Source organism: Sceloporus occidentalis, unplaced genomic scaffold (assembly GCF_023333645.1).
Source record: "Sceloporus occidentalis isolate IW3139 unplaced genomic scaffold, rSceOcc1.0.p SCAF_113, whole genome shotgun sequence".
Classification (NCBI taxonomy): Eukaryota; Metazoa; Chordata; class Lepidosauria; order Squamata; family Phrynosomatidae; genus Sceloporus; species Sceloporus occidentalis.
The window spans coordinates 251,990-324,078 of NW_028317093.1; the positions used below are offsets into that span (position 1 = coordinate 251,990).

General features: G+C 39.5%; 2 protein-coding genes and 1 non-coding gene across 4 annotated transcripts; 1 reads left to right on the forward strand and 2 right to left on the reverse strand.

Moving 5' to 3' along the window:
• Positions 1–1,116: 1,116 nt before the first annotated feature.
• On the forward strand, positions 1,117–26,038 carry LOC149282508 (N-acetylneuraminate (7)9-O-acetyltransferase-like). Its single transcript, XM_089498093.1, has 18 exons — positions 1,117–1,267; positions 7,501–7,597; positions 8,369–8,489; positions 8,775–8,819; positions 9,200–9,262; positions 9,561–9,605; positions 14,783–14,906; positions 15,009–15,223; positions 16,276–16,701; positions 17,841–17,930; positions 18,986–19,105; positions 19,430–19,586; positions 19,745–19,824; positions 20,406–20,507; positions 21,793–21,933; positions 22,013–22,090; positions 23,432–23,524; positions 25,784–26,038. Exons 1-18 carry the CDS (start codon positions 1,132–1,134, stop codon positions 26,036–26,038), a joined length of 2,388 nt encoding a protein of 795 aa, XP_089354219.1. The 5' UTR covers positions 1,117–1,131.
• Positions 26,039–35,170: 9,132 nt separating this feature from the next.
• Positions 35,171–60,093, reverse strand: LOC149282509 (epsilon-sarcoglycan-like). Of its 2 annotated transcripts, XM_089498087.1 has the most exons (12): positions 59,997–60,093; positions 54,419–54,541; positions 53,062–53,219; positions 50,458–50,530; positions 44,824–45,022; positions 42,471–42,633; positions 41,224–41,435; positions 38,606–38,632; positions 36,892–37,080; positions 35,990–36,033; positions 35,395–35,429; positions 35,171–35,221 (listed from the first exon to the last, which is right to left on the reverse strand). In XM_089498087.1, the coding sequence occupies exons 3-12, from the start codon at positions 53,176–53,178 to the stop codon at positions 35,171–35,173; spliced, it is 1,110 nt and encodes a 369-aa protein (XP_089354213.1). In that variant the 5' UTR covers positions 53,179–53,219; positions 54,419–54,541; positions 59,997–60,093. The 2 variants fall into 2 exon arrangements, with proteins under 2 accessions (XP_089354213.1, XP_089354215.1); XM_089498089.1 differs by lacking the exons at positions 38,606–38,632; positions 59,997–60,093 and having other exon boundaries at positions 54,419–54,545.
• On the reverse strand, positions 48,240–48,322 carry TRNAL-UAA (transfer RNA leucine (anticodon UAA)). The gene has a single exon. It is a non-coding gene; the product is annotated as a tRNA-Leu (tRNA).
• Positions 60,094–72,089: the final 11,996 nt, after the last annotated feature.

A 72,089-nucleotide genomic window follows, 5' to 3' on the forward strand; every position in this document is an offset into this window, starting at 1 on the left:
AGCCAACTTGTTACTTCGTACTTAAAGGCTTGTCTTGAGATTCACTCAAAGCGTATTTACAGGTCTCATACAGACACAGGTTGATCAAGGTTCAGGCGTTTTGCGTGACATCCGCGTTACAGGCAAACACGCCTTCTCTGCTATTTAGCATACCTGTAAATAGTTTTACCCACCAGGTATGTTGAGTAATTTGTGACTTCACGGTATAACCGTCATGATAAAAGACATCTGCAGGACGGACCGCAAAAGAGGAATAAGGAGCTGCCGTAACACAATGAGTCCGTGAGGAGAAACCGTATGAAGAATTTTTAAAGGAAAAGACTTGTATCGGCCAGACCCCAAGCTACAGGACCCGGGGGGCTTTATAGAGGAACGTCAGCTGCGTCTCTGGAGTTTGTGTCACCGTGTCGTTCACTTTGTTGTGTGTGGAGTGTGTGGGGTTATTGCCAGGAGCAGCACCAGTCTTTTGTATAAGTGTTAGTGTTGTATGAGCCCTGCCGGATTCGTGTTGTGTGCCTGGGTGATAAAGCTGGCTGTGTGTGGTAGGATGTGGTTATTATTTGCAAGGTTTTGATGCTGCCAGTTGTGTAAGTTGTGTTGCCAGGTGCAGAACACACTTTTGGGCAGGTGCGGTACTGCTAGTTGTGCTGTATTCATGTAAGGAGGCTACTAGTGACACTGCTGTGATGCCTGTTGTGACCCTGCTTGCCGTGTTGTGACCCATTCTCTGTGACAGGGATAGTTGTTTAGCCGGTTTGGCGCCTCTTTTGTTGCCCGGAGTGACTGTGTTTTGAGTCGTCCCCACTTTCGTGATAGCCCTTACTGCGTGTCATTGTCCAGCCGACTGCAATGTCGCTTGGGGATCCGAACCCCGATACAGCCGCTGCCCTGGGGCCTGTATACGGTCGGAGCAGCCGGGACCCAGCCGAGGAGGAAAGTGCTGAGCTCGCTCCCCTAAAACCCCGGGACCTCGCCAAGAGTAACCGGCGAGACAGCGACTCCGAGCAACCCCTGCTGTCAGCAGCCCCGGAGCCCTCCTCCTTTCCGTCAGATCCCTCGCCGCCTCCCTCTCAGTGCTGCCTCCCAGCGCCCGGCAGCTCCATTGCACGCTGCTGTCATGGAGGAGTCAAGATGGCGACCCTGGCCTACAATTTGGGCAAACGGGAAATAAACCAACATTTCAGCGTGAGGAACGCCAAAGCCCTGGCCCTGGGGGCCGTGCTGCTGCTCTCCGCCTGCCATGCCGTGTCCTGGGGATACTCCCGAGGTAAGAGCCGCCCCCGGCATCCTGTACCGCCCGGACCCGATAAACCCCTTCAGTGCCGGGCCAATGTCATGACATGGAGAGGGCGCAGTATATCAGCAGCTGCTTCATATCGTGACACTGTCACCCCTCACGCCCCCTTAACACCCCGTTTACCCCATCTCACTACCCTGCAATGACACAATGGCAGGGAGCTGAGGATACAATAACGCCCCGGATACACAGGATGGAGCGCAGCCCAGTAATGATGGAGTGATGGGGGATAGATCCGCAGTCTATCAGGGCTGCCGGGGGATGGGTAATGGACGGTCCAGTGCATCTGCTTTCCATGTGTGTGGGATATACATGGCGGCCTGTGCCGATCCTAATGGCCATTGCTGGCCGTATTGATTATTGGTATCCGATGTATTAGGGAGGGAATGGTTTTGCTGTTATGGGTGCTGTGTGGGATGTGACAGGTGGGGTGACAATGACCCCTGTATCAATACTTCATGCTTGGGGCTAATGAGATGTATAGATCTGAGATGCCAATAATTGTATATTATGGAGCAGGATGCTGAAGCTGCAGTTCCCGTTCCATACGTATCTATAATATGAGAAGAACACCTCTGTATCAAAGTACAGGACAGAAGTTGATTTCAAAGCTGGAAAAATGATAGAAAAAGAGATCAGAATCTAAGACCAGAGGGCTAGAAGTAATGTAAAGTTTTATCCACCCAGCAGAAATGGTAGATGCTAATACAAGAACAAGGACCGATTAAGGTCCGAGTCTCCACACCAGGAGAGTAGTGGGCAGAATGAGTGTTATCTGTTGTCAAGTTCGATGTTTCTATGTCAAGCGAAATGAGGAACCATTTTTAACACGGTGAATGGGATTTAACGTGTTAACTTTTTTTTCAATTTGCACAGAGATCTGTGAGCTTCTGGGGATCAGGGACAAATCATTAGTTAATTGTTATGCCATATATTACGTGTTATGTAGTGGCTACCCATTGCACAGCGCTGCAGAGTATGATGGTGCTATATAAAAGAATAATGTTGACTTGAGATATGTAGCATAAAAATTCCGGCCCTTTAAAGGACTGGTCAGTTCTCTTTTTACCATCCCCACCGCTGGGAAATACCATAAGAGTGTATTTTAGCATCGCAAATATGCTACAGACTTTACCTATATACATAAATATATGTGTACCTTCTCTGGTTACACTGCCGTACAAAAGTTTGGGGTCACATAGAAAGACATTTTGAAAGAAAAGCAAATCTTTTTCATTAAAATATTGTATTTGTTTATATTGTAATAAAAGTATTTGTTCTTATACAGAACTTGATACTTTTGATCCGTTTTATTATGCTTTTCCAAGATATATTGTAGTCCTTAAACTTCGTAGCTGGAATGCTATGTACGGGCGATCGCTAGATGGACAGGGCAAATGTATGCTATTGCGGCCTGCGTACAATACACAACAATGTCAGTGGGTTCATTATGTGGCACACCTAATAATGTCACACAAATATTTGCCACCAAGAATATTTATAATGACAAGGTTAGAACATGCAGATTAGTTTAATTCTGATTTAATAAAGATAATTAGCATGCATGCAAGTTATTAAATGGGAATGCTCCATAGTGCATCTAAATTAATTTATTAAAATGACCTCTAAATTTTATGTTCTCTTCGTTAATCCCTTCGTGACAAGAATGTTTGACACCTTGATGACCCAAGTGTGTTTTGCAATTTCTATTTTTACAATATTTCTGCATCTATTCTGTTTCTCTGTCTTATCACTGCGGGGTTCTGTGTAGCTGATTACATAGTGATCAGGAGGCACCGCTGCGCTTCGTTGCTGATCACAGTATGTGGGATCATCCAGCAGGAGCTGTAAGCAGAGTCTGGACTGATCCTCTTGGTTGTCTGCGTTGACATGGCCAGAAGGGAATGCCTCAATGGAAGGTTGACATTCTGTATCTTGTGTACAGCGATGCGCATCAATCTGTTTCTTTAGGCCCTCAGTTGCCCGGCCTTCCCTTACCTCCCCGCTGTATGTTCCAGACTCATTAACAGCGGAGGACTGGCACCTTTCACATTTTCAATGGTTGCATGTATGAAGACATAATGTGGGTTTTTTGTACTTTTATTATTATATCATGTGTGGGATGCACAGTTTGCCCTGAACTATGTATCTATAGATATAATATATAGTATAAACCAGCTTATCTAACTGCTTAAAGAACCAGCTGAGCTACCAAAACTGGTCTGACCTCCCAAGGAGGAAATGTGCCCTGACCCCAGCATGGGTTTAATGTAAATGTAATGGGGGTCACGGGTGACTATTTAAGCACCTGAGGTTTTAAGCAAGAAGAAAGGAAAAGAGACGGTTCAGTAGCCCTACTTCACTAAGAAAAGCGTAGTCGGTGTACTAAGGGTTAATACCCAGCCTTGCATTGAGGCATTCTCAGTGTTATTTGCATGTGTCGCAGGTGCTTTAACCCCAGTGATGCTGCCTGCCAGAAAACATCAGCTTAAGTGAGCCTTACGGAAAAGGGCCGCTCTCCAACGTGTAGTGAACCGAGCGGACGTTATTAACCAAAACAACTGCTAGGACTTTCATATCTTAGTAAAAAAGTAGTTAAGGGGGTGTACTAAGCCAAAGAAAATTATATGAATAACAAAATCCAGTATTCAAAAAAAAAGTATTCTCTAATCCCCTTTGTCAATTGACTAGGCCGAGAAAAGCCATTGTGTGCATGCGCGCCCTGGCGTCGCCAATAATCCGCTAGGGTTTAAACATTTGAGCTTCGGAAGCATGGGTTCCCCTGACGAAGCCGACACGTAGCCAGCCAAACGCAAATACCAGGTTTTGTTATTATTATTTTCTTGGCTTTGTTTACCACCTGACCCCCCCCCCCTTAACCCCTTAAGGACCGGGCTCATTTTTCGTTTTGTACCCTGTGGGACCGAGGCTGTTTTGACACTTTTGTGGTGCTTGTGTTCAGCTGTAATTTTCTCCTCACCCATTTAGTGTACCCACATAAGTTATATATTGTTTTTTTCAGGACAAGATGGGCTTTCTTCAGATACCATTATTTTGATCGTATCATCTTATTTACTATAAAAAAATTAAAAAAACATGGTGAAAAATTGAAAAAAAAACACATTTTATGACTTTTATTTGAAAAATCTTTTACTCACCTAAAAAAGCAAGTAAAAAAACTAGCTAAATAGATTCTACTACTTGTCCTGAGTTTAGAAATACCCAATGTTTTTATGTTTTTTTGCTGTTTTTTGTAAGTTATAGGGCAATAAGTACAAGCAGCGTTTTATGATTTCCAAATCTTTTTTAACAAATCTGGTCAGTCTGCCTCCATCTCCTCTTTGGAATATCTTTGAAGCCGGTTAACTCAATTTAACCCATTCAAACCATATATTTTTGAAAACTAGACACCCCAGGGTATTCCAAATGCTGTTATTTTAACCCTTTCCATGCACCAATTATACAACTACACTTTGTCAAACTTTGTAATAGTAATTTTTTTTATTTTTTTTCCACACAAATTGTACTTTAGTTATAGATATACAGGTGCTGGTATATGTCACTGTCAAACAACACCCCAATATGTGTTCAGCAACATCTCCTGAGTACAGCGATACCCCACATGCATGGGTTTGTCAGATTGTTTGGCTGGTAAAAGGCTACTTTTGGGGCATGCGTAATTCAGGTGGTCATTTGGTCATTGTGCCTCCCTCTCCTCTTTGGAATATCTTTGAAGCCGGTTAACTCAATTTAACCCATTCAAACCATATATTTTTGAAAACTAGACACCCCAGGGTATTCCAAATGCTGTTATTTTAACCCTTTCCATGCACCAATTATAGAACTACACTTTGCCAAACTTTGTAATAGTAATTTGTTTTATTTTTTTTTCACACAAATTGTACTTTAGTTATAGATATACAGGTCCTGGTATATGCCACTGCCAAACAACACCCCAATGTGTGTTCAGGAACATCTCCTGAGTGCAGTGATACCCGACATGCATGGGTTTGTCGGGTTGTTTCAGATTTAAAATGCCACATTTGGGAAGTGCGCTTTTTTTCTCCATTTTGTTCAGTCTGTACCTATGCCCTATCTTTGAGCTAGGCCACTCCAATTTACCCCATCAGCCATTTTTTTTATATATTAGACACCCCTTGGTTATTTGAAGTGCTTTTTTTTTAACTCTTTGTTGAGATTTTTGAGAAATTTTAGCACTTGCTCAAAATAATAAACTTTATTTTTTAATTTTATTTTATTTTTTTAATACTTTTTTTATATTTTTTTTTACACATTTTTCTGGTACTGGATGGTTCATCTAGTGACATCACTGCATAATAATTTTTAAATGTTAGCACATTTTTTTTTTATTTTTTTTTCCATTTTTTATTTTTTTTTATTTTTTTTGAATATTTTACTAATCACATAGTGATTAGAAAGCTGGGCTCCATTGACTTGCATGGTTGAATGCAGTACCTGTATTCAACCAGCAAGTGGAGCCAGTTCTCTAGAGGGTCTGGAGACCCTCTAGCGAACTTTTTCGTCTTTATTGTTTTATTTCCCGGGCCGCCGCCATCTTGCTTGATGGCGAAGATCACCGGCAGCGGCGGCTGTGACCGCTCTCCGGAGCGGTCACAGCCCACCCAGAGGTAAGTGTTTGGTGTCGCTGGATGCCTCCTGATCGAGGCATTCCAGCGACACCATTTAAGTTTAGGAGGCGATCGTTGATCGCCTCCTAAACGCTTTTAAAACGGGCGTCCGCCGCCATACAATGTATGGCGGCTGTTGACGCCTCCGGGAGGGGCCAGACATGGCCCCCGATGCCGATCTCGGCCTTGCTGAATGCCTCGACATCGAGGCATTACAGTAACGCCGTTTAAGCGAAGAAAGTGATCGTTGATCACTTTCTAAGCTTATTTTACTTTTTGACGGTTCAGGACCGTCAAAGGTCATTTAGTGACCTTCATGTCATGACGGTCCTGAACCGGCAAAGGTCGCGAAGGGGTTAAATACATTTATTTTATTATTATTTTCCTATATTTGGTTAATTGGTATTTAGTTGTCCCCCCCCTTAGGCTTCAGCTCTTTTCTTCTTTCACATCTTAAATCACCCGAGTTGAGTAAAAGAAATTCATGGGCGTTTACTTTTTCTTTGTAAATTGTTCTCTTGCTTAGGTCACTTTTGTTTCTTGATGATAATTGAACGTGTTTAAGTTGTGTTCTGGTAATACCTGTTTGGCATTTTTCTGGATATACATATTTAAATCATCTGACATTCATGCTTTGGGGAATGTAAATACATTATCCAAAATCATTAAGTGTACACCTGTATGCCACATATTATTCTTTTCTAATTATCTTAATGTATATAGATATACATACACACAAACACATATGTATAATTAAAGGTGTAACATAATTGCTAAAGGGTTTTCTGATTAATTAGCCTTTTATAATGAAAAAGTTGGATTAACGAGCACAGCATGCCATTGGAACACAGGAGTGGTGGGAGTGATAAAGGGCCTCTGTACTGCTATGAAGATTTTTCATTAAAGAACACCGGTTTCCAGGTACAATAGTCATTTACAACATTAACCCCGTCTATACTGGATTTCTCATCCATTTCATGTTATTTTAACATAGTAACATTGCTTTAACTTCAAAACAAGGAAATGTATGTGACCCCAAACGTTTTTACCAGGCTTACACTCAGCTTTCATAAATCAACCCCGGTGCAGCTCCCGCCATATTCATACAAAGTCCAGAAATGGAGATTTTCAATTTCTGGACTTATATATGTAATAGCAACAAGAAATAGCCATGAACTTAAAAATCTTATTCCGTGGCTCACATCTTAAAAAAAAAAAAACCACAAAAAAAAAACCTTAAACCACACAGGACCATCACACCTGAGATCATACAGTATATCCAGGATTCCACACATGCATGTCTAACACAGATCCCGGGGTGCAAAGTGTGTCAAATACAAACGCAAGTACTAATGTAATGTAAAGCCCAAGACAAACATAGCAGCCGGTTCCCTTTGTGTCTTTCCTAATATCGTGTCACCAGAACTTAATAAAGACCTCATTGTGAGGTCGAAGCGTTGTTGTCCGTTTCCTTCAATAAATCTGTCTGATGGAACCCTTGAGTGCCTGGAGCCTTTTTCTATTTTGATTTCCTAATATCGTGTCTTGTTTTAGGAGATGCCACCTGTGACTACCTTATATCCAGCGGCAGGTTCCTTGGGGAGAACGTATGGCAGCCATACAGCTGTATGATGCACAAGTACAAGGCGAGGTAAGGATCTGGAGGAAGAAAGCGTTGGGGTTGCTTTCGGATAACATCAAGAGGTCAGCGCACTTGGTAATAAAGTCTCGAAAGACAATGTGCGGCAATATAGATCTATATAGTACAATGTACGGGTGTCTCGTACTGTCTGAGGCTGGAAAAATACGTGGATCATTTTGTAAGATGAGGGTTTCCATTGAACAACCCTTGTTGTTATTAGGATTTGCCTGGTGAAAAATACATGCAAACATATATGCATAGATAACACAAGTAGTTACAGGAGAGCTAAACCTTTTAACCCCCTCCCTCCAGTGAGCTTCTATGGCAAGAATGGTTGAGCTGGCCCTGGATAAAGCATAGTTAAATCAGAAAGATGATATTCAAGGGATCCCCCCCCCCGCTTACAGGAAAAACTCAGTTTGGCCCTTTATAAAACATACAGGGTATCGGAAAGTAACTGTATTCCGCTCTTAGAGAGTCTCTGTTTTAGTTTATACCCCCTCCTTGATCATCCACAAAACCAACCAAATTGTTATAAATTCTACCAAGCACAGATTTTGTTCTTCCTAAATAATATATTGTTTTATTTTGAAATATTGCACAAAAAATGGTTTTGTGTAGTTTTAAGTAAGGTGGTGGGGGAGGGGGGTTACTGATGGTGAGTCCAGAGTAGAAAAAATAAGTAATTATGTACTTGTATTTGCTATATTGTTAAATACTTTGATTTTGAATAAAGGAGTGATGCCCTCTTTTTTTTTTCTTTACATTTGTTTATTTCAGTGAAGCCAAAAGCTGCCTTGCAGACCAACATGTTACATTCGTAGGAGATTCAAGAATACGCCAGCTATTCTATGCGTTTGTGAAAATCCTCAATCCATATGTCAAAGAAGAAGGGAACAAGGTAACCCCCGGTCACCGGCATACTGCAACAGTAAAGTCATCAACCTTTGGATTGTAGATATGTATTCTATATCAGTAGGCATTCACTACTGCACCCTAAAACGTATAGGCTGCTCAGTATTCCTCTTTATAGGAGGCCTTCATATAAAATAGAGGAGTCACCATGGCAACCCCCTTCTGACTACTCATTGCCGTAAATGCTAAACAAAATTTAGTGCAAATTCACAAAAGACATATTGATGTGAGCTGACATGTTTTATTTTTGTGTTTTCCGTTGCCATATAAGCATGCAGACATTCCTTTTGAGGATAAAGCTGCTAGACTCCGAGTGGTAAGCATTCCTTGTGCTTTTTGTTTTTCCCTTTGTAAGATCCGTTGAAAGTCATAAGAGCAGTCATGCTCAGATCTGTTTTGTAGGATAAGTGAAGCAGATCGTTTATTCGGTTATTTTCCGGCTGAGAGTGCTGTGTTTATACATAGGTCTGCGAAGCACACTTATAGAGTATTCATTCTCCCTGCTTCAGGGTTCAGCAGATGCCTTAAGTCTACTACTTAATGTTTCTTCTCAAAATATCAGGCAGACATAAGGAAGGATATATAGGATATAGACACTTTTAATTGTCATTACGTTGTATATTTTATTACTTCTGACATTGAAACCAACATCTTAACAATTCTGTAACAACGTAACATTTGGCTCTATCCTTTCAGGATTTTCTGTGGCACCCAGAAGTGAACAACTCTATGAAGCAATGTTTCCAGTCTCTGAGAGAGGTCTGTACCCATTTCTGTTAATATACATTCCTTTTCTATAATATGTAGGCTCATTTTCCTGACTCTCAATGAGGTATGTGTTTTTATTTGCTAATTTTTTGTTTTATATCTAGACTAAGTCTGAAAATAAGTATTTGATTATACGTTGAGGCTGTTCCTGTCTGCATGATACAGCCGGGGTAATAATAGCCAGGCTGAGAACATAATTTACAGTCTAGGTACTTTTCTGTATTATTCGTCATTGCCAGTAGTGGTACATAACACTGCTCTCATAATGTATTAATATGTTTAATTTCAGAGTACAACATCAAAGCCTCGCATGGTTGTGGCAGGAGCAGCTACGGTAAGCCATGTTTGAGATTGACTGTTTAACCCCTTAAGGACCGGGCTCGTTTTTTCTTTTTGTACCCTGTGGGACCGAGGCGGTTTTAATACTTTTGTGGTGCTTGTGTTCAGCTGTAATTTTCTCCTCACCCATTTAGTGTACCCACATAAGTTATATATTGTTTTTTTCAGGACAAGATGGGCTTTCTTCAGATACCATTATTTTGATCGTATCATCTTATTTACTATAAAAAAAAATAAAAAAAACATGGTGAAAAATTGAAAAAAAACACATTTTATGACTTTTATTTGAAAAATCTTTTACTCACCTAAAAAAGCAAGTAAAAAAACTAGCTAAATAGATTCTACTACTTGTCCTGAGTTTAGAAATACCCAATGTTTTTATGTTTTTTTGCTGTTTTTTGTAAGTTATAGGGCAATAAGTACAAGCAGCGTTTTATGATTTCCAAACCTTTTTTAAAAAATCTGGTCAGTCTGCCTCCATCTCCTCTTTGGAACATCTTTGAAGCCGGTTAACTCAATTTAACCCCGTCAAACCATATATTTTTGAAAACTAGACACCCCAGGGTATTTCAAATGCTGTTATTTTAACCCTTTTCATGCAACAGTTATACAACCACACTCTGTCAAACTTTGTAATAGTAATTTTTTTTATTTGTTTTTCACACAAATTGTACTTTAGTTATAGATATACAGGTTCTGGTATATGTCACTGTCAAACAACACCCCAATGTGTGTTCAGGAACATCTCCTGAGTGCAGTGATACCCGACATGCATGGGTTTGTCGTGTTGTTTGAGATATAAAATGCCACATTTGGGAAGTGCGCTTTTTTTCTCCATTTTGGTCAGTCTGTACCTATGCCCTATCTTTGAGCTCGGCCACTCCAATTTACCCCATCAGCCATTTTTTTTTTTTATATTAGACACCCCTTGGGTATTTGAAGTGCTTTTATTTTAACTCTTTGTTGAGATTTTTGAGAAATTTTAGCACTTGCTCAAAATAATAAACTTTATTTTTTTATTTTATTTTATTTTTTTAATACTTTTTTTTTATATTTTTTTACACATTTTGCTGGTACTGCATGGTTTATCTAGTGACATCACTGCATAATTCTTTTTAAATGTTAGCACCTTTTTTTCCCCATTTTTTTTTATTTTTTTTTTTATTTTTTTTTATATTTTACTAATCACATTGTGATTAGAAAGCTGGGCTCCATTGACTTGCATGCTTGAGTACAGTACCTGTATTCAACCTGCAAGTGGAGCCAGAGTTCTCTAGAGGGTGTGGAGACTGTCTAGCGAACTCTTTCATCTTTATTGGTTTTTTTCCCGGGCCGCCGCCATCTTGCTGATGGCGAAGATCACCGGCAGCTGCGGCTGTGACCGCTCTCCGGAGGCATCCAAGAGGCTTATTAGATATAGCGAAGGAGGAGTGGGAAGAACAAACGGTACCAGGGCAGAATGTCATTCAATATATCGAACAACTCAAGGGGCGCATTACACAAATTTCTCCCATAGTCAGACAATATCTGGAGGAAGCTCAAAGAAGCCAACAGGTTATTTACAACCGTCAAGCAGCAGTACGTTCTTTCCAACCTGGGGACCGAGTGATGGTCCTTGTCCCCACTGGCGAAAGCAAACTCTTGTCTCATTGGCAGGGCCCATACGAGATTATTGAACAAGTAGGTCCTGTAAACTATAAAGTTCGACAGCCTGATCGTAGGAAAGTCGAACCGATTTACCATATAAACCTGCTAAAACCCTGGAGGGAGAGAGAAAGTATGGTTGCTATAGATAAATCCCCAGACCCAGATGTTAAAATATCTGCTGATCTCACCCCTGAACAGCAAAAAGAAGTTAAAGAAATGATATCAAGACATAAAGATGTTTTTTCTAGTATTCCTGGCAGAACTAGTGAAATCTGCCATGATATTATCACAGAACCAGGAGTTACAGTAAAAGTAAAGCCCTATAGAATTCCTGAGGCAAAAAGGAGTGCAATACAAACAGAGGTAGCAAAAATGTTGGAACTGGGAGTCATTGAGGAATCACATAGCCAATGGTCTAGCCCCATAGTTCTAGTACCTAAGCCAGATGGGTCAGTTCGTTTTTGCAATGATTTTAGAAAGCTTAATGAATGCTCTAAGTTTGATGCATATCCCATGCCTCGGGTTGATGAACTCATTGAGAAACTGGCACAGGCCAGGTTCCTAAGTGTGTTAGACCTTACAAAGGGTTATTGGCAGATCCCGTTGACAAAAAACGCTAAAGAAAAAACTGCATTTGTGACCCCTGAAGGGTCTGTACCAGTATACGGTTTTGCCATTTGGGCTTCATGGAGCCCCAGCAACCTTTCAGAGGTTAATGAACAAACTTCTGAGTCCTCACTCCAATTATGCTTCTGCATACTTAGATGATGTAGTCGTCTATAGCCGAGACTGGGACTCCCATTTGGGAAAGGTAGAAGGGGTGTTAAATAGTATTCGGAAAGCTGGTCTTACGGCTAAGCCTGCCAAATGTTCTATTGGATGTACAGAAGCCAAATACCTTGGTTATACTGTCGGGAGAGGTCTGGTAAAACCTCAAGTCACTAAGGCTGAGGCTATTGAACATTGGCCACGCCCTCTAAGAAAGAAACAGGTCAAAGCTTTTCTAGGAATAGTTGGCTATTATAGACGCTTTATACCCCACTTTGCCACTCGAGCTGCACCTCTCACTGATTTGATTAAAGGAAAGGCCCCAGATACAGTGAGTCACAGGAGATAGTGGTTGCGCATACTGGAGAAGAAAGTCACAGCAATATAATATGTGGCTGGCACTGTGTGGCAAAGAGTCGAGGAATGGGTACTCACATTTTTCGGGGACTTAAGCAATTAGTCCCACAAAACTTGCATGGGCGATACAATCCTCGCCTGAGGATATCTTTGGCAGCAGTCCTGTGTAGTTCTTTTGTTTGGTTCTCAGGATAAGGTGCACATAAAAATTTAAACAGAAATAAGCATAGTGCTTTCTGTATATATAAAATGAATAATACAAATAAAAACAGTTCACTATATACTCACAATATGGTGAGCAATAAATGGATTGCTCACACCTTCTGGCGTAGGTGGAATGATCCCCACCAAGGATATAAACTTGCGTGTTTAAAACAATAAAAAGATACCAGGAGCAGAAAAGAATGTTTTTTAAAAAACTTATTTATTTTCAGCTTTCTGGTTAAAAACCATTAAAAAGTCAATAAAAATAACACAAACGCGTTTCACCTACTAAATAGGCTTCCTCAGAGTGTCCTAGACACTGCCAAAGATATCCTCAGGCGAGGATTGTATCGCCCATGCAAGTTTTGTGGGACTAATTGCTTAAGTTCCCGAAAAATGTGAGTACCCATTCCTTGACTCTTTGCCACACGGTGCCAGCCACATATTATATTGCTGTGACTTTCTTCTCCAGTATGCGCAACCACTATCTCCTGTGACTTACAAGTTATTTACCAAGCCAAGAAGAGGAAACCTTGGCGAGTGGGCTGCTGCTATTTATAGGACTATTTATTTTATTGCTGTTTTTATTGTTCTTAGCGCTTTTACCTTCCTATTTTTTCCCAGATACAGTGAGATAGAATAATGAGGCAGAAAAAGCTTTTGCAGACTTGCGTACAGCTTTATGCAGGCACCCCGTTTTAGTAGCCCCAGATTTTAAGGAACATTTCTTTTTGCAAACTGATGCTTCTGATGTGGGCCTGGGGGCGGTATTATCTCAGATGATAGGAGAGGAAGAACATCCTGTATTATTTTTAAGTCGTAAGTTATTGCCAAGGGAGCAAAAGTATGCAACTGTAGAGAAGGAATGTTTGGCCATTAAGTGGGCAACTGAAACTTTGAAATATTATTTGTTGGGCAGATCTTTTACCCTCATCACTGACCATGCTCCAGTACACACGTTGACCATGCTAAAGTCACACGTTGGTTCCTCTCGTTGCAACAGTTTAAATTCATTGTGAAGCATAGGGCTGGGCTATTGCATGCCAATGCAGATGCATTGTCTAGGGTGCAGTTTCTTGTCAAAGGCCGCTTCACACACCTGTGTTAAGCTGAGGGGGAGGATATGTGGCAAGGTAATGGAGTCTGTCTACATAAGTGGCAGATTGGAACGCTCATTGTTCCCAGCTGAGGGGGTTAATTGCTGGAGGTCAGCAAGGTGTGAGCCAATTAACCTGCACTCAGGTGTTTAAAGGGTGGCCATTAGAGGCATTAGGTGGCTGGAAACAGGGAGAGAGGCAGTCAAGCCAGAGGCCCCTCAGACTTTATAAAAAGTTTCTTGTTTTGATCGGGCCATCCTGCTACAATATATATATATATGTGTATATATATATATATATATATATATATATATATAAATAAACGTCTTAACACTAAATAAACCTGCTGTTCTGCTCCCTCGTTCAAGTAGTAGCCGCAGCCCTCCACATTAAGTGTGAATAATTGATGCTTTTTCAACAGCTAATGTACAAAATAATTCAAAAGACTGATAATTTTTAGAATATTTGCAAATGGTCTTCATCCTTCATGGCAAGTAGAATAAGACAATTATCTGGCAGCATTCTAATAATTATGAGCATTGTGTTATACTGTTCTGGTCTGGGTTTTTTTTTTTGGGGGGGGGGGGGACATTCATTCATGTGGTGCTGTATTTATTCCCAAACTCACCTTTATACTGTAATGAAGGTACACCATGATTATATGTTGTAAGAACACATGGAGGTCCTGGTTTGCCTTAATCTAGTGTAACTAAACCGTTGCCTTCTGCTTCACCCAGTTGTGTAGGCTATCCCTGCAACATCTCCACAAGACGTGTAGAGTAGTAAACTTCACCTTTTTCTTCTTCTTCTGTTGATTCCCTTTCCTGTAAATTACTTATCTGGATTACTGCATCGATAAGAAAGCCTATTACTTAAACATCAAGTTAATTCTGTTCACTGGCAGCCTCCAGAACCTTGTGACCCCAGATACTTTTCTTCCTCCAGAAGCGTGTTTGAAATAAAATTCTATATAACATAGATTTGATCTTGAGTAGATAAGAATAGGTGCAGACGAAATATAGTTAAACAGTTTGACAAAATGACTTTTACTCTTAATGACGTTGCTTTAAAAAATGTCTTTTTTTTCTTCTATTTTTAGTGGTCCATAAAAATAAACAACGGCAGTGTGGAATCTCTTGCCCAATACAAAGTGAACGTGACCGATATGGCACCTGTCTTGGAAAAAATGGCCGAAACTAGTGATGTGTACTGGGTTTTACAAGGTAAATTTAAAAGCCATATTCTGCAGCTGTCATTGCCTTCTGAAGTGACCTCATCAAATTGTCATTTGTATTTTATTTTTTATTTTTTTTATTATTTTAAAGATCCAGTATATGAGCCGTCGATAAGCGAAAGTCGCAAAATGATTACAAACGAGAGGATTGATGCATATAATGAAATAGCAGCCAGAATATTAAATGGAACCAACAAAAAGTCCAAGTCAAAGATACGTCTGTTCAGTGCTTCTAAGCTGATCTCAGAAGAGACCATGTTTGACTCGGTCGATGGTCTGCATCTCCCAGAATCTAGCCGAGATATTGTGAGTACCTTTCCAATGCCGTTTCTGTAAAGCCTATGACTTAAGGAAAACAATGTATGACCATCTCAAGCCCCCAGGTTCTTTTTGTACTGAGTAATAGTAAATGGAGTAGGTAATAGTAGAAAGAGCTATGAATAAAGGGGAGAGTTTGTAAGAGAGTTTTGGTTCCTTTCACGTGACGTTTCTACAGTAAGAAGGGCTGAGCTGGCCCTGTGTAATGTATAATCGAATGGTGAGGGAGACTGAAAGTTTTAGCTACGCAATATACAAGACTATCCAAGATTTTTCCAGTGCAGAGGCACACCACAGTTGGCCTTCATAATGAGTAATGAAGTGAGGGAGTTGAAATCACAACTCTCTGTTTAGTGAATAGGCCCAAATGTATTTTTATTTTAGCACAGATTGTGAGAGACGTGAGTTACGGCACTATACCAGGTTATAAGGATATTTTCATATCATATAAAACAAAATGAATGCTGCTTCTCAGGTTAAGATGATACTTTGCGGGTTACCTTGCAGTGGATTTTAGACCCACCTGGTTGGTGAAGTATGGAGGGTTTATAAAACTCTGTATAGGAACTAGCGCTCTTCATTCTGATCAGCATTACTGATATGCTGTATTATATTCTAGATGCCATGCTTATTATCAGAGGGCCTTTTTATAGTTTATAATGTTTTTATAATTAGTTAACAGAAGCCAAGTAGCTATCACTCCAAATTTTACTTTGTCCAACTCCATGATGTAGTTAAGGGGGTAATTGGCTGAAAGACCATGGTTTAGCACATCCATTACTTCACTTGTTTATTCAGAGACAGCTTGCTTGTCACATCTAGTCATCTTTTGCATATATGCTAACAAATAGTAAATGCACACGCGATTTAACTTTGTGTGTCTGTGAGTAGCTTAGTTATTTAAGCTTTTACGTGCATGCGGTGGAGCAAAGCACAGCCCAGCAATGTGTGGCTCATCCTGCTGTCTGTAGGACATTTGAGCAGCTGGAATAAAATAATTCAGGCCAGGCTTGTTGTTAATTTCATGTTTGTGTTAACAGAGTGCCATGATTCTCATGAATGCTTACTGCAACAATATCATAAAGCCCATCGATGGCTCCTGCTGCCAGAGCACCCCTCCACTCACTCTCATCCAGAAGCTGGCGGCTTGCTTCTTTGCTCTATCCATTGTTGGCTACGCATCGCTCACCTTAATTCAGCGAAACCAGCATCGAAAAAGTAAGACGTGCAGCGACATAGAGAGCGGAGAGGAGAAGAAACCGGCCACCGCCACACCTGCTGCCTCCAACCTAGAGATCCTTCTGGCCTCTCTTTGTAAACTCGGAATCATAATGGCTTACTTCTACTTCTGTGATCGCGCAAACTTGTTTATGAAGGAAAACAAGTTTTACACACACTCCTCATTTTTCATTCCGATCATCTACATCCTTGTATTAGGTGTATTTTACAATGAAAATACAAAGGAGGTAACTTTTATTTTCTTCTTTATTCTGCACCATGCTGTAGATTTAAGTGCACCATGCTGTAGATTTAAGTACACACGCTGCAAGAAACCCCAGTGGGCCATTGTCTGTAAATTTAATATTATGATTTATAGAGGAATCAGAGATAAAAATAATTTTACATTTATATCGTGTTTACTGACCTTTAGTAGAACAAATATTGTTTCCCTATAGAAGCTTTTGCCGGTGAGGATTTCAATTTATTCAAACTATACTTTGTGGTGGATATAAAATAAACACATCAGTCACCCTTCAGCATATCAGTTATCTTTTAACTCATCACAGCTGTGTTTCTTGATGTTCAGCATACTTCTGAAGGTACGCAAAGGCTAAATATCTACAGTTCTTTTATGTTAAAGCATAGGACTGAAACCGCTTTTTCTGTTTAATGGAGAGAAACATTTTTTGCCTCTTTACAAACTTGTGTCACATATATTGTAAAGTGACATTTCAGCAAGGTGTGTAATAATATACAGAGGGCACGATATGTTACGGATGTAGTGTTAGCTGAAGTCACAAAGCAACGCTTGTAAATGTGTATTTACATGATAAAAAAATTACAAGTATCTCCAGCTATCGTTTTGGCTGAGGTTCCTCCATACCCTCTCATATAAATCTAGCGGCAAAGAAAGGAAATCCAAAGGTGACAAAGATTAGGTATCTTGAAGACGCCGCTCTTTATAATTGTATAAATAGTTGAGAACCTCTTGGTTACCTTATTTTCCCAAAGGTCTCCAACATTCCTGTAATAAAGAAATCACAAAAGTGGGGTGGAAATGATATATTTAATGGTTAACTGAGAGGATGGTATTTCACACAAGCTTTAAGGATACTAGCAGAACATTCTGGAAGTTCTGGCTTCTTGGGGACATGGTCTCTAAACTATTCAAAAGTAAGGCCAAGTCATCTGTTTCTTGCCATAAGGGCTAATGCTCCTGACTTGTGTGACATTAGTAGTCCAGATCATACAATTGTAGATGATGAGCGCAGGTAATAATATGTCGAACGCATTTGCCCTGCAGTGATTCAGAGTTCTGAAATTAATGAATACTTTACTTTTCTATCGCTTTACATCCTTTGTGTTGAATGTTGTGTTTTTGCAGACTAAGTTGTTGAATAGGGAACAAACTGATGAGTGGAAAGGTTGGATGCAGCTTGTCATATTAATCTACCACATCTCTGGAGCAAGTTCTGTAAGTAGAAGTATACTGGCATATAAGGGGCTATTAATGTGTGGGATTATATATTTATATGCAGCATATAAATGAATACTATGTTATGCGACTGCTATGATGTGCACAAATCCCATACACTCGATGGGAAAATAACCATTGCTTGGAATACCTACCCGTTGGTACCACTGGTAAGGAAAGTAGTATTCACTAAAGTGAGTTTTTATAGAAGGCAAACCCCAGTGAGTTTCTACTGCAGGACAAGTTTGTTTAGCCCTGTGTAATGCATAGTTAAGTTGGTGAGATATCTTGAAAGTCTCCTTGCTTGCCAGCGGAGTCCAGCTTGAATGAGAACTTTTGCCAGGTTCACCCCTCCTAACGCGTAGTGACGATAAGACGTTGGGAAGTTTGATTCATCTGCAAACCCCGGTTGTACCCCTCAGCCCATCTAGTCTGCCCATTTTTCCTGATATAAAGACTGAGACCTTAATCAGTCCTTGGTCTTGTCTTTGATTCAGGATAGCTTTATGTTTATCCCATGCTTGTTTATATTTCCTCACTGTATTAGCTTCTCATAAAGTAAAACTTACTTACATCACATCTAAACCTCTGGTCTTTTTGTTTTAGATTCTGACCTCTTGTAACATTTATCCTCCTTTAGTAAATAAGCCCTGAGAGACGCAGATGCATTTTTGTGCTAGAAATGCAGTTATATTGTTTTCAGAATCCTCACTTTTGGTTTATATTTAGACTTTTAATGACATCAATTTTGAGTTGTGGATCTATTTATGTATCGCGTCCTTAATAGAGTATTAATTCGCACTGGAGACTATATTGGTGATATATAAATTAGCATAATATTGAAACAGTTTTGACATAAATTACAAATATGGTGCGAAAAGGTTGGGAGAACATTAAAAAGGAAATAGCAGCTTTGTGGTCCGTCCCCCCCCCCCCCCAGTTATCACATGCAACCTAACTATTCTGTTATTACTCATGTACGGATTTGGGGTATGACCCAATGCCTTCTTTTTAATTGTTGTTGAAATAATAAGTTTTCCTCTTCTCATCCTCAGTTTCTTCCGGTGTACATGCACGTCCGCGTTCTAGTTGCTGCATATCTATTCCAGACAGGTTATGGACACTTTTCTTATTTCTGGCTGAAGGGTGACTTTGGAATCTATCGTATTTCTCAGGTATGAATCGGTGACAGCAATACAGCCATCATTGCACAAGCGTGGTATTACCGCGACTATTGGCCCACCTCACTCAATCTGATCTAACTGCTGCTGTTAGTTATTGTACGTAGTTATTGTTAGTAGTGAAATTTGACTTGCCTCGTTCCTTCTGAAGCTTTCCATGAGCTCCAGCCCTAGGCCTTGTGTGTAGCACATCGGTTACCGACCTCTCAAAGCAAAAGCAATTTTAATTTAAATATTTGAACTTCTTGTGGTGGTACATTATACATGTTATTCACAAGTGTTTGCTATTTGTGATTTTTATTTCTGCTTTATTCTTAGGTTTTATTCCGTCTAAACTTCCTAGTCGTGGTACTTTGCATCATCATGGATCGCCCGTATCAGTTCTATTATTTTGTTCCACTGGTAACCTTTTGGTTCATGGTCATCTATGGTTCGTTAGCTATTTGGCCACAGATTATCCAGAAGAAAGCAAATGGTAATCTATACAAAAATACGTAGAATGATCATGTTAAACTTACATTTTCCGTTTCCTCATTTCGAATCTGTACTTGGGAATGGCTTTTTAGAAATAACAGTGTTTGAGTACACCATTTGGACCACCATATAATTACGAAATCTTTTTTTTCTCTGCAGCAAACTATTTGTGGCATCTGGGCCTAATGCTGAAATTCTCCTTTTTTCTACTATGTATATGTTTTCTGTCATATTCTCAGGTACGTATACGTTATTTTACACCTTATTTGTTTTTTATAAATGTTGATATACCTACTTTAAAAAGAGTGTATCACACGACTTTTAAAGGGTAACTTGAAATACTGCTCTCCCACACTTAACATACATGGAATATCTTTAACTGAAATAATCTAGAAATAGTTAAATATGTGTGAGACAGATAAATGAAGTCTTCTGCAAATACCATAAGTGTGTATATATATATACATATATATATATATATAATTATATACACACTCAATAAATAGTATTAGCATAAATGTTTCAATGGTCAGTGAAGCATACTGAGGTTACCTCTCAATCGCACATCAACGAGAAACATTGCTCCTAAAAAATTATACAAAGTATATGTCTATGTTTTGTGTGCAGCAAACTACTCGAGTATACATTGATACAGATTGATTTAAATGAAAGTGACAGGAGAGCTGCAACAAGCCCAGTGATGTTATATGTAGCTTTGTCCTAGAGGCTGTTTAATCCAGATTTATTTGGAGGTATTTCCTTTTAAATCTTCCTTATCCTTTAGTGGTTTATAATAAGAAGTTCTGTGTATTACTTACAGGGTTCCTTTGAAAAAATATTTTCTCTGTGGCCTATATCAAAGCTGTTTGAATTAAATGGAAGTGTCTATGAATGGTGGTTTAGATGGAAGCTTGATCGTTATGTAAGTAAATAAAAAAAAAAAAAAAAATGTACAATTTGTGATATGTAAAAAATGTTATGTGAGATTTTTTGGGGGTTTAGTTTATTTTTCTCAGCTAGTTTAGTGACAACGAGAAAACAAATTCAATATATTAGCGTGTCTGGGAACTCCTTGGGTATGACCTGGAGTCTGTGGCTGAAGCCCTGTTTCCCTGGTCTCCAGGCAGGGCAGTGGTGATTTGTCGTGCCCATTCCTCACCCATTTCCCACCCCCCGATAGATGTCTGAGGCTATCCCTCCCCGTACTTTCACAAAGCCAGTCCTAGAAAAGCGAACTCTAGAGAAGCTCCTGGGTACAGAGGCGTATCTAGGGTATGGCACCTATGGCTCGTGCCATAGGCGCCATTTGAAGGGGGCGCCAGTGAGTGGCTTTCAAACGCCGTCTTTTTTTTTGATGCGGAGGAGAGAGAGGGGAGCCTAGCAACCGCTCGGCGCCCCTCGCTCTCCCCTGCATCAAAAAAAGAAGACAGTGTTTAAAAGCCGCTCGCTGGTGCCCGCTGCTTCACTGCACGGGCGCCGAAATATGACGTCATATTACGGCGCTCAGCAGTGAAGCAGCGGGCACCAGCAAGCGGTGCAGGATGACAGCAGCATCGTGCTCCCGTCGCTGGACTTCAAGGTGAGAGAACTATGGGGAGGGTATATAGTGGGTAGGGGGGAGGGTATATAGTGGGTAGGGGGGGAGGGTATATAGTAGCTAGGGGGGGAGGGTATATAGTGGCTAGGGGGGAGAGGGCATATAGTGGGTGGGGGGGGAGAGGATATATAGTGGGTAGGGGGGGAGAGGATATATAGTGGGTGGGGGGAGAGGATATTTAGTGGGTAGGGGGGGAGAGGGTATATAGTGGGCGGGGGGAGAGGGTATATAGTGGGTAGGGGGGAGGATATATATTCCTTCAGTGCTGAGATCACAAATGAATTTCAATTGATCTGGGTTTGTCTGTTGATCTATACCTGCTATCGGCAGCAGGGACTAATATTTATATATATATGGGCAGCAGGGGCTAGTAAATGGGTTTTAGATATTTGGGCAGGGGCACAATTTCAGTGCTTGCCATAGGCGCTATTTTCAGTAGATACGCCTCTGCCTGGGTATACAGTACATATTGGTCATACTGAATGTTTGACTATACGTATTAAAATTATACCAAGACACAGTCATTCCTTCCCATGCTAAATATATATTTTGTAATTATGCCCACATTTAATTGTCTTATTTTAAATGTGTTTTTTGTCTTTAAATCTAGGCTGTTTTCTACGGCATGCTGTTTGCTTTTATCTACCTGGCATTGCAGAAACGTCAGGTTCTCTCGGAAGGGAAAGGAGAACCTCTCTTTTCTACTAAAGTTTCCAATGTATTATTATTTGTGTCCGTGGTTTCATTTTTGGTGAGTACACCCAGCCATATTTAGCTTACAAGCATGGTTTTAAACGCTTTTGTGTAACGTTTCACTGTCTTTTATTTAGACGTATTCAATTTGGGCCAGCAGTTGCAAGAACAAAACTGAATGCAACGAGATGCATCCCTCCGTATCAGTCGTACAGGTATTACTTTATATCACTTTTCACATGTTTTCATGCTTGTGCTACGAAACAATGCAGCTTTTATGTTTTTAGTCTTAAGACAAACTAATCATGTTTACAGAACACTTTTTGAGGGGCAAAATACACCCTATTTAAAAAAAAATCCTTTTAAAGATGTGCCTTTTGTCTCTTCAATATAGTTGGGGTTGTGTAGAGATATTTCTAGAGAGGACATTTGGCCATGATCTTCACCCTACAAAGTACAAGAGATATGTAGAATAAAAAAAAAAACTAATTGTAATTCTACTCCCTGACCTAAAAATCCGCACGTACATCCCTAAGGCTAGGTTTCCACTTGGTTTTTTTTTGCTAAAAACGCCCATAAAAACGCCAATAGCGCCACCTGCCGTTTTTTTAGTGAAAAAACGCAGCAGCCAGATGTTAGCTGTTCTTCAATAGGAAATCGCACAATGCCATATCCACTTGGCGTTTTTCTGTTTGGCGTTTTTTCAGTCCTCTTTGGCGTTTTTCTGCTTTTTTGGGCTCTGTGGCAGTTTTTCAAAATCGCAGCATGTTGACACTCTGGCGTTTTTTGCAAGGAAATCTTGGCGTTTTTCTCCAATAGAAGTCTATGGGAGAGAAAAAACGCCATGAAAAAGCCATGTGGGTTTATTGCCTTGGCGTTTTTTATGGCGTTTTTTCCACAGTTACAATGCAGAGGATGGACCCGGTATCTGTGTGTCCTACGAGAAATAGGCTGGAAACAAACAGTTTCACACAAAACAAAGTTCATATTGAATTCTACACCATTTGGAACAAACATGCCATTACAAACAAACCAACTGGATCCTGCGTGCCAAAAGCAACAGCAAACAATTTGCACCATCATTTGGGGCCAATCTTCCTAGAGGAGCAGACATTCGGAATAAAGCAGGCCTTACAAACCACAGAAAAGAGACAAAAGGGTCCGCCGGGGCGTTTAAGTAGAACTCTACCAAGTAAATGACATCAGGGGGCAGATACTTGCCGTTTATCCGAATCCCTTTTAGCTGGGTGAAACTTCTAACTTGTAAAGGCTGGAAAAACTGCCTAAGGTCAAAAAAAGCAATTTCCACAGAAAGGCTAAAACGCCAGAAAAAACTCCAGAAAAAAACGCCAAAACGCAGGAAAATGCAGTGGCAGTTTTCTTGGCGTTTTTCATCAATAAAAAAAACGCAGGACAAAAACCCAAGTGGAAACCTAGCCTAAAACCTCCCAATTAGACACGGCTTGTAAGCGCATTGTTTTATGCCAACATTCTAATACATTTGGCAACAAACCAGTACTGAAAGATTTAAGAATCCTTTTTTATTATTATTGCAGATCTTAGCCTTTGTCCTCATCAGGAACATTCCGGGATACGCACGTTCTGTTTATAGTTCCTTTTTTGCCTGGTTTGGCAAAATTTCTTTGGAAGTAAGTAATATTGATTTAAATCAGAACATATTAAACTTGCATAGTTCACAGTCAAGGGTCTATTCACGAAGCACTAAGCTGAGTAAAGCTGGCAATCAAGTCTCCTTGGTGAACTAATCTATTTACAAAAGTCAATCCAACTACCAAGGTGATTTGCAATTCAAGTGCATACCAACTTGTCTATTCACAGAACGTTTAAAAAAAAAAAAAAAAAGTCTCCAAAAGGCAAAATTAACTTGGCAAATGAATTCAGCCTGGTAGAAAATTGCATGTTGTTAACTTGACGGTACTTGGCAAGATGCCATTCGTGCTGCTTTGTCACGTGCGGGTGGCTGGTTTTCAAATTAAGCTGGGCAAGTCGGGCACCCGTGGAACTCAATTGACAACTTGAACTTTAGCAAATTGGCCTGTCTGCATGTGTATAGGATGCCACCCTAAAGGAATACATATATGTTTTTAATATTGTGGTAATACAACAGATGTAACATACCAGATGCCAATGTATGTAGTTGTATGTAATACCTTTAAGGCCAACAGTTTTGAAAGATCCAAAAGAGTGTGGTTGATCCCTTTTCTGGACCAGCTATATAACTGCTTGAATCATTGGTGCTTTTTCTATAGTCCCTGGGTTGCCTGAAAAAACTCATGTTTCTGAATGGGATGTAGGTCACAAATAAATTGTATTTAACACCCTCAGTTGGCATGCAATTAGGGCTGAAACAACGAATCGATAAAATCGATAATAATCGATAACGGAAATCGTCGACGATTTCCGTTATCGATTAATCGAGTGATCGATTCGTTGTTGGCTCCTTTTACTTACCTCCGCGAGCGTTCCCTGCTTCCGCTACACGCTCTGCACTGCATGACAGATGTGACGCGTTCCGGAGGTAAGTATTCTTCATGTCTGTGCGAATCGCTCTGTGCGAGTGGCTCCGTTCGCACAGAGCGGTTCGCTCTGTGCGAGTGGCTCCATTCGCACAGAGCGATTCGCGGGGGTGGGGGTGGGGTTTCAGGGGATGCAGGGCAGAGTGGGGGTGGGGGTGCAGGGCAGGGTGTGAGTGTGGGGGCAGGGCAGGAGACTGGGTGCAGGGCAGAGTGGGGGTGGGGGTGCAGGGCAGAGTGGGAGACTGGGTGCAGGGCAGAGTGGGGGTGTGGATGCAGGGCAGGGTGTGAGTGTGGGTGCAGGGTGTGAGTGTGGGGGCAGGGTGTGAGTGTGGGGGCAGGGCTGGGTGCAGGGCAGAGTTGGAGACTGGGTGCAGGGGCACAGTGCAAAGTGCTGGGTGCAAAGTGCCAGGGCTGGGTGCAAAGTGCCAGGGCTGGGTGCAAAGTGCTGAGTGCAAAGTGCTGGGTGCAAAGTGCCAGGGCTGGGGCAAAGTGCTGGGTGCAAAGTGCCGGGTGCAAAGTGCCGGGTGCAAAGTGCCAGGGGTGGGGCAAAGTGCTGAGTGCTGGGTGCAAAGTGCCAGGGCTGGGTGCAAAGTGCCGGGTGCAAAGTGCCAGGGGTGGGGCAAAGTGCTGGGTGCAAAGTGCCAGGGCTGGGTGCAAAGTGCTGGGTGCAAAGTGCCAGGGCTGGGTGCAAAGTGCCAGGGCTGGGTGCAAAGTGCCAGGGCTGGGTGCAAAGTTCTGGGTGCAAAGTGCCAGGGCTGGGTGCAAAGTGCCAGGGCTGGGGCAAAGTGCTGAGTGCTGGGTGCAAAGTGCCGGGTGCAAAGTGCCAGGGGTGGGGCAAAGTGCTGGGTGCAAAGTGCCAGGGCTGGGTGCAAAGTGCTGGGTGCAAAGTGCAAAGTGCTGGGTGCAAAGTACCAGGGCTGGGGCAAAGTTTCTTGAACAGTAATAGTCCACCTCTTTTCAGAATATTTGGGGTTATTTTGTTTCATAAATATTGTGTTTGGGTTTTTGTACTTTGAAAATATTGTTTTTTTATTACATCATAACAAAATAAGAATGTTAATGTAAATTTTAAGTTGTTTTTTAACATCCAGTTCATTAAATTATTTTAAATAAACTAAAAATTTGCATATTGGTTTTTTTTATCCGATTAATCGATTAATCGAAAAAATAATCGGCCAACTAATCGATTATTAAAATAATCGTTAGTTGCAGCCCTACATGCAATACATACGTTTCATCGAAAAGAAACCCCAAAGAAAAGTCCTCACCTCAGTACGACCTTGGGAAGCGTTCTCCCGGCCCTTAGCTAGCATATCGTACCTTTTTAATGTAATAATGTAAGCATTTGTTAATGATTTTGTTCTCTTCCAGTTGTTTATATGCCAATATCATATTTGGCTGGCTGCTGATACGAAAGGAATATTGGTGCTAATTCCTGGAAATCCAATGCTGAACATAATCGTTAGCACTTTTATATTTGTGTGCGCGGCGCATGAAATCTCTCACATAACCAACAACCTCGCGCAGATCTTAGTTCCCAAGGATAACTCTGCACTCGTGAAGAGGCTTCTGTGCATGGCTGGTTTCTTTTTCGGACTTCTTTTCTTATCAGCCTTCCAAAATTAACTGGATATCCTTTTTACGAGATAGTCCCAGAGCTAGAGGAGCTATATCAGCCTAGAATCATGGATGTCGCGAGGCGATGGTATATACATGGATGAAGACTTTTTGTACATAATTTGCATATACAAAGAAGTTGTTCTGATGCTGTTATCGGAAGGCTTTTATTAGCAGCACTATACAGGACATCGCATTATGGGTTTTTTTGTTTTTCTATAAGAAAATGACTTTATGTTTGTATGTCTATTTGAAGAGGGACTACACGTAAAGATATAAGGTAGACGTTTTCAGACAAAGCGGAAGGAGCTGACCAGTGAAGCTGTGAAGAAGGGAAATAGATGAGCCATTGGTTTGCGTGGTGGCCTTTATTACTTACTGTAAATGTTTTAAAAGCGACTTGCTTGTGAAATGTGCAATTTTCTGCCCGTGAAGGTAACTGTCAAAAGGTAATCTCCATTGATTTTGATTTTGAAGCTATTGCTTATTTTTTTTTTTTTTATTTCATTGAATGGTTGGTTATTTTATGTGTTGTCTGACCTTTTGTGTGTGTGATGTAGATATTTATTTAACCGATTCTATACATCAGGCAATGATCTTGCTTCCTGGATGAAGAGACATGTTCCAAGGCTTCTCCGCATTTCACCTCCCGCTATAAGACACGATCACTTTTATTCATTTTATTGAAATATTTTTAAAGCATCCCTTTGGCATATTGCTTTAGAAAAGGCAAAAAAAAGTTTCTAAGAAGAGTTAAATATATTATATTCCTTAAAGGGACCCATTACCTATCCAGTATTTTCATTATAAGGGGCTTTTTGGTAAAAGTGATCTTATCATCATAGCAAGTTATGGGATGTTCCATCGCTTGATATGATGATCATACCAGTTTTTGAAACTTTGCACCAGAAATGTTTTTTTGTTCTCGCCTTAAGGCATACAATGCTTGTCATCTGAGTGTATGTCCTCTTTACACTTCAATCCACTCACTTCTAAAAAAAAAAAAAAAAAAAAAAAAAAAAAATACTTAATATTTGTTTATCTCCAGCCGGTGGAGTCTTCAGATGAAGTTGATACCTTTTATTGTTCCAACATAGAAAAAGATGTAACCTTAAATAAGCTTTCGACTCCTCAGTGCATTGCATTGACTCCTGGCGCAATAAATGTTATCAACTAAAGACTCCAACCTGTGCTTGAACTAATACAGATAGATCTTTTTTTTTTTTTTGTTTGTTTGTTTTTTTACTTCTCCAGCTAATGAACTCAAATATTGTGTATAAGACGTGTATTGTGAAATTTCTCCGCATGATTCAATGTATATTTATAAATTCAGGCTCCTGCACCTGGTATAGTGGTTTGTTGGCAGTTTTTTTGTTTTTCCAGTTCTTCATCTGGACAATAAGTTATATATTTTTCCCCGAAAAATGTTGTAGCCTTGTATATGAGCGTATACAAGCCTTCCGGCTCATTTGCCCCTGGTGGATGGGCTCAGAACCAGCCAGAGTGCAGAAGGGGTTTCTTCTCTACATGTTGTTTGACATGGTGGCCACCATCAAAGGGCCTACCATACGTTTGCCATCTATCACTTGCCTTCCATTCAAGGGCAATTTGCCCTAATCTCGGTCTGTCTGTTGGCGGTATTCTGAGAACTCTTTCACCGTTCTCTCATGTTTCATGTATGCCTGACAGACACGTTATCGTTATCCCAGTACATTGCAGCCTTCACATCATGTGGCTGCTTATAGAAGTCTTTCCACCCAGGCCGGTGTTTAATCTGATCTGAATAATATCGTTTTCTATTTAAAAACTTAAAAATGCAGTAATTTAATATTATGTTTAAATCTACGTAATCGGTTATCCTGGATATGAGGTATATGTGGGTACAATCAAAATATACTGCCATTATTTTATTTTAAATAAATGGTATTTGGGTATAATTATTTACAAACAGGCAGCAGCAACACTATGAAACACTCTGTATTATGGGTCTGTATTTTTCCATAACATGCGACAAAGAAAATAGCAACGCTATAAAATGTTAGCATGCCTTTGGGAGTAAGAAGGATTGTTCTAAGACTAAAAAGTGATAGAGGTTATTAGTGTGAATTTTGTTCTATTGTATAAACTTGTATGTTGCTTGTGCACGCCCAGGATTTTCTTTTGTTGCAAATTGCACGTTTTATTATATTCTGCATAAAAAAAGATCATAGACGATACATAAACATCATTACAATTTAATGTGATCTTTTAGTCCAAGAATATATAAGGTAAGGTAATATAAGGTAAGAATCTAGTCAGGAAATTTATACCTATTTCTTATAGCTGCACAAATAATGGTCCCAATGACACGTGTTTACTTACATAGATCAAAGGATTGCGTGCATAAAGGTGATAGGAATTGTTTATTTTCCTTTTACAGTTTTTTAGAAGTTGCAATTTTCAATGCCTAGAGCATTGACAATGCAGCTGTTCTCAGCTTAGAGAGCAAAGCCTCTTCTTTATGTTTGGTGTCATGCAGCCAACTTACTAAAATAATTATACCAATACATACCTGGGAATCCTCTGGGATAGACCTGGATTCTCCAGGTGGAGCCCGGCTTCACTGGGTCTCTCGGTCAGTTTCTTTGTTCTCCAGGCAGTGGAGAGTGACGTTTTAACAGACCCGCTCCTTGCCCACGTATGCCCAGACTCCACCAACTCCCTACCTTCTAAAGGCTGTCTGGGGCTCTCCCCCCATGTGACTAGCCCTGACCGTTCAGTAAATCACTCCTTTGGAAGAAGGAGACCTTCCGGTCTCCCAAAGTGTGTACTTATGGGCACTCTATGCCATTAACTTCTTTATACCTTTTTCAGTCTGTAGAGAAGCATTATAGATGGGGAAACACTTTGTTTTATGAATTATTAGAAAACGCTTGACATCTCCACCTCTATTTTCTATAATTCATGGAAAATGCTGTGGAGGATTGTCATAAAATGATTGTGACTCTTAGTAGAGAGCGCTTTCATGTTGCCTCATGCCTATTGTAGACATTTCAGACAGACGTGTTTACTGACTGATGTTTTTAATAAGTCACATTTCTTTCAAGTGTCACATTTCCCAACATCACTAATCAAATGTGATCCCGTGTCCCTTTATACTGTACAGACCAATAAAATAACGTTCAGTGCAGACAACAAGGGCTCGTTACAAAAAAATGCTCTTCTCAGATAGTTTATATGGAATATGGATCTTTTTTTTTTGATTTGTCATTCTTTTGAGCATAGGTGAGGATATGTTTTTTTTTTATTGTAAATAAATGTTTGCATACAGTTTTAATGGTGTATCATTTACATTTAAACGGTCTGAGTAACATTTATAGGAAAGCTAGTCCGGTGTTTGTTACGATTTCCCATATTTAAATGTGCTTACAATTTTTATTAAACAAAAGAATTATTGCTCCATATATCTTTATTTTTACAGAGTTACCAATAATGGCAACGGGGAAGCAACATGGTCTGTAAAATTAATGGTACCATTTTATTTTTGTCATATCGTTTTCATTGAAACAAGCTACATATTATAGCAAATAATTACGTGGATGGTTAGCCCATACATTAAGCAAGGATAACCCATAGGTAACTCCTCAGATATATCATACAAGCCTTAGCCAGCCTTTGTAATAATAATAATAATGACATTTGTAATTATAAAGTTTCCAGTTGTCTGCTTGTGTTGCATATTCTTAACACGAAGTATAAACATGTATCGTGCTCTGTTCTCGTTTTTACAAAAGAATATATATATATATATATATATATGTTTGAAAAGTGCTTTTAGCGCTGCTATTTATTTTTGTTGATGTTTTATTTATTTTCTCTACAGCCATTCATATTATAGATATAAGTTCTCCACTTTCACTGCGTATTGTGAAATCTGTACTTAAATTGTTTGGAGCTTTTTAAACCTTTTTAGACAGTTTTGTTTCTCCAGCCTCTGAACCGTTTACTTTTCTAGGCCACTTTTTTTGCGTGAATTGTCTTCTTGTTCTTCACAAATATGAAGGATTCTCATGTAGGGTATAACGGCATTGGAACCTCTAACCATTTTTAATACAGTTAAAACATTTAACATTTTGGCCTCAATTATTCTGCGGGCATTACGTTTAGCACGTCAAAATATGGATATCGCTTGTTTATTAGCTAGACAGTGGAATAGACTATGATGGCTGGATTTTGTGTATTTTTTTTCTTGTGATGTTTTGTATGTTTGCTATCTTACAATAACTTGTTATCTTGTTCTAACAGACCACAATTAAACATGGGATATACCTCTTATATACCTTATCGGATTGTTTTCTGCTTTAAGGATTTTTTTTCCGCAAAGTTTTAGTTTCAGAGTTTTAATACTCGGGTTCCAGTGTTGCACTGGATTTATTACAACAGGTATGTAGAAGAAGAAGTGACAAAATAGCCAAGCTATTTTATTTATAAGTTGTATACATTTGTTTAAGGCTTATTTACATGTGTGTGTGTGTGTGTGTATGTATATGTATGAAATATTGGGAATCTGCTATAATTTAATATAAACATTTTAATACAAAGTAAAATGGATCAATATCTTATTCCTCTGAATTCAATCTTGTGGAGCGCTATTTAAAATCCTTAATGATGGACTTGCTTGGGTAAAGAAAGACGGGTAACTGAAGCAATATGTTGTGTAAACTTGTATTTCCCCTGTGTAATAAACCTCTTGAAAACCTTCGTTTTGTGCCGGTGTTATTTGCTATTAGTTTTAATTCTGCATCATTTGCAAAGCCAGTTGACAAAGAACGCATAGCTCTGAGCTGCACATTTTTGTAGCTATTAATGTGGTTCATGCGTAAGGCGGGTCCTTCATGCTTGGGCTGAAACTGGTTAATATTATGGTTCCACTCAGTGGCTACCTAATTTAAAAACAAAAAAACCCACAGTTTATATGCATACATAGATCCTTATTGTACCTAACTCTGTAGGGCCAGAAGATCATGATCTTCAAAGGGCTTACCAGAAGAACCTGTCCTCAACACCCTGAAGATTCGTTAGAGCCTCTCATAAGCTAAGTCAGTTGATAATCTTTGCATTTGCAAACTTGTTTATAGTTTTATTAACGAAGCAGGCTTTGCTTTTACATGCCCTTAAGCAAAGGGTTCCCTCTGTATTGCCCCAGAGGGCAAGTTGGGTCAGCTTGTACCCCAGCACATGAGCTCAGTGAGATTCCTGGCTTGGCCTACTGTATGGGGGCCTTACCTACCGGTACATTAAATAAAATCTGTTACTGAAGAGCTTGCATTAAAATAAACTATGATACATTAAAAGGCTCTCGTTCCTCTGAAAAGGAGTGCCAACCAGTCACTGCTGCCAAAGTTATAAATATACACACAGCCAACGCAGTTAATAAATACAAATAAAGCTTTGTTTAAAAAATGAGTTTATGGGATGTGGCTAATGTCTAAAGAAGAGGCAATCATCCTGTTATTACAGAGACAGAAGTATTTTACCTGCTGCGCAGTCATGCCTACAGAAATAACGCCAGTAAACTAGTTTGAGAATAGTAGAATCTGTTCTGAGTGTAAGAATTCTTAATGGATGGGATGATGAGGGAACTTCAATCAAATGGGACACAAAACTTAGCCTTTTATTGTAATTATTGATAACGCGTAGGCAGAATTGTAGAAGGCGATGAAACTCTTGTTCCAAAGAGGAAAAAATAATTTTAGTATGTTCCCGTCTCCAGGATGAATGATTATAGGCTTATAGGGCCGAGCTAATATTTTTCAGACCGGATTTCAAGTTGCATAACAGCAGCTTTGCCATACGTGTGTGTCGTTATGGATGTGCTCTGTAAAATATGCACAACTGTCTTAAATAAATACACTTTTCTACACACAGGCATAACTAGAAACCACAGGGCCCTGGTGGGAAAATGTCCCTGGGCCCCCCCAATACCTGGTATGTCCCGTCATTGCCTCCAAACAACTTGTCTGTGCCTTCTTTGCCCCTTGCTCCCATTCCAACTCTCTGGCACACATATACAAACACACTTACAAAAATTACACACACTCATACTCACTAACACACTACTACACATTAATTCTAACACACAATCCATCTCACACCACTTACACATAGATTCACACACACAATTACACCTCCCTGCTCACACACACACACACAGTTACACATGCATGCTCACACACACAAACAATCAGGGCCGGCCCAAGACATAATGCCGCCTGGGGCAAAGTTTAAAATGCCCCCCCCCCATTATCTACCCTTCCTCTCCCTCCCTATTATCTACCCTAACCCTCCCCCCCTTTGTACTTACCTTTCAGCAGTCCTGTGGCGAGTCTCCCTGCTCGGTCTCGGTGCCGGCTTGTGATGCTGAACGCGGGAAATGATGTCATCTTCTGGCGCTCAGCATTACAAGCCGGCACCGAGACCGAGCTAGAGGGCTCGCAGAGGAGAGGGGCGCCGAGCGGGTACTGACAACTTGGTAAGCGAAAACCACTCGGCGTCCTCTCTCTCTCTCCCCTCCGCTTTAAAAAAAAAAAAAAAAAAAAAAAAAAAAGGGCTTGGGGTGGCAAAGTGCCGCCTCTTCAAAAGTGCCGCCTGGGGCAGTTGCCCCACTCGGCTCCACGGTAGGGCCGGCCCTGCACACAATTACACATCCATGCCAACAATCACACAAACAATGAGCCTCTTACCGCTCCTGCAGCTCGCTATCCGCCTGCTCGCACACTGGGCAGACAGCCTAGATTTCACCGCAAATACACTTCTGCCCCCTAGAGGCAGGGGCCCCATTGCAGCTGTGACCACTGTAGCTATGCCAGTGACTATACAATTCAGTGAAGTGAATATAATTTATGCTTTTGATATAGGTGATTATACATTGTATGCAAGATCAATTCTATGAATTAGAAATCAGGGCTAATCATCTACAGTGAGTAGTGATTGTTAGAACATAGACCCTTTTGATACTTAATTGTAAGACAATTATGAAACATAAACTGAATATAATTTAAAAAGTGATTTAATTACACTTTTCGTTGTAGCTAATGAAAAAAAATTCTATGGCCAACAGTAGAAAGACCAATGAAGGAAGCCGCCAATATACTGAAAATGACACTATTAACAAAGAATTGAGTCCAAAATTACTTTTTATTTATTGAAAAAATTTACTGAAATGATAATGCACACATCTGCCCGGTGTGGTATTTGCACTGTATCTTATCTATTACTTTGTGTTTTTCTGGCATAAGGTGCCTAATGTAAATTTGGGTACTGCAATTTTAACAGAAATTAAGATTATCAGACACTGTAAAACCCAGACTAAATTTTTAGTTAATGAAGCCACATCAATAATGTTTTCTCATATTTTTTAAACATTTTATTACAAAAGTCACATATGCCCTTTATAAGAAATATGTTAATGTTGGCCTATACTTTGTCAAAATGGTGTCTTGCTAAGTGGAAGATCACAGCATTTGTATCAGGTCACTTGTTTTGGGTCATTTCCTTTAAACCAAATTCAACATCTGCTGTCTGAAGTCTGACTGCCTCGATTTGATGGATTTTGAGAAGCGCCCATCGGCCTCCACCCAAGTTGCAAAAAGATATATGGGTGTCCTTCAAAAACAACCCTCGCCAGCCTTTCCATATAGAGGAATCACCCTGGTCCTGTATGTCTGGAAATTTAGTGGCTTTCAGTCTCGCTTACTGACCTATTACCAAGCTCAACTTGCAGTAGTTGGGCTTCCATAATCATCAGGGAGTCTGGATTGTGCTTGAAGATTCCCGTAATCAGAGCTGATTAGCGGGCGTCTGGGTCAGTGTTTAATTTCTGGGCAGATGGCTTGCTGTGTATAACGGGTCCACCGCCTGCCGAGGTCCTCTTTATGTCTATTGGAGGGTAGCTTTGCGCCTGCGTGTTTTTTAGCCTTGCCTCTTTAGCTTAACCATGGCCTCTTTTCACCTCCTATATGTAAGAGGAACTTTGACTTGTCTGTCTTGGGAATTTCCCGGGAATGTTGGTATATAGAGTGACTTTAACGCAAACTCTCCCGCCGACTCCTGCTTTACTGACTAGGCCTCAAGTGTATCTTTAAATCTTTCTAGTTTGTTTTATACAGGTTTTCTTTTAACAGGTAAAGTATGGTTAAAGGACCAATCTAATGTCCCATACAGCCCCACCAATGATGTATGCATATTAAAGTACTATTTAAGTACCTTAATACACATTCATTAACCTGTATGGGGGAAAAAAGTATTCACCTTTAGGAGAAGCTACAGCTCCAGAGCATAGTCGTGTTTTCACGCCACACATTAAAGCTTATATGATGGATAGACTGGGATAATAAGACCCAGCACAGGTTGACTAAAATAGTTCAGAAATTATATCTGAAACTTTAAAATGAAACAAAGCATTTATAACTTAAAGCGTCAGTTTTGCCTAAACATAGTATACTCTTATTAGAAGACACCTATACATAGGACCACAAATGTATAAGGGGCTGCCTATCATTGGTCCAAGAGGTGTGTGTGTCAAAAACTAGAAATCTGATATAAATGTTGGAGAGAACACAGAAAAAACGTAAACTGACACTGATATGAATAATACCTGTATTATAATCGCTGCCTGGTCATTCCAACCAATCAGAATACAGACTAGAGCTCCATGAGTGGCAGAAAAAAACACTTTTTAATGGTATTTGGTTCTTCTATAATGCAAAAAAAAATAGGCAAGTACTAAACTAATGTATGTACTTTAACATCTAAGCCTGCTGTATTTATATATGAGCAACTCATGTTTAGGGAGAACTCCCACCTTAAATGAGGCCATCTGTCCACCCGTCACCCAGCCCTTACAACTTATGTCCCTGATGATGCAATAAAAGAACAGGGACCAGCGGATGGAGAGTTATTTTCTTGAATTTAGAAAACAAATAGTTTTACATTTATACAAAATCTCCAAATTAAAATTATAGCTGCACGCAAGTAAAGGGTAAATGTGTAAGCAGATTGTGGCACCAAGACAGCCATCACAAGCCATGCACAATCCTATTCTGTACAAATATTGCACAATTTCATTGATGAGTAAATGCTGAGTGTGTAATTCCTTTTCCGTTATAAATTCATCGCTTCCGTCAGTTTTCTTTCTTCAGGGATACCATTTACCTGTTGAAAATATTAAATGATACAGAAATACCACTTAGCTACACATTCAACACATACACGACATGACGCGACCAAAAAAAATCAAACAATCCAGCCTTTTATATATTTTTCTTTAAATTGTAAAGATACTTTCTCGCGTTCTAAGACATACCGTGATGAGTTACTATACTTGCCTCAAATCTCTGAAAGGTTGTCATACGAAATTCTCCTTTGGTTCCGGCAAGCAGTTAACAAAGAGGAAAAGGCAATGAAAACCTTTCATTCTTAATGCACATTTCCTTCGATAGAAGTGCGGTGGGTATTGAGCAGGGGTTACCCATCCTGTGTGGCACAGATTCAGAAATCCTTGTTCCTTCATTATCAAGTGGCCGTTCCCTGAATTCTGTCAGGCAGTACTGCCAAATTTATTGCGCATGTGCATGATGTTCTTCAGTTGAGAATTTGGTTGGTCAAAGATTAGGTGGGAATCATGGGAATCAAAGCTAAAGGGTCACCAGTTTGCTATAAAGGAATCGGTAGACCAAACTAGGTTTACAGATGAGTTTATCTAAAGAACGGGACACATAAATATACTCTTCAATAAGGATAAGCTTTTAGGGCCTCATTGGCCTCTTCTGTAGATGGTATTGTTTTCATCTGAAGGTCTGAAAATGGTATCACCTTCAGCTATGGGGTATATGCAGTGCTCCTCGGATCAATATATTGATTTTCCATCATGTCCCATCTCTACAAACAGTACAGCAGTACAGCACTTACTGTGATACTGACCTGCATTCTGCTGCTGTGGTATTTGGGTCTGATGTGACGCAGTCCTACAAAAGACAATCAGTCAAGAACCATCTAATAAGCCCAATCTTAAAATGTTACATATAATCAATTTGTATCTTTGGCTGCTACCCAGTCCATAGTGCCTTAACCCTCTCAAACATTCCTCCATTTAGAGGCAATGAGTACAAGCCTTATGAGAATAACCACTTTTATTCTTTTCAGGTGAATACACTGGATTTGATACAAAACAATTGATTTGGTTCTGTGAAAATGACTATTTTCAGATCACGCCCCAGTTCTTCTGTCTCAGCCTGGGATAGCATTTGTGGTAACATCACTTATTTATTTGTTGGTTTTTATGTTTCTGTAAAAGTGCAGGGCTATCAAATAAAAAATATTTAAAAATAATCATGCCGCAGAACTTCTTAAGGCACATTGGATTTCAAATATATATCTTGGTGGGCTGGAAAAAAATAGTGTTCTAAATGGCACAGCACTGTTGACAGAGCAATTTGAACATCCATTTTTTTTTTATTATAAATGTTGATCAGATCCCTTGGAATAATATGCTATGCGCACTACCTTATCACAAAGGAAAAAGAATCAAGCCAAGATTTTGACCCACAATGATACAAATTATCAGGTCTTCATTATGGCACAGAAGGAAATGGCAGGATTGGTTGGTCAATTTTCTTTTGTACCCTGAAAAAGACATGATCGTTTATGAGCATATCAAAGCTTTGTCTGGACAGCTGTGGTATACGATGTCCACCGCAGGATACAAGGTACCAAAGTGAACATACCAGATGATGCTGTCTGCAAGTCTTCCAGCCCCCAACAACTCTAAATTTAAACACAAAATGAAACGGATGGCTGAGCTTTAAATTCCCTTGGATACTTACTGTTGGGTTTGCATCAAAGGCATGCTGGTGTTGTCATAGTTGTCCATATGCATTGGCGGTACCATTTCTCCAGTCACTGGGTGGAACACGGGCAACGTTGAGAGAGGCCAGGCGATTTCCCTGTTCTTGGACATGTCGCGAAGCTCCTTAGTAGATTTTTGAATAGCGCTATGGTGCACAAGTTGAATACTGCAACAAAAGAAAATGTATTAAAATTAGTATTGTTATAATAAACATGTCATGTAGAAAATGGAGCAAAGCTCACAAACAAGTCACAATTGCAAACTCGCATAATCTTAATAGGACCCTTTGTACTATTCATTTATTATATGTGAACAACAAAAAAGAAGGGCCATACGGGATCAATACTTGTATAGAAGTAAAACTGAAAACTACAAGTGCACACTTACATTTTATTTTTAAAATAGGCAACAATAAAAAGGCAGTTTTTTTTAAATAAAAAGGATAGCAGTATATATATACTGTATATATACTATATATATATATATATATGTAAAACATTGTAAATATAAAATCTGAATATTCTCTTAATGCTTAATGTGTTGCTCTGAGGGGCAAGGGAGAAACAAGAGTAAGCTCCGTGCCCCCTAAGGGTACATTATTGCCGGGAGGCACTCGTTGGCTGTATTTGTTAAGGGATCTTGGGATCCGGTATTTACCACTTGGGACAGCAGCAACCGCCTTGATGACTTTTTAAATATCAGTTTTAAATCTCCAAATCCTGTATCTATGTAAATTTTACAAGCTTGTAATGGTTTTCCCTTCACATTCCATGTGTTTCCATCCATGTGGTATTGTAACAATTACAATTCTTTTCAAAGATCAAAGATCCAGCAGCTGCCATGAACTCTGTTATCGGCACCAGTAGAAAGTACACATGGCACCCCAGACCCTTCCATTAATCTGTACCTAATGAACATAGGCATAGTAGGGGTAGAAAAACTATTCGGACCCAAACAACTCATGAGAAATAATTATCTGGTTTTTTGTTGAACAACACACCAAGATTACAGAACTTTCCTTTACTTACTCTGACCACGGAATACGTCCTCTTACTTATCGATGCTCCAAAACATTTCTAGATGACCCTCAAGATGCTTCACCTAAAACAAGTGGGAACCTTGCACTTACATCTAACAATTTTACATGACAGAAACAACCAGGGCCAAGATAAACCCATCAGGGAATTACCCCAGACATCATTTTGGGGTTTAATGAGAATGTATGGAATATATTCTTGGATGTACTTTGAATATTCTGTAGTAAAATGATTGGGGTACATGAGTCCTTCTTCCCCAACTTTACCATTTTTAAAATCAACAATGTATAAAAATAACCTGTAATAATATTTTACAGTAGAAAAAAAAGCTATTACAAAAACTCCTAGGCCATATACCTTTTTAATGTAACTATGTCATCACGAGAGATCTTCCGGTATTTGACCCATTGAGGAAACAAAACTCTTGCGATAAAAGCAAACATTCATTTTAATACAGACTTGCCAATATTTCCCAAGCCTGAATGTGTAAACCCTTCAGATAAAACCTGTGTGAACTAGAAGCAGCTTTCACCAAAAGTAATTTGTGAGTCAATGTCGGAGTGAAACGTGAGACACATGGATGAGCCATGATAAGCTACGGTGAAGTGAGAAAGATTACGTGGCGACAGAAAATAACAGAGAGAAGACACTTACTCTGGTGTCTGCATGTTTCTCTTTTCCCTAGAAACAAAACAAAATGTATGAATTAAATAATAGCATTGAAATTGGAAGAACTCCTTAAACTATACATGAATGATGGATGCTACGCGAGCCATAAATGCTGAAACAGCTACTGATAACACAAAGCAGCGCATGTCAGCATTTACCATCATGAGCGGGATTCCGATATGTTACTCTTAGTAGATCCGAATTGTTTCTTTTAAACTAATTAAAATGCATTTTAATCTTAATATATAGACTATATATATATATATTCTTTATATATATATATATATATATATATATATATAATATAATACTTTTTAGTTTTTTATTTAAAAATTATTATTTATGTAAAAAAAATATACGAGGACAGATATGGAGTACGTATTTCTTTAGGCTGTCCTCTCTATCATTGCATTGCTTGTTATTAACTGGTAGTAAACTTATCCCACTTAGATCCCTGTTTATAAAATATACTTAAAGCACCAGTTTCTATGCTGTTGTGCTCCTTAGTGTCTTATTTATGTGTTTCTTTTTTCTAAACACTAATCAAGAAATCAACCTTTCTACGCTCACCTCGGAACCTATTGCTTTATATTCAACTAGAGTGTCAAAAACATATATGTTAATACTACTTGATGCTGAAAATCATATTGTGGAATAATATAGCAAATTATTCTTTACTATTGTAATAAAATGACAAAAATCCTAAACTAGAGGTAGCCAGCAGGTAACTACAATTCCCAAGATGCTCTGCAAGCCATAGACTTATATACTCATAAAGGTCCTCATTGGGAGTCAAATCGCAGGTTCGGATCTGAGTACGAGTAAGCTTTCATAAATCCCATTATAGACAAATGGAAGGACTTAGAAGGATGGAAATGCAGTGACAAGATATAGATGCTGAGAAAAGACTTACAAAGGATTAAAACACATATTTATTGGAGATAAACAGTATGACAAATGGGTGCGCACACTGTGAAAAAGGATGGTGTTTTTTTGCTACTTGCTGCTTTTCCAAATTCTATAATTCTATCGCACACATTCCAAGAAAATCACACAAGCCCACATCTAATTAGAAATCTGTACATTGTCTTAAACTGGACTGAAATATGAAAGCTGAGTTTTGCGTCTGGTAATAGTTCTGAAGGACATGAACGGTCAACAACTAACCTGGAAACTCTACACATTACTTTCAAGATCACTGGTCAACAAAATCTTACACAAGTATTAACCATCTGAAAGGAAGGAAACGGACGAGCTGCCATTGATAAAACCTTAACATGTCCCAAAGCTGGAGAAAGGGGAAGCAAATTACAGGCAAAGCACACAAAAAAATCATCCAAACCTTTGATGGTGGTCTACAGAACCTCACAGCTCCGCCATACTGCAGCACTCAACATCCAAAATAAAAGCGTAAAGAAAATCGCAATAACTCCCAAAATTTTAATTGTAAAGTTTTATGGAAGGCATTACAATTTTCATTATCAGTTAATTTCCAGGACTCCAGGAATATGTGTGCGCCAAGGTACCTAATATGTTCCAGATCTGAGTGGTCTTGATTACCTTGTTTTAATGCTAGCAGTTTCATACTAGGTGTCCAATACAATATGTTTTCGAGTAATCTTTAACGCTCTCTAGCTATAATTTTCTTCTGAATTGTATCAGATTGCAAGCTTCCTAAAGAATTTAGGTTTTTATAATATGCCTGAACAAGAAATGTAAGTAGCCTTGAAAGCTTGCAATCCGATGCAAATTTGCTTATGTAGCCTGCATGACTGTAAACCATACTTATCTGCAACACTTCAGAGATGAAACAGGCTTTTTGAGCCATTATACGTGTTATATAAATCTAAAATCTGGAGTCAAATCCCAAATTTCATTCTTTAAAGCCGGCAATTCCATAAACAACAAAAAAACATAAAAAAACATATTCACCACATATACTAAAAAAATAAATATAACTAAGTAATGCAGGGAAATAAGGAATGCAACAAAAACCTGAGCTGTATGGATTATATAAAGTTTTATACCACCGTCACATGAACAAGATAGATTTTTGATAGCCTTTAAGTTTTATTTCAATATCTTATAAAAAGTGCTATGCTGCAGCATATGGAGTACCTATTGTTCCTATGAAACACATCTGAGTGTGATGTGCTCTGTCTTTAAATGCACCGTTTAAAGCGTAAAAGATTTTGCCAACTGTAACCATAGCAACACAGGATTTGTTGCTCAGTGAAAACCACTTGGCCTATTCTGTCTGTCCAGTTTTTCTGCTGTAAGAACCTCAAACCTATATTCGGGATAGCAGTACGCCTATCCCCTGCTTGCTTAAATCCCTTCATTGTATTAACCAAATTAGTAATAGATTGGACTTCATTGACAAGTCATTGATAATATTTTGGGGATAAGTGTTAACTGGTTTCCATGTTTTCACAGAAATGATCTTCATAAATATGGTCAGGTGTATCACCTACCCTGGGAACATAGTGTCTGCCGCCCATAGGCCGAGACTTCTGCAATGAAGCCTTTTGTAAATTTTAATTTTCTCCAGTAACTATCGTACTTTGTGTAGAACCCCACGTAAAGCCAGATGAGTTACTCACATTCCTTCTCTCCTGCAGCACATTATATATCCCAGTATTGCAAAGAGCACCAGCGCAACTGCAGAAGGTACAGCCAACGTGATGAGGAATTCCGAATAAAAGTCTCTACTTTTGAGAGTTTGGGAAGGTGGTTTGTACTCCCCGACGTCTGGTAAAATCCCCTCTCCACGTACGATTTCTTGAGGGGTCAACACTTGCTTTGTTTTGTCAACCTAATACAAAAACACAGGAACGTCATGTAAAGTGTGCAAAATGATTATTTTGGCACTTAAGTGGAAGTTACATATACTGAGGTTAGAAAAAAAATCCATAAATCCATTGCTTGCAACAGTTCTGAGATATTTGTATGTATTTATCCAGGAGAAGAAGAACATAAACTTGTCTTCAGATCATGCTAAGTCACTTCTGTATTACAAATCCTGACACTTGTTAGTAAGAAAGAATTTAAAAGTTATGCAGAAATATACCGTGTTCTCTTTTTGAACTTTGTTAATTGTCGAAAGCCCTTTGTTGTTGAAATTGCTTAATTCCAACAAACCAAGTGTCCTTCATAGAGCTGAGACTCGATGTATGCTTAACAATGTCTTGCGGTAGGAGCCAATTCTGTATCATGTCCAGCAACATGTTTCAGTAAACGATTGTTGGCCATATATAATAATAACTTATAGCCATTATTAGTATTCTGAGCATAAAGAAAAAAGTTAACTGAAGTATTTTGAAGATGAAAATCTCATTATACATCAATATTAATTAATTCTGACAATATCACACTTCCATTTTGCCAGGTGTTCAAAAAGCAGATGTAACTACAATGTACAGTATTAAAAAAGCCTGCGAGGTATGGGAAATGGTACAAATGGATAGGTTATCCTGTTTTACCATGAAAGAGAACAGTTTGCCCTTAGTAGACAACCTTCAAAGTGCCATAGGGAGCGCAAAACAATGCTCACAGGGAAACATCTGATAGTGTGATGTTAATTGTATGCAACTCAAACTGTTCTATAAATGGATTAACCAACAAAAATATACCAGAAGCTACAAGGAATATTAGTTCAAGAATGTAATAAAACTTGACATTCATGCAAGTCTCCATTTTCAATGTAGAAATGGAGATTCCAAAAGAATTACCATATATTACACAGGTAAAAAGTTACTGTTTTTAAACATAAATCTAAGCAATTTTTCAAAGAAAAAGAATAAGAATTGTAGGTGGGGGTTCCATGCACAATGTATATTAAGTCTCTCACCAGTGAAATTTTGCACCAATCTATTTGGAATTGAGCTCGAAACTTCTTATCACAGGTTATTACAGGCTCCATCTCCTGGCTACATCTAAGCTGGTTTTGTGGGTTTTCAACTTCTCTTAAACAAGAGGAAAAGGGGACATCTGCCCCAACCATGACATAGACCCTATTAAAACAAAGGTTAATTACAGTTAATATAAGCTTTTCAACAAATAAAAGAAAATCATTATATGTTGGGCTGATTTTCACTAGTTTTATGACAGTTTGGAAACACAACCAGACAAGGGAGCCAGGCCATTAGCTTCTTTCCCTGCAACCAAGAAATTGAACTGTGCTCCTCAACATGCATCAGACTCATGTTGCATTGATGATCATGGAACCATAAGCATATACAACTTGAAATGACAACAAAACCCAAGTGACCAGATAAAGATAAAGTTGTAGCCTTGGTTGTATAATGATTATATATAAAGTCCTGTTGGACAGTTCTTAATTTAAAGTTCTACTGGATTGTGAGAGTATGCCATCATGTCCAGCTGTTGTGTAGTATACTCTCAATCGTTGGCTAATGCCAACATCGGCTTCCCCGATGTTAATGTTGAAGTAACCCAAACCTATGTATATGCTCCTTTGTTAATGCAATAAACTGTTTCCTCTGTCAGCTTACATGTAGTAATATTTAACTTTCAGGACATTGATGGCAATTTTCTAAAACTGTTTAATTGTTTTTCCTAACATCTTAAACTACTAGAAGGTGAAACGGGTCAATCAATTGGCGATGTCTGTTAGAATCAGCATCAAACAGCTAAGTATACCCGGGAACTTCCCAGGGTAGGCTACCTGGAGCTCTTTCTCTCCTGAGAGTGGCTTCAATAGGGGCAGGGTTAGGCATGTCCAAGAAAAAGGTTAGCTATATGAATGGCAGGGTTAGTCGCAATAGCTTTAAATGGGTTGGGAGTGGGCACAGCTAAACAACGCTCCCCTAATGCAGGAGAAAGAGGAGAGTGACCTGTCTTCCCAGGTATGCGACTGGGTCGTTCCATAAAAAGTTTTGGATTCACAGACATTTCTGCACAACTATATGTGTAACATTTTAAAATGATAAAACACTCAAAGAATCTAGGGACAGGGAAATGAATGGTTTCCATTTAAATGATCATTCTGGACCAAACGCTGTTCTAGGAAAATGCTGGTTCACCCAGGTGTTGCTGAAAGGGGACAGAAAACGCACAGAGAATTTTAAAAGAGAAAATCACTTTTCATTTGCAGCAAACCTTTTATGTCGCACTAAAAAGGCAGGTCAGCTTTTGTTACTTAATTACCGATGATGTACAATAATGAAAAGAAATAAGTCATGCATCTATATGTATCTTATGAGCTTATATAACTATAAATAACAACATACCAAAAACTGAGTGCAGTGAATACGTTTTGAATGGCCATGAATGTCGGTGAGTCATGTAATAAGTCTTCAGTAATAATAGGTTCTATCACATCCTGCACTTTCATGCAACCAATTATTTAGATGCTATTAATGCCTTTTATTCCAAAGAATAAAAAAGAAAATTACTTGTTTTTCCTTTTATAGCTAAAAAAACCCAAAGGAAGGAGGTATGGCACTGGTGAGTGAGGATTTCTTTTTTAATGTAATATTATCACCACCAAAAAATATGTACAATTTATTTTCAATGTGTTGCAAGGGGTTAACACAAGCATAAAACTAAGATCCCACTGCAAGCCTCTGAAATTATGTCTTTGCTTCCAACGTAACGTCAAAGTAATTTCTATGTTTCAACATATATTAGCAAGATGTTTTCAACATTTTAATGTCACCAAATTATCTAAACCAGTAGCAATAACTGACAATTCTTAAAGAAGAAAAATAACCAATGAAGAATATAAATTTATCTTCCAGGCATCCATCTTTAGTAGAGACTGTTTTTAATTACAACATTAGCATAAAAAAACTAATTAATGCTCAATATTTTTGCTAGTGCACCAAATAGAGGATACAATACTTTCATAATGAGGACATTAATTTATTTATTATTATTTTTTGCATTTTGGAGATCAGTAGATTTTTAGGGGGTTGAGTTCTAAATATTCTCCGGGACTGAAGTGGCAACTGGAAGCATGTATTTTATTTCTAGCATATATCATTATTATGAGAGTATTTTAATTAAATAGTCCATCACTCTCTGGGGCATTTTAAAGAAGTAACTTAAATCTGTCCTGTTTTCCCAGTTCACAATGCGCCTCCCAAAACTGTTTTGATCTACAGCCTTTTTTTCATGGACTCATAACTTCCCAAACAAGGAACAATAATAACAGATCAGACTTGGGCTAATGTGCTTACCCTTCTTTCATGTCATTGATGGGAAGCGGTACCCTGCCCCCTCGATCCAGGGCAGATGTGATATTTATCGCATTTAGACGTTCCGGTTGCCATACATTTTTAACTGCTCCAAGGAAGTCTCCAAGGATTTCACTAGCCAGCATTTCTTCAACATTCATATTTCTAATGAAAAACTCAGCCTGGTACGGATGTAGAAAATCTACGTAAAGAAAACCCCCAAAAAGGTGTGGTTATTAGGATAAGCTGCCTATCATTGTCAAACAGGCTAACATAAGATATGTTATTATTATTAGAATTCTTATTTTTTGTTTTATATAGCGCTATCATATTCCACAGCGCTGTACATTGTGTAAATAGGATATGACAATTAGTATGTAACATAGCAGTTAGACTAACAGAAAAAGCATTAACCGATGTTAGCGGGCAGTCCTGGCCATGTCCCGCAAGGGAAGGCTCCGGGTAGCCGGAGAGAAGAAGTCACCAGGTATGCTAATCTTATTAAGCAATCTCTATGGAAATGTCTAAAAGCTAAACATTCCGAAGCCTATGTTTAAAATCCCATAAATTGTTATGTTAATTCATCAAGACTATTTTTACAACGATAGCAAGTGATTGTTGAGTTTAATTATAAGCTATCAAATAAAAAAATGTGAATAGCGTTTATTACTAAGAAATACAGTTATTGATAAAAAGGTCTGGATTTATAACAAGCTTGTAAAAGGGAATGTGCTTTGGGGTGCCATTGGATTAATCTCATTTTAACTTCTGTTAACAGAAGTAATTTAATTTCCCTAAGTAAATAGACCCCACGGTGTTGAGATACTTTCTCGCATTATATAAAATTATACTGGTTTGTAAAAAAGAATATTAAGCCTTCCCCCTTTTGTAGTTTTCATTTATATCTAGTCTACTGCCTATAATTCTGGCAGGTTAAGAGGTTAATAATGCATTTCTTCTTTCCTTCTTGATGTACTATGTTCTTAGATTTTGTACTTAGATCTCGAAATATTCTTCTTCGGGGCTGGCCCTTTATAACCTTAGATAAACCACGTCTCAAATGCCTCTCCAGCATGCCCTTGATTGCATTAAGTTGTGGTCTAAGGCAGCTAATTTGCATATATGTTAACATTTTACTTGTTTTACAATGAGTGGGGGGCCAACGTAATGGGATGTTTTCCATTAGAGGAGTCTTTCGGCTAATAAATAGACAGCATGACCAAGGTTGACGAGGCCTGCTGTCACCTTCAGGTGCTGCCAGATGGTTGGGGGCCTCATGATAGTGTGGGAAATCGGTGGCAAAACCTTAGTACATTACTGTTTTTTGTCATTGCTGTAACAATACAATTTACATCCGAGGCAGAAATGCTTGACGTTATTGTTCCAAATATCTGAGATGCTGGCACAATAAATACGCATCATTCTATGCCTGAAGAGAAACTTAAAAGCTAATCTACAAATGTATTAAAATATAACTTTAAATAATACCGTATATCATTTATTAATTAATGTAACATGTTCATATCTCCTGGAAATCCAGCGCACATTTCCTTTCAATTCTCCAAATTTAAGACTGCTTGTTTTTCCTTACACCTGGAGAATAACAGCAGGGGGCGCTATTCCATTTGAGACAAATATTCAGAAGCATATAACAGTACATGTCAGATAGCCAATGGCAAAATACATGCAGATTCTGCTAAGAACATGCTGTATGTATCGTCTTTATATATACCGTATTTGCTCGATTATAAGACGACCCCCCAAAATCTGAATATTAACTTATGAAAAAAAAGGAAAAAGCCTGAATATAAGACGACCCTATAGGAAAAAAGTTTTAACAGTAAATGTTAGTCCATGTAAACTATGTGAACAACAATTTGTTTTTATTTCCTTTTTTATTTTTTCAACCTGCCCCCCCAGTTATGCACATCTGCCCCTAGACTTGCCACTCTGCCCCAGAAATGCCTTATACCCCATATATGCCACAGTGCCCCATGATATGCCTTTTAACCCTCTAAATGCCACTGTGCCCCATGATATGCCTTTTAACCCTCTAAATGCCACTGTGCCCCATGATACGCCTTTTAACCCTCTTTATGCCACTGTGCCCCATGATATGCCTTTTGACCCCCTATGTGCCACTCTGCCTCCAGAAATGCCTTATACCCCTATATGCCACTCTGGCATTTAGGGCGTTAAAAGGCATATTATGGGGCAGAGTGGCATATAGGGAGGTAAAAGGCATTTCAGGAAGCAGAGTGGCATTAAAGGGGTTAAAAGGCATTTCACAGAGCACTCTGCCTCCAGAAATGCCTTACACCCCCCATTTAACACTCCCCCCCCCCCCTCCAAATTTACCGGTGCTTCTGAGTTGGGGGGGGGGCGCATAACACAGGAGCATCTAGGTCCCCTGCATCTGAGCCCCCGGTGCTTAGTCCGGGCAGCATGTAGACCTCCACGCGAATCGTGTAGAGCTCTACACGCTGCCTGGACTAAGCACCGGGGACTCAGAAGCACCGGTAAGTTGGAGGGGGGGGGCATAACACAGGAGGATCCAGGTCCCCTGCATCGCTGCGGGGGATCTGGATCTTAGTCTCATAATCAGACCTATTTGAGGTCTGATTATAAGACGACCCTGATTATAAGACGAGGGGTATTTTTCAGAGCATTTTCTCTGGAAAAAACCTCGTCTTATAATCGAGCAAATACGGTATATTATTCTGGAATGGCTGAAAAATTCCACAAAAACTTTTTAAAAAAAAACTTCAAAAACTTCAAAAACACAACCTACTGCATCATCCTTATTGGCTTCTAATGGATAATGCACAAGATGAACTGCATTGTGCAACTTCATGTTATAAAAGTTAAGGTCGGCCGATGCCTTCCAATCCCAGGATCACATAGTAATTTACCTGGACACAAAAACTGATAAATATATGTTATACAAACTTTACTGTACACAATACAAGTTGTATTGGTTTAAATTTTTATCATCTAGGGCTGACAATTTTTTGGAAAAATCATCCTGGCTTCGGTAATACTTTATTTAGGGTTTTACTGAAACAGAATTTGACAGCGTTTAAGAACCAGTTATTTTTCCTGCTTTAATCCTTAATCACCAGTCCATAGTCTCGTTTTAGGCTCATAATAGCCATGTGCCTACACCATGCATGTTTAAATCTTCTCACTGTATTAGCCCCTACAGATTCTGATGGGAGGCTGTTCCACTTATGTACCACCTTACATTATTTCTAAGCCGCTGACCCTCTACTTTTAACTTATGGAATTGAGGTGTAAGACATCTCCTCCACTGAATCATAATTCCTTCCAGTAAGAAATGAGTTTTGGTATTAATTATTTGGGGTGCTTTTTTCATTAATGGCATTTACTTATTTATTATCATTTTATTACAGAAGATGTACCAGGAGTGGGGTTCAAGCCCACACGGATACACATCCATTGGATCTTAAGTCCAACGCCTTAACCACTTGGCCATCCTGGTACTCTTGGCTGTTAACTTCTTTTTTACCAGCTAACTAGTTTTATTAGTTCGGTAGCAATCATACTTACAGCTCAGGTGGTTGTCATACTTCCTTCCTGAAAGAACCCCATGTCTCTTTCATTTAATTTTTTGGAGCTTTTTTTCATGAATTACATTTACTTACTGGATTATGGAACCAAAAAAACTTCACTGAAAGGCCTGCCTGTTTTCTACATCATCCGTGATTGAAAAGTTTAAACTATATGATCTTCCAAATCTTTAGTTATCTTCCAAATAAGGAACTTCTTTGATCACCTAGCCATAAACCAGTAATAAAAAAAAACTTTTTTTATGGGGAATTCACCCAGAAGATGAAGGCAATGGTCTGATCTCTCCTCTGGGCTAAAGGAGTAGGTGTCTTGGACCTATTCAACAATTAGAAAGACAAAAACACTATAGTGCCTTATTCTACCCAAAATACTGTCGTCATTTTGGGGTTTTTTTGCAGTTTGCTGGCTAATTAGAAGTTCATCACAGCTTTGCATCCATTTGCCTCCATGACGATCAATGTAATCTCGAAAGATTGTATCTTAGAATGGGTGAAGTTGGCAAATGTTTTCCAACCTTGCTAACCATGTAACTATGATGATTTTTAATTAGCAAGATAGAGAAGTCACTGGTTACGGAAACTATAAATACAGTAATTACCGTATTTTTCGCTCCATAAGACGCAGTTTTTTTCCTCCCAAAGTAGGATGAAAAATCAGCCGCGTCTTATGGAGCGAAGATGCAGGCAGGGAGGGGGGGGGCAACAATATACCGTATTGGCTCGAATATAGGCCGCACTTTTTTCCCCCACTTTAAGACTTTAAAGTGGGGGTGCGGCCTATATTCGGGGTCTAGCGCCCGACGCCCGGGACGTGCAGTCCCGGGCGCCGGGCAGGCAGCGGGGTTAGGATACAGATCCCCCGCAGCGGTGCAGGGGACCTGCATCCTACTCCCCGATACGCTCAGACAGCCTCCCCTGCCAGCACTTCCCACGGGGGGGGGGGGTGCCGGCACGGGAGGTTGTCTAAGCGCATCGTGCGGATGCGTTTTACCTCTGCACCCCCCGCGGACTTACCGGAGCAGACTCCCGGGTGTCTTGCGGGGTCGGCGGGGGACGTCTACGCAATACAACTTCCGGTGCCGGATGTGCCGCACCGGAAGTTGTATTGCGTAGATGTCCCCCGCCGGCCCCGCAAGACACCCGGGAGTCTGCTCCGGTAAGTTGGGGAGGGGGGGGCAGAGGGGGACAGTGGCAGCGTATCTCGGGGAGGGAGGACAGTGGTAGCATATCTCGGGGAGGGAGGACAGTGGCAGCGTATCTCGGGGAGGGAGGACAGTGGCAGCGTATCTCGGGGAGGGAGGACAGTGGTAGCGTATCTCGGGGGGCGGGGGGGGGGCAGAGTGGCAGTATGTTTTTTGGTGCTTTTTTAAAGAAAAAAACTTTTTCTTTAAAAAAACACCAAACTTTTAGGGTGCGGCCTATATACGGGGGCGGCCTATATCCGAGCCAATACGGTACTCACCAAAAGTGTCCCGGACAGTCTCTGTCTCGCTTCGCCGTCCAGGGGAGGTCTTCATCTGGAGACCGCCGCCTCTGTCGCCGCCTCTCCTCTTCTCTGGTCCGTTGCGACGGCTAAGGGCGGACTGGATGGAGAGGACGGGGGGATTTGACGCAAGCGCCGTGTCACGTATGGCGCCGGCGCATGCGCAGTACGGCGCTTGTAGTCCAACTACACTTCCCATCATGTCTGACCAGCTTTTTTCTGTGCAGGCATGACGGGAGGATGATGTCCTTTTTTTATAGCCCATTTTTTAGCTCAAAATATTTTTTCCTTTTTTTTCTCCTCTAAAATCTAGGTGCGTCTTATCAGCAGGTGCGTCTTATAGAGCGAAAAATACGGTAGTTTACTTACCGTATGTTTTTGGTAAGTTATTTTATTACATCTCTAAAAATTGTACAGCGCTGCATAATATGTTGGAGCTTAATAAATAATGGATAATAATAACTGTAGCCATATTATATGGTGACAATGTTTATCTACTGTATCACTTTAAACCTATCTGCGAAAGACACAGATCACCCAAATATTTACAACACAGACGCTCACCTTCCGCGGACATTATGTTAATAATTAGGTTGTGCCTTGCAGTCTCAAAGGTTCTCCTGTTGTAGGCAGTTATCTATGGAGAAGACACAGACATTTTTATTAAAAAAAAAAAAACAAGGTCATACAAGGTCAATACATTATATGTAAATCACTTTTTACACCCTAGTTGATTATAATTAAAAGTGCAATATTTTTAATAGTTTTAAGCAACTATGAAATGATAATGGCAAAAACACAAACAGAACAAGTAAAAATGGAAACCTCTATTTAACACTTTTAGTTGGCAGTAGGTCAGAACCTTAAAAAAGAAAGAAATATACTTAAACATCAAATAATGTATCATGAAGATAAATTATTTTATCAAAGAGATTAATAATTATGATACACAATAGGTGTTCCGGGAGAAGAGTAGAGTGACTGGTGCAATGTAGATAATGAACATCAACCAGCAACTAATGTAGCTCAAAGCTTTAATTAAAGGAGAAAGGAAAATTCTCCTTTGTACCCCAGCGCACAAAGCAAGGTCCATAAAGACATGGTTGGGTGAGTTTGGTGTGGAAGAACTTGACCGGCCGCACAGAGCCCAGAATGGAGATTGTGAGCCAGGCCTTCTCATCCAACATCAGCGCCTGACCTCACAAATGCTCTACTGGATGAATGAGCAAAAATTCCCACAAAAACCTTCCCAGAAGAGTGGAAGCTGCAAAGGGACGACCAACTACATATTAATATATATATATATATGTATGTGCGTGTACACAAATGATAGTCCTTTTCTTTTTTGCAAAGAGAGTTTTGAGCTATATTTTGAGCAATTAAAGACTGCTTTAACCCAATGCAAAGGGTGTCATGGTGCTCCTAGCGCATGTGTGTTTAATTTATAATGTAGACAAAGTTATGATTTAAATTACTGTGTATTACAGCTACATGACATTAGTTCCAGTTGGAGACATAGCGCTAATTTACAGTCAGATGTGTACCTATAAAAAAAAAAAAAAAAAAAAAAGAACAAAATGTGTTTTTTAGTTCTTTTTCTGCCGGATAAAAGGAACTGGAAACAGCACTGTTGATTTATAAAATATGACAAGGTGATAAAGGATTATTCAAATTACATGCATTGCGCAGCATAATATCGGAACAATTTCAACATATATAGGTTGAACCTGAAATTTTTTTGACCGTCGTTTTTAGCACCATACCCCAGTTAGCCTGATTCCTCCAAGACTCATTGCTTCCATTGCGCTGATGTCAGTTCTAATGTATAAGTACGCGAGGTGTTCGCTGAAGCAGTTGCATGCTCATTCATAACGCACCCATCACACAACCTGCCGGCCCTGCAGCTGTTACTGGCGGGGCAGATCTGTGCGTCCATAAACCCAGTTTGTTAGGTGCCTAATTATCTGGGATGCCTACCTAGTAATCCTGTCCATCACTCATCAAAAAAAGGACACTAGGAAAGCGTTCAATAACCCCAGTCAGGCAGCTCAAGATACTTGTCGCCTATCCGTTAAGGCGGCCAGATTTGCATTGAGCTCGGCCCCTCTAACAGTGTCTTCTATGAACAACAGGTTAAACCACTCTGCTCACTGCACCTAGAGAAAAGCTAATTGCAACTCACTAATTCAGCCCTTCTAGACTCAAGCATTTTCTGTTGTGTAGAGAAACCTTCCTAGTGATTCAAGTTTAGACTATCCTTACCACTTGGATTAGTTTGCTGACCTGTTCGATCTTTAGTACAGGCATCGAAGGACATAACATGCTCCTGATTGCATACTCAACCACCTATTAAGTGTTGCCTGTTCTCAGACAAGTTCTCCTAACGCCAAATGAGTAGCCTGGTTGTCAATCCTTTTGGTCGTGCTGCCTACAGGATTACTGAACTTGTTCCAATGATTACACCCATTAGAGACAAAACACGTGGAGCTCTTGGTTGGCTTTGGCAAAGGAAAACTCAAGTTTCAACTGTATGCTTTCTGTGCTAATTTTATGCTGTCTGTTTTCCATTGGATTGTACACATCGAGCATTGGTGTCCTTGCCATTGTCAGCCATGATTGTATGATATCCGTAATTGGCATAAAATGGAGTATTGCCTGCTGATTTCTGTACCTGGTTGTTATAGGCAAATTCTACTTTGGGTTAAAGTAGATTCCAATCATCTTGGAACACCGTAGATATTGCTTGAGATTTGGTTGATGTGTTTCGTTTGTCTGTTGCTTTTCAGGTGGAGGACAGAAGATAAATTGACCTGGATGATTGAGACATTTTATTAACGAGCCTCTAGCTTCGACTTGGCATCTGGGCTTAACAGTGCCAGTCCTTCCTGTTTTTTTATTGAGATAACCATACCTCAATGATGAGGCTTATGAAGTCCAAAATATTATATTGCTGGATTTTTCATGCCTCACATTCGATTCTGTACTGTAGGATCAGTCTGATGTACTGAGAAGGATTGTTAACTCTAGAACAACATGAGCATCCAACAACTGTTCAAGCTGGTTTTATAGTATTTTCAGCAATTTACCAAACGCATATAATCCATTTCAAAACATTTGCAGAACTATACAAAATTGTTTTTAATAATAATACAAAATGGAAAACCCTACCTCGATAACTGTGGGCTTCCCCACACTTTCAAATGTTGGTGATCCATACAGTACACCATCGCTGTACGGTGTCCGTTGAATGTATCGCAGCCATCCTGGTCTATCAGGGTAACCCATTAAATTTGTATTAAATGTTATTGGATCATTACTAAGTTCACCTAAACAGGAAACACAATATTAAGTACTGTACAAAATATGGAATGTTCTAAAATACTAGAAACATTTAGAATTGTATCGTAGAATGTCCTGCTCTGCATAGTGGGACTTGTAGTCTGATACGGCTTTTTAGAGATATTATGTGCTAAAAAGCCCTCAATATTAAAACTCTTAATGATCTTGTACATTGTTCTTCAAGTACTATACACAAGATAAAAATGGTATGTGCTGTGGAATCTGATGGCGCTATACAAAACAATAAATAATAATGTAAAACGAACATTATAGACAATCAAAAGGACAGTATTAATCATTTTTAACATCATACAATTGTGTACTTTGCCCTTATTGTAATGTAATACAAAGGGAACAGAAGCCTATGCTCTGGTGCTATATGTTTTCATGTTAGTATACATGAGTGTCAGGGCATGTGTACTATATCACCAAATCACATGCCTGGTGGAGAATAACAAAATATACAATTACATTGCAAAAAACACTTCTAACGGAAGGCTAACAGGCAACATGTAAACTACTACTTCACCAAAAGGGCAGTACATGCTATGGCTAGCCTTCCGTTAGAAGTGGTAAAGGTCAATGTCCTTCTAGGGATATACATAAGGCAATCCTGAAATGTGTTGAAGTTAATTTGCGCGTCATGATGTCCATTCAACAACCTATAGTTGAGTTCCTTAAATTATGAGACTGAAGAAAATGATTGGAACGAAATACACAATATAATGATCTTAAAATAGATCAAACAATAGTATTTTTTGATAATGATGATTTCAATGGTGCTATAATATCATCCATCCAAATTCCAGTCATTTGATCAGTTATATCTTACTCTAGTGGACTTGATCTAATATATGGCTCCATTTATCAATAAAAATCTATAACAAAATGATCGATACTTTGCTATTGATAATTAAACATGTAAATGGTGACATAATAGCACCAGGGATATCAACATTTTACTGGATCGCAGTGATATCGAATGCGTTAACACAATAAAGAAGCAGTCCCTCTACACAAAGTATGCATGACCCCCTTATTTACAGCTTTGCAATAAAAGTTTGATCACAAATAAAGTCTGAAAACAATGAGACGCATTGTTGAGGATCATGTAGGTTGCCCCAGACGGAGGGACCGCTTCTTGTATGAATTAAATAACATTTTTCATATTTTAAAAATCCCATACCCGGCTTTGGATAAGGAGGGAATTCCCCCTTATAGTATTCCCTCTCCAGCACATGAACAAAAAGGACTCCCGAGGAAGGATAGACATTCCGATCGGAGTGGACCTTAGACAGAATAGTGTACACTGAAAGCAGAAGGAAGAGAACAGACAGAAAAGCTACGGTCAGACATGCCTGTGATCTCTAACTGCACAAAGCGTGCCTTCGATCCAAGTAATGGGGAGAAAGCATTGCATTCTGGTTAAAATCAGCTGTGCGGTTAATATGGAGATTTTTTTCTGCAGCTCGGTGTTGTATTTCTTTGGGATGAATGTATAGCGGTTATGATGCATGAATGATGTATAAAATGCTGATACTTAATAACTTAATAATTATTTATTATTGCTATTCGTCTACATTCTGTCTGTAATATCTGGTATTTTTGTTTTCTATATATTGTAGATGATGTAAATATATATAAACATAAAAACACTTAGTAATATGAAAGTACAATTTTTTTCTTTTTTAATCCAAGTTGTGAAAAGTTGTAGCCTCAAATTTTTTTTTGTTTTCCAACCAAAAATGAAGCAAATAAAGATCCATCTCAATTAGTTCAGTGCATCCATTAGGCTGATGCAGCATTCATATCTAAAGACCTCATAACCACTGACATATCCAAGACACTCTGAGTTCAACAGTAGCGATGGCGGCCATCAGTTTACATTTAAGCAGTCAAAGGGAAAGTCATGTAAAACACTCAAAAGGAAACTGAAACCCAGCACCTTTTACCCTTATTTATTGCTCAGATAGGGACAGTGACAAAAACAGATTATTTTACTGATCCCTGGAAAAAAAAGGGGTATTACTGTCGGTCTATGCTAGCTGTTGGTTGTACGAGGGGCTACATGTCATGGAAAATACCCATGTGAATCTATTAAACTATTACACTATTGCCATCACAAATTGTACAGTGCACTGATTTATTAAAACTACATATATCTCGTGCTTTTCCATTGTGTAATTGTTTTATAGATATTTTGCTCACGCCAAGAAAGCTGAAATTGGCGGTAGCCTGTGGCAGATCCAGCATTATCTAATCAATTTCCTGGACTCAATCAACAACAATATAAGAGAGATTAACTAAGAATAAAACACTATCAAGCAGATCCTAAAAAAGGAATTTACATAGATTTACCCATGATATACACATTGGATGGGTTTTAATACCTACATATACCTATTTTAATGAGATATAGGTTTCTTTAGTATGTAGAACTGCATGTGGAATAAATAACATACACTTTATTTGGAAAAAACATTACGGGAGACATTTTGACAAATATTAATTTAATGACTGCTACAATTACTGATATACATCAATGAAATACTGAAATATATCTGTGATCTCAGGGAAGTGTGTATGGAATGGTCATGTTCTTTAGATCATTAAATGTTCAATGCTAAATATCTACAGTATAGGGCTGAAACAACGAATCGATAAAATCGATAATAATCGATAACGGAAATCGTTGTCGACGATTTCCGTTATCGATTAATCGAGTGATCGATTCGTTGTTGGAGCACTCGGCTCCTTTTACTTACCTCCGCGAGCGTTCCCCGCTTCCGCTACACGCTCTGCAGTCTCCGCCTTCTTTTAGTTGCGTGACGCGTTCCGGAGGTAAGTATTCTTCATGTCTGTGCGAATCGCTCTGTGCGAGTGGCTCCATTCGCACAGAGCGATTCGCTCTGTGCGAGTGGCTCCGTTCGCACAGAGCGGTTCGCTCCATTCGCACAGAGCGATTCGCGGGGGTGGGGTTCCAGGGGATGCAGGGCAGAGTGGGGGTGGGGGGGCAGGCTAGGGTAGGAGACTGAGTGCAGGGTGTGAGTGTGGGGGCAGGGCAGGAGACTGGGTGCAGGGCAGAGTGGGGGTGGGGGTGCAGGGCAGAGTGGGGGTGGGGATGCGGGGCAGGGTGTGAGTGTGGGTGCAGGGCAGAGTGGGTGCAGGGTGTGAGGGCAGGGTGTGAGTGTGGGGGCAGGGCAGAATGTGGGGGCAGGGCTGGGTGCAGGGCAGAGTTGGAGACTGGGTGCAGGGGCACAGTGCAAAGTGCTGGGTGCAAAGTGCCAGGGCTGGGTGCAAAGTGCTGGGTGCAAAGTGCTGGGTGCAAAGTGCTGAGTGCTGGGTGCAAAGTGCTGGGTGCAAAGTGCTGGGTGCAAAGTGCCAGGGCTGGGGCAAAGTTTCTTGAACAGTAATAGTCCACCTCTTTTCAGAATGTTTGGGGTTATTTTGTTTCATAAATATTGTGTTTGGGTTTTTGTACTTTGAAAATATTGTTTTTTTATTACATCATAACAAAATAAGAATGTTAATGTAAATTTTAAGTTGTTTTTTAACATCCAGTTCATTAAATTATTTTAAATAAAAAAAAATTTGCATATTGTTTTTTTTATCCGATTAATCGATTAATCGAAAAAATAATCGGCCAACTAATCGATTATTAAAATAATCGTTAGTTGCAGCCCTACTACAGTATACAACACATATATTTATATATATATCTGTGTATATACATATACGGTATATATATATATATATATATACGGTATATATATATATATATTGAAGCTTTGGTTCTACATGATTTTTACAAAAAAGCTATCGTTTTGATTAATGTCATCCTTCTGAGAAGTCTCTCCAGCAATACAATGTTGTCTATTGTGTTCATTTATTAATTTCCATTTCACTTCATCCCCCGCAGCTTATCTCTAAATGGCAGAGAAATCCCCGATTCTGAGTTGATCGTATATAGATGTCCTTTTATTGCACATGATAATATTTTACTGGATTTTGCTCTACAAAAAGAATACCTTACAATGTAAAAAAAAACAAAAAACGTTTTAGTTCTTCTTAAGAAACTATAAAGGGTAACTTTTCAGTATAAACTTGTTTATGACAGTTTTCAGTGTAGACGAACACAATGCAACTCGCTGATATTCCAGAAGTTACCAAATGACAGGCCGTATTCTTGGCAGAAAACTTGTGACTAAAAGAACAATGGGCCCTTTTTACTAAAGCACATAAAAATGTAGGTTATTAATAAACCAAAGAGGCAATTTTACACACTAAGGGGTTTATTCACTAAAGAATAAGTTGTAGGTGAGATGGAATATTTTATCTGATTAAATTAAGGATCTCTGGGGAGGTCTTCCTGGAGCAATAGTCAAGTTGGCACTAGAAAATTCAGTTAATTATTTACGATAAAAATGTTAAGGTTCTCCAAAAATCCTCATAAAACATTCATATATAAACATCTAAAATATAATCGGCATTGTCATTCAGATATACAGTATCTGATTCTTTTTGGGGATGCTGATTTAATCTGTAAAAAATCAGCAAACTTCTTGGTGCTGTTCCATCCTGTCTCTTCTAAAACCCATGTTTCATGGTAGTCAGATTTGGGGGGGGGAAATGTTTATCCGCAGAGGTTGTCTGCATATGACATTTTCGTATTGACTCATAGTAGGTCCAGTCATGCGTTGGGATGCCATAAACAGGTATTTGTGGACCACAGGAGTTATCACAAAAGGGGACAAAATTGCAATAGTTTAACACCAAAATATCATATCACAGCTCTACCAAGTACCACAAACAAAACAAACGCACAGCCTCCAGGACTCTCTGTGCGTCTTCTTAGTGATCAGTGTACTAAGAACAGTCAAGTGGTTCAAGAGTAGGAAGGTCAGGTAGAAGGGTTGAACTTGATGGACTTAGGTCTTTTTTCAACCTTACGACCTATGTAACTTTGAACTATGTAACTATGTACCGTATTGGCTCGGATATAGGCTGCCCCCGTATATAGGCCACACCCTAAAAGTGTGGTGCTTTTTTAAAGAAAACGTTTTTTTCTTTAAAAAAGCACCAAAAAAACATGCTGCCACCCCCCGAGATATGCTGCCACTGTCCTCCCCCCCGAGATATGCTGCCACTGTCCTCCCCCCCGAGATATGCTGCCACTGTCCTCCCCCCCGAGATATGCTGCCACTGTCCTCCCCCCCCCGAGATATGCTGCCACTGTCCTCCCCCCCCGAGATATGCTGCCACTGTCCTCCCCCCCGAGATATGCTGCCACTGTCCTCCCCCCCGAGATATGCTGCCACTGTCCTCCCCCCCGAGATATGCTGCCACTGTCCTCCCCCCCCCGAGATATGCTGCCACTGTCCTCCCCCCCGAGATATGCTGCCACTGTCCTCCCCCCCCCGAGATATGCTGCCACTGTCCCCCCCGAGATATGCTGCCACTGTCCTCCCCCTCGAGATATGCTGCCACTGTCCTCCCCCCCCCCGAGATATGCTGCCACTGTCCTCCCCCCCGAGATATGTTGCCACTGTCCTCCCCCCCCCCGAGATATGCTGCCACTGTCCCCCCCGAGATATGCTGCCACTGTCCTCCCCCCCCGAGATATGCTGCCACTCTGCCCCCCCCGACTTACCAGAGCAGACTCCCGGGTGTCTTGCGGGGCCGGCGGGGGACATCTACGCGATACGCGTATACAACTTCCGGTGCCGGCACTCAGTGGATGTGCCGGCACCGGAAGTTGTATACACGTATTGCATAGATGTCCCCCGCTGGCCCTGCAAGACACCCGGGAGTCTGCTCTGGTAAGTCTTGGGGGCAGAGGTAAATCGCATCGTGCGGACGGTCACCGGCTGCGGCGATGCGGGTAAACAACCTCCGCAGCCGGTGACCGTCCGCACGATGCGCTTAGACAACCTCCTGTGCCGGCACCCCCCCCCCGTGGAAAGTGCTGGCAGGGGAGGCTGTCTGAGCGTATCGGAGAGTAGGATGCAGGTCCCCTGCACCGCTGCGGGGGATCTGTATCCTAACCCCGCTGCCTGCCCGGCGCCCGGGACTGCATGTCCAGGGTGTCGGGCGCTAGACCCCGAATATAGGCCACACCCCCACTTTAAAGACTTAAAGTGGGGGGGAAAAGTCCGGCCTATATTCGAGCCAATACGGTAAGTGTTTTGTATTGTTTCTGTATATTTTAGGTTTCTACAAAAATGCACCAAAGCAACGCCACATATTATAATCACCCTGGTATAAGAAATGTGTTGAATAAGGGTTCAAATGACCTTACAAATGTTCTCAAAAAAGGATATGCTGGAGTATGTGAGTAAACAGTCCAGATAGGGAAGGTTAGCTTATTGATTCTAAGGTTAAATGCAAGACAGACGCAAGGAGATTCTAAAAAAATCAGAATATCTACAAATTAGAGCAGGTTTCACAGCGTGTGGACATATAAATCTGGTCACTGGACATACAGTACAAAAGGTAGAGAGCAAAACTGCACATGCTGCATGCACAGAGAAAGCCACCGATAACAGAAAAATAACCGGAAGGTCAGAGTTTGCCCAACCATGAGTTAGAGTTAGAGACAAATTAGAATTGAGTACTTAAAGGCACATAAATATTATAACGAACTCGAAGTCAATTCAAGCAGTACTTACCTTCTTTAGTCTGTCAATAAGTTAGACGGAACAGGTTTTAAAAAAAGCAAAAGGTAAATTAAAAAAATAATGGGTCCCCATGTGGTCTAAACTCACCATCTCTCTGCACAGCAGGGTTTAGTCTGCTGATAATATGGAGGTTGACCCGCTTAGTCTTCCAATAAACTGATTCATTTTTGCCATCGGCACAGCTTAGCAAAATAGCTTTCCAGAATAAAAGAAATAAAGTCAGATTAACATAGATATTGGTGATCAACCCTTTCAATCCCGAATCAAATAATAGGACAGATGGTATATAGAGTATTCCGCACAAAATAACAACAAAAGAAGACAAGAAGTTCAATGTAATGGAGGCAGTCTTAATATAGTAAAACTCCCATGATGTGCATTCAGCACCCTATTACTAAAGGTTATGGGAGGCCCATGTAGGCTCAAATGACAGCAACCCATGAGCCCCAGGATCAACAGAACAGTCCTGGTATCAGGACCTAATACTACACCATTTAACAATAGGATATACAAAATGTATAGCTAGATACAGCTTTCATTATACAGTCACTTTCATTATTGCCAAATCTTTCCTTCTGGGGATTTTTTCCCAAAGTACTTGAAAGCAGATTCTCTATATCTGTACCTCCAAATCACAACAGCAAATCGGTTTATTTTAAGAATGACACATATTGATAGGGTTACAGCGCATCTGCTTACTTTATAGACACTAAAAAACAGGACAGGTGGCATCTTTAATACTAGTGTGTTTAACATGAATGCTCCATTAAATGTCCACAAAAATGAGTTTAGGGACAGGGCAGTAATCTTGGTTAAACTGTGGAAACCACCCCACAGGCCCTTTTCTATCCTGGGGCAAGGTGGATGTTGTGCTTGAGCGATCTATACAATGTATCAGCTTGCTATAAGTCTCTATAATCAGCCAACGTATTGTCACCTGCATCACCCCATGTGGAGGGAAAGCGCCAGTGCCAAGAATCTACTAAAGTCCCCTCAGTTTATGAGTAAGTGCCGGTTGGGGCTCAAAACATGCTAAGCCTTTTTCATTGGCCCTTTAATAAAGAACTTCTTCCTACATCCTATTTCCATGTGCAAGATTTTTGTTCTTTCTGTGTTTCAACAACCCAGCGGCATTGCTTCTCCATGTGATGCCAGCCATGTGCACGACCTCAATCCTGCCCAAGCCACCAAGGTACCAACCTTACCAACACTACTTTTGGCTTTTTAAATACAACGAAATGGTTGCCTTTTTTCTCTGTAACTGTTTGTTCCAAGTAATCTATGCCTGAGTTTTTTTACTTTTTAATTAGCTTTTAACATACAATCTAGCCCTTTTCGCCCATTCTCCTGCAACAAAAATGGCCAGTCCACCACTGATACCTCTCAGTTCCCCATTCTCTGGTGCATTAGTCATTCACTCAGGGCTCTTTGGACAAGGACATCTGTGCTTGTGTTAGGGTATTAAAGTCACATTTGTCAAAATATGCACCAATGTCATTCTGCAGAAAACTTTGCATTTTAATAAAATATCGGATATAATGCAAAACATCATACAGCTCTCCAAATATTTCTAGATATTACATATTATCTAGATACTACCGTCTGACCCACATTTATGTAACAAAATATGTGAAACCATTTCTTATTTTGTAGGATAACTTTTTATAACGTGTTTTTTTTTTTTTTGCTTTAAAAAATTCTCCAGTGACATTTGCTCCAAAAAGTCAGTAAATTTTCCATGAAATGGCTATTTTTGGTGTCATAATTCCAGATGTCAACATAACTTCTCTAAACATATTTTGGTGATTTTCTTGTCCTTTTAAAGAAGCAGCCCATTGCAAGTAACCGGAAAGAATGTTTTTATCAGCTCTACCCTATGAGTAAGTAGCTACAGAAGCATTTATTTCTTTCTCTGTGTTAATATGTACATCTCACCCCTGGTTACATGTAGAAGACCCATCAAATGGAATCAGATGACCTACCACTCGAGCAGCTCTAGAAATGTGAAATCCTTCACCAAATGAATGACTTTACTGCATGCACACAGTCTTTTTTCTAGTTACCTGTATATCTTCTTGTATCTCACAGATATTTAAAACAACATTGCAGTGCATAAACATCTTAATATATGGACTTAACATTATGGGCTAAGATACCGAAGCCTGGTTAAATCATGACAGATCACCATTTTTTTATGTATTTATTTTTTTGTCAAGTTGTAGGGCTACAGTGGACACCGGGTCCCCAATCTTCTCCTGTGATTGCACTCCCCACGGGGGGATATGCAGCCCCTTCCTTCTCTCCCTGGTGGAAACCAATGGAGGGCTGGATTTTCTAGTATCCATTGAGTCTTCAAGGGGGGGTGTTGGCTACAAGGCAGAGCAAACCCTCCCCACCAAAAATAAAGTCTTCTGGTACCTGGTTCCACTGTGGCATTTTAGTGAACAAAAATCTATGATTCAAAATCAATTCACACAAAAACCAGCTAAACAGAGTCCCATGGCTGGGATCATAAAAAATTGGCTTGGACGTGAAGAGTTCCACCTACAGAATGTTGAACGTTCTTAGATCTTTTCAATGCAGAATAAGCCCAGCTCTGGCTCATGCAAGTGAATCTTAAACTTCAGCTGCAGGGACTAGCAACAGTGAACAAGTTGGCTGGCGCTCCAAGTTATATGAGTATGCCTGGTAACGTTCTGTGCCAGAAAGAGGAGAGCTCCGGGACCAGGTTTTTTTTATTACTTTGAGCAATTCAGTGTGATAAAGTAGAACCTTTTGGACATTTTTTGGAATCTTTTGGGGCCCTTCTTCTTCAGATAGAGATCTCAGAAGAGACCTCTGAGGTCACAAAAGCTTACATAACTTTACATCTTTTTTCGATATTGGCCAAATAAATGGTATCGCTTTCATTCTAGGATACAAACCTATGCTCAGACATTCATTCTCCGCCGTGCCAAAATTCCTATCCTGGGTGCAGCCAGAATAAAGAACGGCTAAAGGTTTTAAACTGGAAACTGTTATTTGTTTGTTTATTTGGTTTTGTTTGTATTTTGCAGTTTATATTCCTCTCTATGCACTATTCACATTTTCTCAATACAAGTTGAGACCTTCAGAAATGGTTCCTAGTTTCTAGACTAAACTACAATTTAGAACTAGGCTTGAAGAGTATCTGATTCACTATAAAATCTCTTTCATTATGGGTACCCATGGATAAAATGCACATTTAATTCAGAGAGAGAGAGGCATAGGGACGTTTATTTCAAACAAGTGTAAATGTTAGAACAAGAGGTTTAGATGTAATGTAAGAGGTTAATGTACTTTGCTGAAAGGGTGGTAGATAAGTGGAACAGCCTCCCAGCAGCATTGGCAGACATTAAAGAGAATTTCATTAAAATTGCAGGAAAACATTATCTGTACGTTACGTTTTTGTGTATTTGCTTATAATATTCACCCTCTTACTTTCCATGGAAATATAGTGTCCATATATGTAGGACTGGATTAAGATAGGATGGGGTTTATGGGTGGAATTATTGAGTCTATGTAGAATCAGAGGCAGCTTTTCAGTAAATCGGACTGTGAGTTTGCCAGAGGCGTAACGGGATAATTTACCAGTTATGGCTTTTGGGAAGTCCAGCCTGAGGACTGGAATAGATTAAAGAAATTATATGACATTAATATGGTTTAACTGGAATGTATTTTTTAGGTGGGGCTCTATAATCTAGAATGGCTAACTAAAATATATGTGACTATATAATAATACGAAACATACACTATATACAGTACATACCGTATTTTTGTTTAGAAAAAGTCCAGCTCAAGATTAAATATAGGAGCCCCACTTCTCACGATGCCATTAATTCTTTTAACAGTCCAAATGCACAAAGGGAATTAATAAAAGTTATATTTTAGCACATTAACTCTTTACTGCTCAGTCATCTTACTAATATTTGTATAGCTGGTGGCTCTTTGACTCAGGATCCCCGAATGGGACCAAAATAAGATTTTAAGCAATAACCATCTTCTTACAAGAAAGACCAGCACTGGAACAGGGTGTTGCTTTAAGCCAGGTTTAACTGTTATAGAGACAGTCCAAAGAGATGTACCTGGGATGACATATAGCCAACTAACCCGGCAGTATGGTAGCCTCCAAACACGAAGTCACGAATCCAACACTCTGTATATGCTGACATTGCCCTATATTCAACTTGAGTCAATCACACTTACCAAATACCAAACCAATACATTCTAACACATGATGGCTACCATAACATACCAGACCCTATATTAGCCTGCCTAGTGACATTTCAAAGGGCCAACAATGGGACCAATTTGATACATGCTTTGTATGTGGCTTTATGATACGTTGGTAGCTATGAATATAGATGATATATAAATTATTTCTAGCACAATTAATGTATTATTTACACTATTTAACATATAAACACATTTTCTTTTTGGGAGCTTGATATGCTCATACCTGTTAAACATTCTGAGCTCCTAGAAAAGCGAGGCATCACCACATCATCGAGCCAAATCTGTCACATAAATAACGTGCTTTGCCTTTGCTAATGGCTTTGGGCTTCACATTGTGATCTCTCCCATCTTTTTGTTTCTAACAATATATCGACGGCAAAGAGAGAAATGCAGGTCTAAGCTATTACAGCCATTAAAGAGCGTTTTACGCAGAAACATCATGTATTTTCAAAGCAGAAACACGCACTTGGCTTATTTATCTAAAGATTACTATACGCAATATATACACCAGGCTGTTAACTGTATACACAAAGATAAATAAAAATAAATATAACAATAAATTAATTTTAAAAAATTTGCTTTGTCAGGGTTTTTATCATACAATTTACCATTGCAATAAATGTTTTTTTATTATTAAGGTTCTTATTGTGGTATTACACAGTGTTTGTTAAGTAATGCACACACACTAGGCATTATGCATGATTATGTGGCTGAGAGGCGGTTGCCTGCTCATACAGATGTGCTCCCTGGATGGCAGGGTCTTGCAGCCAACATCTGGCCAGATCCCCCCGATGGTGCACCCCCTAGTAATGCACACAGCATCATGATGTCTTCCATTCTGCCAGCAGGGCATTTGCTGGGGCTGTGTTGTTGCAGAGAGGCAGAGCCTGTGTGCGTGTATATGTGTGTGTGTGTGTGTATATGTATATATATTTGTGTGTGTGTGTGTATATGTATATATATTTGTGTGTGTGTGTATATATATATATATATATATATATATATTTGTGTGTGTGTATATATATATATATATATATTTGTGTGTGTGAGTGTGTGTGTTTGTGTGCAGCGCAGTTAAAGGGCACACGAACCTGTGAGCAGCAGGGTGCTGGTGGTCAGAGCTGCAGGGCTCATGCCCGACACTGTCTCCATCACTGCCCGCAGCATCCTTCTTTTATCCTCCCTTATTCGACTTGTGACAGGCAGTCAACCAGCAATCAGCATCTCCTCCTCTTCCTCTCCTCTCCCCTCCCCTCTGTCTCCATCCCTCCTTCCTCCACCTCCCTCACTACTATTCTCCCTCCTTTATCTCATTCCTCCACTGGCATAAGCACTGACTGAATGTGGGGCAAGCTACAAAGATCTGAGCCCCTCTCTCCCTGGATCGCTGATCTTTTTGGGAGAGACATACAAATTAGAACAGAAGCCCCATTGACAGGGTGGAGTATGTGTTAGCATTCTTGCTCTGCTGATGGTAACTGTTTCTAGACTAAGCTTTGAGTGGCATTGTGTCACCCTGGTACTCAGCAGGAGAGGGCTAGTAACCTTTACAGGGGGTCCACCATTTATCCCTCCTACTCACATTTGGCAGACAAGTCTAGTGCTCAATATCAATTCTTTTTCAAAATACATTCACCGCTTTGGACTGCAGAGAGTATAAAAAGCACCCGGTCAGGTTGTGGAAAGTCCTTGTGACTCTTGATGCCCCCTGGTGGCTGTATCTGGAATCACATATTGAACACACCGATGGAAATAAGGATTCTGGAAGTGACCCAAAATGTTAAACTATTTGCAGCCACAGGCAAACACCTCTGTCCCTTTTTTCCAGCCATTTACTGATACTCAGAATGAGGTGAGAGGGAGTAAAATATGTGAAATTAAGTGTGCAATCGTTTTTTTAAATTATATATATTATATTATTGTATATTTTTACTTTAACACACCGAAATACAAGTATGTGAGATATCCACTTACTAAGGTGTAATACATTCATTTATTATGCCTAATTATGAAGTTGTAACAGACTGCTATACTGAGTTTTTAATCTAGAAAGAGGGCGGATCTCATAGATCACTAGGACCCTGTGTAACTGCTTATGCTTATGCTCCACCCAGGGCCACCCCACCTTTAATATTGATTGGACCCTGGGCAAGCAATTTCTTGCTTCTGCCCATTATTCCTGGTATGAAGCCTCAGACCTTAATCAGTCCTTGGTCTTGTATTAGATTCAGGATAGCTTTATGTCTGTTCTTTGGTTACACTACCTTATGACTATAATAAAAGAGTGAATATAAGATTACCGTTCAGCATTATATTGTTTTGCTCAACAATAACAAATCCTATCACTCACAACTGTAAAATGTACTGAGAACGGGAATCTCGACTAATGAGTTACATGGCAGCAACTTACAGTACTGGAATTTCAGATTTCAGAAACTCATACTTCTGAAATTACGCTATTTTTAGTATATCTGTAACGCACCTTGTATGCTGTTCTTTTGAGATAACAAAATATCTGTTCTGAGCAAATCTAAAAGTATGGAAGTGAGATCATTTGGTGTGCTATGAAACAATGTGCCGTGTTCTGGTTATTCAGTCACCGGCAGCAGCCAGTGCATTGGTAAACAAAGCCCTTGAGTTTATTGTACTTTACATGGCAAAGCTGGCAGATGCCCACAGGTAAGATGGCTGCCAGCAAAATGTGTGTGTTAATTTTTCACTAGAACTGCCCTCAACTTTATACTTTATGTCCCACTGTGGCACACATTCACCAAAATCAGCTGATTCTTCTCCACAGTTTCTTTTTTTATATTGCCAAAACAATATCAGAATATAAGCAATCAGATAATAAAAAGTGGGGAGGGATCTGGCAGATATCCCTTGCCAGGCCCAGACTGGCCATCTAGCACACCAAGCAAATGCTGTTGAAGCAGCATATCAGATCCTGCAGCATGCTGCCAGCGGCTGGGCGTGCGCGGCCACATGCTACGTGATGATGAAAACGTGTTTATCCTGCTGCCCGCCACACTTATGTTGTCAGGCAGCAGCTGGCCTTAAAGTACCAGGATCGCCCTTTTATCGTCAGTCCAGCCCTGGGTATTACTACCCAGGAGCTGAATTTTAGAACTGGGTTCTAGCAATGTTTCTAAAAGTTCCATATTTAAAATTGTTTATTTGTGAACAAAGTTACAGGTCTGCTTTTGTGGTGCGACCTATTACCAATGAATTATTTTTCATGTTAATTAGTAGTAGTAGTAGTAGCAGTACTATGAATGGCACAGGTGGTACGATGAATATTCTAAGCTTGATGAATCAGGGTTTAGATGATTCAAAGGGGTAGAACATGGAAGTATATCACATGCATGGAGATGTATCTCCTACATGGAAAATAGCTGGGTGCAGTGGAGGGGAGACACCGTGACAATTTAAAGGGACCACATAGCTAGGAAATGCATTAAAGTGCATATTAAGTATTTGAGGTCAACAGTTTTGGTTTAGTGTGTTAATTATATAGGAGTGTAAGAGCAGCATTAGGTTTTTGTTTTTTTTACATTACCATTACAGCATTCTGGTTTGCAAGTCAGGCTGGTGGGATACTTGCCTCGGGCCCCTATCACAAGCACATCCTCATCGGGATCCAATGGCTCATTAATTCTTCGTTTGCTGTCATTCCTGTCACCACAGGCTAGATGGGCCGAATGATTCTTATCTGGCGTCAGATTCTACCTACTCACCTGTCATCCTTCCTCAGCCTTGTGAATTCGGTTGCTCTGTGAATCCCTACAACAGTTATTGGTTGCATCATGAATAAAACAAAAAAAAAAACACCACGCTTTTCTGTTTATTCTGTATTTGTATTGTTAACATGTTCTTTTAGTTCTATATAGTTGATTACATTGGACGTTTTTAATTTTAATTTGCCACTTTTTTATATTTCAGATGATTTTACAGCCTGATCTTATTATTTGAATGTATATTCAAATGTAGATTTAAGATTGGTTAGATACTATGTATTTTTTCTGGATGTGTGAACTTTGTATGCATTTTCACTTTTAAAAAATACACATTTTTTTTCTTTTTAAAAAAAAAATTGTCAAAATGTGATTTATTTAATATTTTTGGCAGCCGAATAAGGAAAACAAGATATACATATTATATACATATTATACATTTCAAAATGCCTGTTAAAATGAAAACACACGCCGGTCTCTGTTCGAACATGACACACTGCACATAAACTGCTACGGAATAGTTATATATCAGGAGTCTCTGACCTTTCATTTACTGAGAGCTACTTATGATTAATGGACAACCTCAAGAGCTAATATGAGGATGTATTGAAACAATATACGGTATATATACCGGTATATATATATATATATATATATATATATATATACTTTATTAAAAGGACAGTACAGTCATCATTGGCACTTGGATGCTAATTATGTCTGATGTCCCCTCTATCAGAACTACCATTGAGAGAACACATCTGATCATAAAACACACACACTATACTTTGGAAATTGTAGAATGCATACTTTAATAAGTATGGGACGATCTGGTTATTAGTTATATTATTATAATAGCTAATAGTTATTATTACTTGATGTGTTCAGTTAATGTATTCATTGCAATTCTCTACATAAGGAAAGGAAATGTTTACATTGATAAAATAACCTGTATTGTGAGGAATCACAATTTCTACTTGTAACATAATTGCAAAATGGTTTTCTAACGATCAATTAGCCTTTAAATATGATAAACTTGGATTAGCGAACACAACGTGCTGTTGGAACACAGGAGTGATGGGAGTGATAGAGGGTCTCTGTATGTCTATGAAGATATTCCATTAAAAATTTTTATTTAACTTTTCCAGCTACAATGGTCATTTACAACATTAACAACGTCTACACTGTATTTCTGATCCATTTCATGTTATTTTAATGGACAAAATGTGCTTTTCTTTTAAAAACAAGGACATTTCTAAGTGACACCAAACCTTTGAAGGGTAATATATGACCATGTTAGCAGTATTTTAAATGTTAATTTACGTGACTTTAGCTACTATGTCTTTATACGAATGATGTTTAGATTATTTAGTGCCTTAAACCATACATCACCTTGATTGTGCCCAAAATCTGACACGTGGTTGATTGGTCTACCATTTGTTACTATGGTGATAAGACCACTTCTTCAAACTTTGCACCAAGTCCATATCTGGCACTTGAGAAATGTATAAAGCTGAATATGTTTCCAACTAAATTATCTAGTACAATTCTGTAGCAGGTTTTTTTGGTTGATATATTAATTTACTTTTATCTGAAAAGAAATTGAGAATTTTCCATTTCAGTTTTAAATCGTACCAAAACATCACCATGACAAACGAGGTCTGTATTTCGTAATGACATGGAATACTGTTAACGTTACACTTCTTCACAGCGTGCAAACAGCAATTAATAGCTAATCACAACATGCATTATTAAAAACTATACATTCAGAATGTATTGTAATATCAACTTCTTAATTAATAATTCACGCATATTTAAATAATTTAACAATACAGATAATCTGCAACAAATTAACAGTTCTCAATATATTTCTCATATTTAATTAATGATCACCACAATGGTTTTAGAAAATATATTTCATTTGCAACATTTTGCCCCTTATTAAATTGGCAATTAAGAATACAAAGAGATCATACTTAATGAACAATTTTCTAGCCTTTACTAGCTTAGTTTAAAGAATGTAATACTAAAAAAATAGCATTTAAAGAATTAGAATTTATTTTAAAGAATTAGGGTTAAGGTAGATGGGAGGCTATTAGTAATGGGATTTTCCAGTCATCTAGACACCTTAGGATTTATTCGCTAAAGGGAGAGTTGTGTAATTTAGTATACTAAACACAAAACGCACAAAAAAAGTGATTGTGGTTATACTGACTATGTAGCCAACCCAATGGTATTCAATCACAGCTCTCCTAACCATATAGCTTGGAGGAGCTTGGACCAAGCAGACAGGATGATGTTTAATAAATATAATTCTGTGATTGGGCAGCTTTACAAAATAAGGACCTGCAAGCCAAAACACAAATGATAAATGAAAGTGTTCCCCCTGCCGTCAGTGGGAGCTTCCGCTGCAATCAGTGGCATCGCGGGAAACACCCCTAATTAAAGGGTAAATGGGCGGGGAGTGGGGCGTGTCAAGACCCCGCTCCTGCAACCCGGAGGATTCGGGTGTTGACCAGAGAACTGGAGAAGCGGAGTTCTCTGGGCCAAACCCGGAGAATTCCTAGGTATGCCTTACTGTATGGTAGACCCCATGGCACACGTGCTACAGTGGGCACCCCAAGGCCCCTGTTGTGGCATGCAATTTGAAAAATTAACTGGTAACTGCTCCATCACAACTGGCCGACTATTCATGATATGACATCATATGGCATCATTAGCGCCGAGCTCTGAAACCCGCAGAAACAGACCTCTGACCTGAGAAAATAGGAACGGTAAGAGAGAGTGAGAGAAAGATATAGGGGAGAGATAGATAGAAGGCGGTTACTGTAAGAGATATAGGGGAGATATACTGTAGAGAGATGGGGAGAACATTATGTTTAACCATTCTTTCCTTTGCTGCAGAATCTGATGGCGGTACATAAAACAATTAATAATAATAATAATGCATATTCTTTTTCAAATGGCTGCTTTTATCCCGCAACAATATTATACATAAATTATGTTGGGGGATAATGCAGCAATTTGTACCAAACAAAGTTCACTATTGGATTAAAATTCCTCTAATTTGTTCCTGGTTTTCTTCTTCTGTTCCAAATACAACCACAAGGGGGTGCACTGTATAAATGAATCCATATCTTAAGCAAGCAAGTCTCAATTACCTACCTGATTGGAGAACCCCTTTTACGAAGCCTCAGTATTCTGCCAAAGCAGACTTTTTTCGAAGTCCTAGATTGCTGGCTATGCAGACTTTTTTTTTTTTTTTTTTTTAATATGAGCTTGCAAAGTCGGTAGCTTCCAATTATTTTTTAGGCTGATATATAAGAACAAATCCCAAAAGTTGCTACACTCTTACTGCCAGCTATTTCATATACCTTTTACATATTTCCCTAAGACATGCAGAACCTATTGATTTGAAGACATTAATTTTAGGCATCTACAGATTATTAATTAGTTGTATCGTATCATGTGCCAACACAACGGTATATAGATTTTATGTATTGAGAGATTTTTGTTTTATTCATTTTCACAAAAAAGGCAATTAATTGAATTTGTCAATCCCATAAGATTTGGTTGAAAGACTGATTGCAGGGACGAGCAATCATTACTAATGACGGAGACCAGGGGCGAAATCTAATCTAAACGGCCGCTGGGTGCTGATGCCGCCGGCCGGCGCTACTTTAATACTTTTAAAAAAAATGTAATATGGCAAACCGGATCGGCTATTAAATGGAAAAAAAAATAGTATTAAAGCAGCGCCGGCCGGCGGTATCAGCACCCAGCGGCCGTATGCGATGGCCGCCAAGTGATGGGTGAAAGCTCCGCCCCCTCGCACTCACCTTTCACCCCTCACGCTGCTCCCATCACTATGCGGCCATCAGATTGTTGGAAATCGAATCTAAACGGCCGCTGGGTGCTGATGCTGCCGGCCGGAGCTACTTTAATACTTTATTTATTTATTTATAATATGGCAAGCCGATCCGGCATAATAAATAAATAAAAAAAAGGATTAAAGTAGCTCCGGCCGGTGGCATCAGCACCCAGTGGCCGTTTAGATAAGTTTTCCAGCAGCCTGATGGCCGCATAGTGATGGGAGCAGCGTGAGGGGTGAAAGTTGAGTGTGAGGGGGCGGAGCCACTTCACTTGACTTGCCCCCCAGGCCTTAGGCTGCCATCCCTCCCCTGACAGAGACCTA

Excerpts from the sequence above, each read along its gene's own strand:
- LOC149282509 (XM_089498087.1), bottom strand. The coding sequence starts at position 53,178 with ATGGGTTACCCTGATAGACCAGGATGGCTGCGATACATTCAACGGACA. Across the intron at positions 41,436-42,470 it reads ATTGGTGCAAAATTTCACTG|GTTGACAAAACAAAGCAAGT; the intron begins GTGAGAGACTTA and ends TTTTTGTATTAG. Across the intron at positions 35,222-35,394 it reads CAACCTTTCAGAGATTTGAG|GTAAATGGTATCCCTGAAGA; the intron begins GCAAGTATAGTA and ends TATTTTCAACAG.
- LOC149282508 (XM_089498093.1), top strand. The coding sequence starts at position 1,132 with ATGGCGACCCTGGCCTACAATTTGGGCAAACGGGAAATAAACCAACAT. Across the intron at positions 16,702-17,840 it reads ACAATGAAAATACAAAGGAG|ACTAAGTTGTTGAATAGGGA; the intron begins GTAACTTTTATT and ends GTGTTTTTGCAG. Across the intron at positions 23,525-25,783 it reads TTGGCAAAATTTCTTTGGAA|TTGTTTATATGCCAATATCA; the intron begins GTAAGTAATATT and ends GTTCTCTTCCAG.